The sequence below is a fragment of the Pristiophorus japonicus genome, chromosome 16, assembly GCF_044704955.1.
Source record: "Pristiophorus japonicus isolate sPriJap1 chromosome 16, sPriJap1.hap1, whole genome shotgun sequence".
NCBI classification, from domain to species: Eukaryota; Metazoa; Chordata; class Chondrichthyes; family Pristiophoridae; genus Pristiophorus; species Pristiophorus japonicus.
Window position 1 is genome coordinate 1,426,026 of NC_091992.1, and position 71,370 is coordinate 1,497,395.

General features: G+C 51.6%; 2 protein-coding genes and 1 pseudogene across 3 annotated transcripts in view; all 3 read left to right on the forward strand.

Moving 5' to 3' along the window:
- The first annotated feature begins 6,811 nt into the window (after positions 1–6,811).
- Positions 6,812–15,679, forward strand: timm22 (translocase of inner mitochondrial membrane 22 homolog (yeast)). 2 transcript variants are annotated; one of them, XM_070858031.1, is made up of 4 exons: positions 6,813–7,113; positions 12,657–12,853; positions 15,171–15,243; positions 15,323–15,488. In XM_070858031.1, the coding sequence occupies exons 1-4, from the start codon at positions 6,873–6,875 to the stop codon at positions 15,397–15,399; spliced, it is 588 nt and encodes a 195-aa protein (XP_070714132.1). In that variant the 5' UTR covers positions 6,813–6,872; the 3' UTR covers positions 15,400–15,488. The 2 variants fall into 2 exon arrangements, with proteins under 2 accessions (XP_070714131.1, XP_070714132.1); XM_070858030.1 differs by lacking the exon at positions 15,171–15,243 and having other exon boundaries at positions 6,812–7,113; positions 15,323–15,679.
- Positions 15,680–20,051: 4,372 nt separating this feature from the next.
- LOC139227337 (U2 spliceosomal RNA) lies at positions 20,052–20,281 on the forward strand (annotated as a pseudogene).
- Positions 20,282–46,533: 26,252 nt separating this feature from the next.
- The window catches only part of LOC139226893 (breakpoint cluster region protein-like), a 93,319-nt gene continuing 68,482 nt past the window's right edge, over positions 46,534–71,370 (forward strand). The window contains exon 1 of the mRNA XM_070857987.1: positions 46,534–47,663. Within this exon, the coding sequence (XP_070714088.1) occupies positions 46,706–47,663 (958 nt within the window). The 5' untranslated portion in view covers positions 46,534–46,705. The remainder of the gene's footprint in view (positions 47,664–71,370) is intronic.

Sequence of the window (71,370 nt, forward strand, 5' to 3'; positions counted from 1 at the left end):
GTGCCATGAACTTGGCTGCTGCTGCCCTCCCCTGATGAGTCATCCCCCTCAACAGTACCCAAAGCAGTGTATCTGTTTTGCAGGGCGCTGACTGCAGGGGACCCCTGCACTACCTTCCTTGCGCTGCTCTTCCTGTTGGTCACCCATTTACTATCTGGCTGTGTACCCTTTACCTGCGGTAAGACCAACTCGCTAAACGTGCTATTCACGTCATTCTCAGCATCGTGGATAGAAACATAGAAAATAGGTGCAGGAGCAGGCCATTCGGCCCTTCTAGCCTGCATTGCCATTCAATGAGTTAATGGCTGAATATGCAAATTCAGTACCCCCTTCCTGCTTTCTCGCCATACCCCTTGATCCCCCCAGTCGTAAGGACTACATCTAACTCCCTTTTGAATATATTTAGTGAATTGGCCTCAACAACTTTCTGTGGTAGAGAATTCCACAGGTTCACCACTCTCTGGGTGAAGAAGTTTCTCCTCATCTCGGTCCTAAATGGCTTACCCCTTATCCTTAGACTGTGACCCCTGGTTCTGGACTTCCCCAACATTGGGAACATTCTTCCTGCATCCAACCTGTCTAAATCTGTCAGAATTTTAAACGTTTCTATGAGGTCCCCTCTCATTCTTCTGAACTCCAGTGAATACAAGCCCAGTTGATCCAGTCTTTCTTGATAGGTCAGTCCCACCATCCCGGGAATCAGTCTGGTGAACCTTCGCTGCACTCCCTCAATAGCAAGAATGTCCTTCCTCAAGTTAGGAGACCAAAACTGTACACAATACTCCAGGTGTGGCCTCACCAAGGCCCTGTACAACTGTAGCAACACCTCCCTGCCCCTGTACTCAAATCCCCTCGCTATGAAGGCCAACATGCCATTTGCTTTCTTAACCGCCTGCTGTACCTGCATGCCAACCTTCCCTTTTCCTAATATGTCACCATTCAGATAATAGTCTGTCTCTCTGTTTTTGCCACCAAAGTGGATAACCTCACATTTATCCACATTATACTTCATCTGCCATGCATTTGCCCACTCACCTAACCTATCCAAGTCACCCTGCAGCCTCATAGCATCCTCCTCGCAGCTCACACTGCCACCCAACTTAGTGTCATCTGCAAATTTGGAGATACTACATTTAATCCCCTCGTCTAAATCATTAATGTACAATGTAAACAGCTGGGGCCCCAGCACAGAACCTTGCGGCACCCCACTAGTCACTGCCTGCCACTCCAGAGTGAATCCACCCGCAGCTCCAGTGCCGCAATGTGGTCTGTCAGGATCTGCAGGCGGATACACTTCCCGCACATGTAGTCGTCAGGGACACCGGAAGCGTCCCTGACTTCCCACATAGTACAGGAGGAACATAACACGTGTCCGAGCTCTCCTGCCATGTCTTAACCCTTAGATAAACTTAATTTGGCAACAACAGTCGTAAATGTTACTTACTGATAAAGAAAAGAGAAAGAAAAACTACTCACCAATCACCAGCCAATCACTGACCTCCTTGGCTGTGACGTCACCTTTCCATTTCTTTCTACTTTTTTGCCTCCCTGCTGCAGCTGCACAACCCTCGCCTTTATAGGCCTCCCGACTACCCGAGCTCCTGGTCTCACTGGCCTTTATAGGCCTCCCGACTACCCGAGCTCCTGGTCTCACTGGCCTTTATAGGCCTCCCGACTACCCGAGCTCCTGGTCTCACTGGCCTTTATAGGCCTCCCGACTACCCGAGCTCCTGGTCTCACTGGCCTTTATAGGCCTCCCGACTACCCGAGCTCCTGGTCTCACTGGCCTTTATAGGCCTCCCGACTACCCGAGCTCCTGGTCTCACTGGCCTTTATAGGCCTCCCGACTACCCGAGCTCCTGGTCTCACTGGCCTTTATAGGCCTCCCGACTACCCGAGCTCCTGGTCTCACTGGCCTTTATAGGCCTCCCGACTACCCGAGCTCCTGGTCTCACTGGCCTTTATAGGCCTCCCGACTACCCGAGCTCCTGGTCTCACTGGCCTTTATAGGCCTCCCGACTACCCGAGCTCCTGGTCTCACTGGCCTTTATAGGCCTCCCGACTACCCGAGCTCCTGGTCTCACTGGCCTTTATAGGCCTCCCGACTACCCGAGCTCCTGGTCTCACTGGCCTTTATAGGCCTCCCGACTACCCGAGCTCCTGGTCTCACTGGCCTTCATAGGCCTCCCGACTACCCGAGCTCCTGGTCTCACTGGCCTTCATAGGCCTCCCGACTACCCGAGCTCCTGGTCTCACTGGCCTTCATAGGCCTCCCGACTACCCGAGCTCTGGTCTCACTGGCCTTCATAGGCTTCCCGACTACCCGAGCTCCTGGTCTCACTGGCCTTTATAGGCCTCCCGACTACCCGAGCTCCTGGTCTCACTGGCCTTCATAGGCCTCCCGACTACCCGAGCTCCTGGTCTCACTGGCCTTCATAGGCCTCCCGACTACCCGAGCTCCTGGTCTCACTGGCCTTTATAGGCCTCCCGACTACCCGAGCTCCTGGTCTCACTGGCCTTTATAGGCCTCCCGACTACCCGAGCTCCTGGTCTCACTGGCCTTTATAGGCCTCCCGACTCTGCCTCCGGAACTACTATCAACACTGCCTTTGCAAAATCCTGCAAATCCATTGGCAGGACAGGCGTATCAATGTCAGTGTTCTCGCTCAGGCCAACATCCTGAGCATCGAGGCACTGACCGTGTTCGATCAGCTCTGATGGACAGGCCACATTGTCCGCATGCCCGATCATCATCATCATAGGCAGTCCCTCGGAATCGAGGAAGACTTGCTTCCACTCCTGAAGTGAGTTCTTTGGTGGCTGAACAGTCCAATATGAGCCACAGTCCCTGTCACAGGTGGGACAGACAGTGGTTGAGGGAAGGGGAGGGTGGGACTGGTTTGCCGCACGCTCCTTCCGCTGCCTGCGCTTGATTTCTGCATGCTCTCGACGTTGAGACTCGAGGTGCTCAGCGCCCTCCCGGATGCATTTTCTCCACTTAGGGCGGTCTTTGGCCAGGAACTCCCAGGTGTCAGTGAGAATGTCGCACTTTTTCGGGGAGACTTTGAGGGTGTCTTTGTAACGTTTCCGCTGCCCACCTTTGGCTTGTTTGCCGTGAAGGAGCTCCGCGTAGAGCCTAGACTCCCAAAGGCCTCTGTAAGGTCGAAGAAGGCCATGTATAAGGGCTGGTGCTGCTCCCTGCATTTTTCCTGCAGCTGTCGCGTTGCAAAAATCATGTCCGTTATGCCCCATGGGGGATGAAATCCGCACTGCGACTCCGGGAGGAGCTCCTTGGCCACAGGGAGAAGACGGTTGAGGAGGACTCTAGCGACGACCTTCCCAGTGGCTGATAGCAGGGAGATTCCTCTGTAGTTCGACACTGTCAACCGCGAGGGTCTATGGAGCGTCCTCCTCCGCTTCAGCTGCCCCCAAAAGTACATCACCATCCCTGATGTCATGCTCCATGACGACATGCAACGGCTCCATTATAGACCCAATCCACGTCCGGACTGGGGTCAAACAGGGCTGTGTCATCGCCCCAACCCTCTTCTCAATCTTCCTCATTGCCATGCTCCATCTCACAGTCGACAAGCTCCCCGCTGGAGTGGAACTAAACTACAGAACCAGTGGGAACCTGTTCAACTTTCATCATCTCCAGGCCAGGTCCAAGACCACCCCAACCTCTGTCGTCGAGCTACAGTACACGGACGACGCCTGCGTCTGCGTACACACAGAGGTTGCACTCCAGGACATAGTCAACGTATTTATTGAGATGTACGAAAGCATGGGTCTTACACTAAACATCCGTAAGACAAAGGTCCTCCACCAGCCTGTCCTCGCCGCACAGCACTGCCCCCCAGTCATCAAGATCCACGGCGCGGCCCTGGACAACGTGGACCACTTCCCTTATCTCGGGAGTCTCCTATCAACAAGAGCAGACACTGACGACGAGATCCAAGCACCGCCTCCCGTGCGCCAGTGCAGCCTTCGGCCGCCTGAGGAAAAGAGTGTTTGAAGACCAGACCCTCAAAACTGTCACCAAGCTCATGGTCTACAGGGCTGTAGTAATACCCGCCCTCCTGTATGGCTCAGAGACATGGACTGTAGACACCTCAAGTCGCTGGAGAAATATCACCAATGATGTCTCCGCAAGATCCTACAAATCCCCTGGAAGGACAGACGCACCAACATTAGCATCCTCGACCACGTCAACATCCCCAGCATTGAAGCACTGACCACACTCGATCAGCTCCGCTGGGCAGGCCATGTAGTTCACATGCCAGACACGAGACTCCCAAAGCAGGCGCTCTACTCGGAACTTCTTCATGGCAAATGAGCCAAAGGTGGGCATGTTATCAAGGACACCCTCAAAGCCTCCTTGATAAAGTGTAGCATCCCCACTGACGCCTGGGGGTTCCTGCCCAACATGGCCCTAAGTGGAGGAAGCGGATCTGGGTGGGCGCTGAGCACCTCGAGTCTCGTCGTCGAGAGCATGCAGAAATCAAGCGCAGGCAGCGGAAGGAGCGTGCGGCAAACCAGTCCCACCCTCCCCTTCCCTCAACCACTGTCTGTCCCACCTGTGACAGAGACTGTGGTTCTCGGATTGGACTGTTCAGCCACCTAAGGACTCATTGTAAGAGTGGAAGCAAGTCTTCCTCGATTCCGAGGGACTGCCTATGATCATGATGATGATGACTAGACTCCCAAAACAAGCACTGTACTCCGAGTTATGTCATGGCAGGTGAGCCCCAGAAGGGCAGAGAAAATGCTTCAAGGACACCCTCAAAGCCTCCTTGAAAAAATGTAACATCCCCAATGACTCTTGGGAATCCCTGGTCCAAGACCGCTGAAAATGGAGGAGAAGCATTCGTGGTGAACACTTCGAGTCTCTTCGCCGGGAGCACGCGGAAGCCAAGTACAAACAGCGCAAGAAGCGTACAACAAATCAAGCACCTCACCCACCCGTCCCTCCAACCACCATCTGTCCCACCTGTGACAGAGACTGTAGATCCCACATTTGTCTCATCAGTCACCGTACAACTCATTTTAGTGTGGAAGCCCCTCCAACAGTGCGGCGCTCCCTCGGTACTGCCCTTCCGACAGTGCGGCGCTCCCTCGGTACTGCCCCTCCGACAGTGCGGCGCTCCCTCAGTACCACCCCTCCGACAGTGCGGCACTCCCTCAGTACTGCCCCTCCGACAGTGCGGCGCTCCCTCAGTACTGCCCCTCCGACAGTGCAGCACTCCCTCGGTACTGCCCTTCCGACAGTGCGGCGCTCCCTCAGTACCACCCCTCCGACAGTGCAGCACTCCCTCAGTACTGCCCCTCCGACAGTGTGGCGCTCCCTCAGTACTGCCCCTCCGACAGTGCGGCACTCCCTCAGTACTGCACCTCCGACAGTGCGGCGCTCCCTCAGTACCACCCCTCCGACAGTGCAGCACTCCCTCAGTACTGCCCCTCCGACAGTGCGGCACTCCCTCAGTACTGCCCCTCTGACAGTGCAGCACTCCCTCAGTACTGCACCTCCGACAGTGCGGCGCTCCCTCAGTACTGCCCCTCCGACAGTGCAGCACTCCCTCAGTCCTGCACCTCTGACAGTGCGGCGCTCCCTCAGTACTGCCTCTGCGACAGTGCGGCGCTCCCTCAGTACTGCCTCTCCGACAGTGCAGCACTCCCTCAGTCCTGCACCTCTGACAGTGCGGCGCTCCCTCAGTACTGCCTCTCCGACAGTGCGGCACTCCCTCAGTACTGCCTCTCCGACAGTGCGGCGCTCCCTCAGTACTGCCCCTCCGACAGTGCAGCACTCCCTCAGTACTGCCCCTCTGACAGGGCGGCGCTCCCTCAGTACTGCCCCTCCGTCAGTGCGGCGCTCCCTCAGTACTGCCTCTCTGACAGTGCGGCGCTCCCTCAGTACTGCCTCTCTGACAGTGCGGCGCTCCCTCAGTACTGCCCCTCCGACAGTGCGGCGCTCCCTCAATATTGCCCCTCCAACAGTGCGGCACTCCCTCAGTACTGCCCCTCCGACAGTGCGGCGCTCCCTCAGTACTGCCCCTCAGACCCAATAAGCCACGGCTGCACACGTAAAATATGTTTTAAATGATATATGAATAATATGGCGATGGGGTGAGATGGTTGGGAGCTGGTGTGGAGCTTAAACATTGGCACAGACCAATTGAGCAGAGTGGTCTGTTCTGAGTAAAACCTGTGCAAATCCAACTAACAGCCAGGGGGCGGGGCCAGCTGATAGCCGGGGGGCGGGACCAATAAGAAATTAAAAACATAAGAAATAGGAGCAGGAGTCGGCCATTCGGCCCCTCGAGCCTGCTCCGCCATTTAATACCATCATGGCTGATCCGATCATGGACTCAGCTCCACTTCCCTGCCCGCTCCCCATAACCCCTTATTGTTTAAGAATCTGTCTATCTCCACCTTAAATATATTCAATGACCCAGCCTCCACAGCTCTCTGGGGCAGAGAATTCCACAGATTTACAACCCTCTGAGAGAAGAAATTCCTCCATCTCAGTTTTAAATGGGCGGCCCCTTATTCTAAGACATTGCCCCCTAGTTCTAGTCTCCCCCATCAGTGGGAACATCCTCTCTGCATCCACCTTGTCGAGCCCCCCCCTCATAATCTCATACGTGTCGATAAGATCACCTCTTACCAGCTGGGCCAGGGGGCGGGGCCAGCTGATCGCCAGGGGGCGGGACCAGTTGTTAGCCAGGGGGCGGGGTCAGCTGATCGCCAGGGGGAGGGGCCAGTTGTTAGCCAGGGGGCGGGGTCAGCTGATCGCCAGGGGGAGGGGCCAGGCGGGCGGCGCTGTGCACCACGTGCTTCTCCCGGAGGGGACGCGCTGACGCAGGGACGCAGCTATGGCGGCTTCCCGGGCTGGTGGTGCGGGGCCGGCTGTCGGTGTCCCGCAGGCCGAGCCGGGGCCGGGGCTGATGTACTCGCAGGTCCTGCAGCACCTGGTGGGGGAGAAGCGGCAGCCGCGGGCCCTGAGCACGGCCGTGCTCGGCGGACTACAGCCGCCCCACAAATCGCAGGAGCAGAAAATGGTGGAGCGGGCGATGGAGAGCTGCGGCTTCAAGGCCACGCTGGCCTGTGTGGGAGGTGAGGGGTCAGGGGGCGTGAGGGGTCAGGGTGATAGTGTCGGGGGCGCGAGGGGTCAGGGGGTATGGGGTCAGGGGGCGTGAGGGGTCAGGGTGATAGTGTCGGGGGCGTGAGGGGTCAGGGGGTATGGGGTCAGGGGGCGTGAGGGGTCAGGGTGATAGGGTCGGGGGTGTGAGGGGTCAGGGAGTATGGGGTCAGGGGGCGTTAGGGTGATAGGGTCAGGCGTGTGAGGGGTCGGGGGCAGATGGGCTGAGGGGTCAGGGAGTGATAGGGGCAGGGGAGCGTGAGGTCAAGGGGTGATGGGCGAAGGGGTCAGGGGGTGATGGGCTGAGGGGTCGGGGTGTGATGGGGTCAGGGGGTGAAGGGTCGGTGCGCCTGTATCATAGAATCATAGAAATTTACAGCAGGGATGGAGGCCATTCGGCCCATTGTGTCCCGGCCGGCCGCTATCCTGCCTGATCCCACTTTCCAGCTCTTGGTCCGTGGCCCTGTAGGTTTCTGCCTCTACCACCCTTTCATGCAGTGAGTTCCAGACCCCCACCATCCTCTGGGTGAAGGAATTTCTCCTCCAATCCCCTCTAAACCTCCCCCCAATTACTTTAAATCTACGTCCCCTGGTTGTTGACCTCTCTACTAAGAAAGAAAGACTTGCATTTATATAGTGCCTTGCACGGTCACCCACTTAAACCCACTGAGATTTCCAGCATGCTCTGTTTTTAATTTCAGATTCCAGCATCTGCAGTATTTTACTTTTGTGTTCAAGCGCTTTACAGCCAATGAAGTACCTTTGAAGTGTAGTCACTGTTGTAATGTGGGAAACGCAGCAGCCAATTTGCGCACAGCAAGCTCCCACAAACAGCAATGTGATAATGACCAGATAATGTTTTTGTTATGTTGATTGAAATAGGTCCTTCCTATCCACTCTATCCAGGCCCCTCATCATTTTATACACCTCAATTCGGTCTCCCCTCAGCCTCTTCTGTTCCAAAGAAAACAACCCCAGCCGAACCAATCTTTCCTCATAGTAAAATTCTCCATTCCCGGCAACATCCTCGTATATCTCCTCTGTACCCTCTCGAATACAATCACATCTTCCCTGTAATGTGATGACCAGAACTGCACGCAGTACTCCAGATGTGGCCTAACTATTGTTTTATACAGTTCAAGCATAACCTCTCTGTTCTTGTATTCCATGCCTCGGCTAATAAAGGAAAGTATTCCATATGCCTTCTTAACCACCTTATCTACCTGGCCTGCTACCTTCAGGGATCTGTGGACCTGCACTCCCAGGTCCCTTTGTTCCTCTACACTTCTCAGTGTCCTACCATTTAATGTGTATTCCCTTGCCTTGTTAACTCTCCCCAAATACATTACCTCACGCTTCTCCGGATTGAATTCTGTTTGCCACTGCTCTGCCCACCTGACCAGTAGATTGATATCCTCCTGCAGTCTACTGCTTTCTTCATCATTATCAACCACAGCCAATTTTTGTATCATCTGTAAATGTCTTAATCATAGCTTAAGAATATGCAGGCAAAGAGGAAGTGGGTGACCACCAGACAGAGAAGGAGCACTAGGCAGGGAGTGCAGGAGTCTCCCGAGTCCATCTTGCTCTCCAACCAGTATTCTGTTCTGAGTGCTGGTGAGGGCAATGGTGCCTCTGGGGAATGCAGCCAGAGCCAAGTCCATGGCTGCATTGGAGGGGAAGAAGAAATTGAACACAATATTCCAGGTGAGGCCTCACCAAGGCCCTGTACAACTGCAGTAAGACCTCCCTGCTCCTATACTTAAATCCCCTAGCTATGAAGGCCAACATACCATTTGCCGCCTTTACCGCCTGCTGTACCTGCATGCCAACTTTCAATGACTGATGAACCATGACACCCAGGTCTCGTTGCACCTCCCCTTTTCCTAATCTGCCACCATTCAGATAATATTCTGTCTTGCCGTTTTTGCCACCAAAGTGGATAACCTCACATTTATCCACATTATACTCATCTGCCATGCATTTGCCCACTCACCTAACCTGTCCAAGTCACCCTGCAGCCTCTTAGCGTCCTCCTCACAGCTCACACCACCACCCAGCTTAGTGTCATCTGCAAACTTGGAGATATTACACTCAATTCCTTCATCCAAATTATTAATGTATATTATAAAGAGCTGGGGTCCCAGCACTGAGTCCTGCGGCACTCCACTAGTCACTGCCTGCCATTCTGAAAAGGACACGTTTATCCCGACTCTCTGCTTCCTGTCTGCCAACCAGTTCTCTATCCACGTCAGGACATTACCCCCAATACCATGTGCGTTAATTTTGCACACTAATCTTGTGTGGGATCTTGTCAAAAGCCTTTTGAAAATCTAAATACACCACATCCACTGGTTCTCCCTTGTCCACTCTACTAGTTACATCCTCAAAAAATTCTAGAAGATTTGTCAAGCATGATTTCCCTTTCATAAATTCATGCTGACTTGGACCGATCCCGTCACTGCTTTCCAAATGCGCTGCTATTAAAGGAAATAGGTACTTCCTATCCACTCTATCTAGGCCCCTCATAATTTTCTACACCTCAATGAGATCCTCCCTCTCCTCTGTTCCGAAGAAAACAACTCCAGCCTATCCAGTCTTTCCTCATCGCTAAAATTCTCCAGTCCTGGCAACATCCTCGTATATCTCCTCTGCACCCTCTCCAGTGCAATCACATCTTCCTGTAATTTGGTGACCAGAACTGCACGCAGTACTCTAACTGTGTTTTATACAGTTCAAGCATAACCTCCCTGCTCTTTTATTAAATGCCTCGGCTAATGACAGATGACACAAAACTTGGAAGTATAGTGAACAGAGATTTATCTTACCCTGTATGTCCCTTGATATCTAGGGGATTTTACATTTGTTGGCCATACCCTTTTTTTTAAGGGATCATACTTGCTCTGTACCCTCAGGATCTCCTCCTTGAATGCCTCCCACTGCTCTGACACTGACTTACCATCAAGTAGCCGTTTCCAGTCCACTTTGTCCAAATCCCATCTCAGCAATAACTGGCTTTACCCCAATTGAGCACTTTTATTCCTGGTTCCCCTTTGTCCTTTTCCATAACTACCCTAAATCTTACTGAATTATGATCACTAGCACCAAAATGCCCTTCCACCTGCCCCTCTTCATTCTGCAAAACCAAGTCCAGAACCACCCCCTCCCTTGTTGGGCTTGTTACATACTGGCGAAAGAAGTTCTCCTGAATGCATTTTAGGAATTCCGCACCCTCTGTACCATTCACACTACCTTTTTAGGGTAGTTGAAATCCCCCACTATTGCAGCTCTATAGTTTTTGCACTTCTCAGCAATTTGCCCACATATTTCTTCTTCTATCTCCCTCTGACTGCTGGGGATCTATAGTACACTCCCTGCAGTGTGATCGCCCCTTTTCTGTTCTTCAATTCAACCCATACGGCCTTGTTTGATGATCCCTCCAACATATCATCCCTTCTCACAGCTGTAATTGTTTCTTTAATCAATAATGCGACCCCCTCCTCCTTTTTTACCCCCTCTCTATCCCGTCTGAAAACCCTGTAACCAGGAATGTTCAGCTGCCATTCCTGCTCTCCTTTCAGCCATGTCACAGTAATGGCTGTAATATCATACTCCCAAGTGTCAATCTGTGCCCTCAGCTCATCTGCCTTATTCCCTGAATGTTGCTGGTTTGGGATTATTTTAACAGTTTCTTTTTTCAGATTTTTACAAATAAATGAGTGCAAAAGCAGAGCGAGAGGGCCCGGCCCGCGCCTGAGTACTCCGGGGCATCGGGCGGGTCGGAGGGCAGGGGAGCGGGACCCGGGGAACGTTGGGGGTCGGGCCAGGGAGGGGGAGCGGGGAATGGGCCCGGGGAGCGTTGGGGGATGGGCCCGGGAGGACGGGGAGGGGCCCGTGGAGCGTTGGAGGATGGGCCCGGGGAGGGCGGGGGATGGGCCCGGGGAGCGTTGGGGGATGGGCCCGGGGAGCGTTGGGGGATGGGCCCGGGGAGCGTTGGGGGATGGGCCCGGGGAGCGTTGGGGGATGGGCCTGGGGAGCGTTGGGGGATGGGCCCGGGGAGGACGGGGATGGGCCCGGGGAGTGTTGGAGGATGGGCCCGGGGAGGGCGGGGGATGGGCCCGGGGAGGACGGGGATGGGCCCGGGGAGCGTTGGAGGATGGGCCCGGGGAGGGCGGGGGATGGGCCCGGGGAGGGCGGGGGATGGGCCCGGGGAGCGTTGGGGGATGGGCCCGGGGAGCGTTGGGGGATGGGCCCGGGGAGGGCGGGGGATGGGCGGGGGATGGGCCCGGGGAGGGCGGGGGATGGGCCCGGGGAGGGCGGGGGATGGGCCCGGGGAGGGCGGGGGATGGGCCCGGGGAGGGCGGGGGATGGGCCCGGGGAGCGTTGGGGGAGGGGCCCGGGGAGGGCGGGGGATGGGCCCGGGGAGCGTTGGGGGATGGGCCCGGGGAGGGCGGGGGATGGGCCCGGGGAGGGCGGGGGATGGGCCCGGGGAGGGCGGGGGATGGGCCCGGGGAGGGCGGGGGATGGGCCCGGGGAGGGCGGGGGATGGGCCCGGGGAGGGCGGGGGATGGGCCCGGGGAGGGCGGGGGATGGGCCCGGGGAGGGCGGGGGATGGGCCCGGGGAGGGCGGGGGATGGGCCCGGGGAGGGCGGGGGATGGGACCGGGGAGGATGGGGGATGGGCCCGGGGAGGGCGGGGATGGGCCCGGGGAGCGTTGGGGGAGGGGCCCGGGGAGGGCGGGGGAGGGGCCTGGGGAGCGTTGGGGGAGGGGCCCGGGGAGGGCGGGGGATGGGCCCGGTGAGGGCGGGGGATGGGCCCGGGGAGGACGGGGGATGGGCCCGGGGAGCGTTGGGGGATGGGCCCGGGGAGGGCGGGGGATGGGCCCGGGGAGGGCGGGGGATGGGACCGGGGAGGACGGGGGATGGGCCCGGGGAGGACGGGGGATGGGCCCGGGAGGGCGGGGATGGGCCCGGGGAGCGTTGGGGGAGGGGCCCGGGGAGCGTTGGGGGAGGGGCCCGGGGAGGGGCCCGGGGAGCGTTGGGGGAGGGGCCCGGGGAGCGTTGGGGGATGGGCCCGGGGAGGACGCAGAGGGGCCCGGGGAGCGTTGGGGGATGGGCCCGGGGAGCGCGGGGGATGGGCCCGGGGAGCGCGGGGGATGGGCCCGGGGAGCGCGGGGGATGGGCCCGGGGAGCGCGGGGGATGGGCCCGGGGAGCGTTGGGGGAGGGGCCCGGGGAGCGTTGGGGGATGGGCCCGGGGAGGGCGGGGGAGGGGCCCGGGGAGCGTTGGGGGAGGGGCCCGGGGAGGGCGGAGGATGGGCCCGGGGAGGGCGGGGGATGGGCCCGGGGAGGGCGGGGGAGGGGCCCGGTTGTCAGATCCACCCCGGCAGCGTTCAGTGGGACAGGCACAGAGCTGCGTCCCGGGTGTGCTGTGTGCGGCTCGCGGGAGTCCTGGGCCCCCCCCGGTCTTGGGCTGTTGCTGCGATTGTCTCGCTGACGCTGTGCGGTTTCTGTCCTTCAGGCTTTGTGCTGGGAGGAGCTTTCGGGATCTTCACCGCTGGGATTGACACCAATGTCGGCTTCGATGCGAAGGACCCTCTGCGAACACCGACAGCCCGGGAGGTTCTCCGAGACATGGGGCAGCGCGGGATGTCGTACGCCAAGAACTTCGCCATCGTCGGGGCCATGTTCTCCTGCACCGAGTGCATCGTGGAGTCGGTGAGCCCCCCCCACTATCACCCCCCCCCCCTCGGTCCGTGAGCACCTGCCTCAACCCCAGGTCCGTGTCCCCCCCTCCCCCGGGTCGGTGAGTGTCCCCCCTCCCCCCCGGGTCGGTGAGTGTCCCCCCTCCCCCCCGGGTCGCTGAGTGTCCCCCCTCCCCCCCGGGTCACTGAGTGTCCCCCCCTTCCCCCCCGGGTCGGTGAGTGTGTCCCCCCCCCCCCCCCGGGTCGCTGAGTGTCCCCCCTCCCCCCCGGGTCACTGAGTGTCCCCCCCTCCCCCCCGGGTCGGTGAGTGTCCCCCTCCCCCCCCCCGGGTCGCTGAGTGTCCCCCCTCCCCCCCGGGTCGGTGAGTGTCCCCCCTCCCCCCCGGGTCGGTGAGTGTCCCCCCTCCCCCCCGGGTCGGTGAGTGTCCCCCCTCCCCCCCGGGTCGGTGAGTGTCCCCCCTCCCCCCCGGGTCGCTGAGTGTCACCCCTCCCCCCCGGGTCGCTGAGTGTCCCCCCCTCCCCCCCGGGTCGCTGAGTGTCCCCCCCTCCCCCCCGGGTCGCTGAGTGTCCCCCCCTCCCCCCCGGGTCGGTGAGTGTCCCCCCTCCCCCCGGGTCGGTGAGTGCCCCCCCCTCCCCCCGGGTCGGTGAGTGTCCCCCCTCCCCCCGGGTCGGTGAGTGTCCCCCCTCCCCCCGGGTCGCTGAGTGTCCCCCCTCCCCCCGGGTCGCTGAGTGTCCCCCCTCCCCCCGGGTCGCTGAGTGTCCCCCCTCCCCCCGGGTCGCTGAGTGCCCCCCCTCCCCCCGGGTCGGTGAGTGTCCCCCCTCCCCCCCGGGTCGCTGAGTGTCCCCCCTCCCCCCCGGGTCGCTGAGTGTCCCCCCTCCCCCCCGGGTCGCTGAGTGTCCCCCCCTCCCCCCGGGTCGGTGAGTGTCCCCCCCTCCCCCCGGGTCGGTGAGTGTCCCCCCCTCCCCCCCGGGTCGGTGAGTGTCCCCCCCTCCCCCCCGGGTCGGTGAGTGTCCCCCCTCCCCCCGGGTCGGTGAGTGTCCCCCCCTCCCCCCCGGGTCGGTGAGTGTCCCCCCCTCCCCCCCGGGTCGGTGAGTGTCCCCCCCTCCCCCCCGGGTCGGTGAGTGTCCCCCCCTCCCCCCCGGGTCGGTGAGTGTCCCCCCCTCCCCCCCGGGTCGGTGAGTGTCCCCCCCTCCCCCCCGGGTCGGTGAGTGTCCCCCCCTCCCCCCGGGTCGGTGAGTGTCCCCCCCTCCCCCCGGGTCGGTGAGTGTCCCCCCCTCCCCCCGGGTCGGTGAGTGTCCCCCCCTCCCCCCGGGTCGGTGAGTGTCCCCCCCTCCCCCCCGGGTCGGTGAGTGCCCCCCTCCCCCCCGGGTCGGTGAGTGTCCCCCCTCCCCCCCGGGTCGGTGAGTGTCCCCCCTCCCCCCCGGGTCGGTGAGTGTCCCCCCCTCCCCCCCCGGGTCGGTGAGTGTCCCCCCCTCCCCCCCCGGGTCGGTGAGTGTCCCCCCCTCCCCCCCCGGGTCGGTGAGTGTCCCCCCTCCCCCCCGGGTCGCTGAGTGTCCCCCCTCCCCCCCGGGTCGCTGAGTGTCCCCCCTCCCCCCCGGGTCGCTGAGTGTCCCCCCTCCCCCCCGGGTCGCTGAGTGTCCCCCCTCCCCCCCGGGTCGCTGAGTGTCCCCCCTCCCCCCCGGGTCGGTGAGTGTCCCCCCCCTCCCCCCGGGTCGGTGAGTGTCCCCCCCCTCCCCCCGGGTCGGTGAGTGCCCCCCCCTCCCCCCGGGTCGGTGAGTGTCCCCCCTCCCCCCGGGTCGCTGAGTGTCCCCCCCGCCCCCCGGGTCGCTGAGTGCCCCCCCTCGCAGCAAAACAGCCCGAGGCGGGGGGGGCTTCAGAGGCTGATATTGGATGTGGATGGTTTGAAAAGCTGGGGGAATGATCCGTGTTTAAATGATCCAGGGGTGGGACAGGGGAGGTAGAAGCAGACTGTTTCCAGTAGTTGAGGGTCGAGATGGCGGGGGCCAAAGATAGAAGATAGAAGATTAAATGTAAGCGATTTAGGACAGAGGTCAGGATTGTGAGGCTGTGGAATTCACTCTCAGGGTTAGTGGCTGAAGGAGAAAGCGTCAACATTGGAGCTTAGATTGGAGAGGTGGATGGGAAAGGGAACAGGATGGTAACGGTGATTGGGACTATTTGCTCACGCGGAGGGTAAAGGCCTGCACCGACTGGTTGGGCCGAGTGACCTGATTCCGTGTTGTAACTTTGTGTTTCTGCAGGTGGGGGGGGGAAGAGAGTCGAGGCTGGGTTTAAATCCATGTAACCTTTTTTATTTGATTTGTTGAAAGTACCGCGGGAAGTCGGACTGGAAGAACAGTGTGCTGGGCGGCTGTGTGACTGGGGGCGTGATCGGATTTCGAGGTGAGTGAAAGGATGTTCCTCAGGTGGGGGCCCGAGTTTGAAGGTGCGGATGTTTCTAACGCACTCCTTTCTCCCCCAGCTGGTCTCAAGGCAGGCGCGATTGGATGTGGTGGCTTTGCTGCCTTTTCTGCAGTCATCGATTACTACCTGCGATGATGTGACCTCAGAACGGCCTGGCCAGGCGCGAGGCGGGGTGATGGGCTGGGGCCGTGGACACCACAGACAGCCCTGTCGACTGCAACCACATCTCCCAACAGCAATCCAGCCACCACATTGGTGCAAACCTGGGACTGTTCATAAAAACAAGGTGACTGGTCTGAGCAAGGACTGCGCTCACGGGAAAATGTGTTTGCTTTGATCTGCTGTTGGTATGTCCTACAACTGTACAGAATGTATCCACTGAATGTTGTCCAATAAAAAATACTGCAATGTGTAACATAGAAACATAGAAAATAGGTGCAGGAGCAGGCCATTCGGCCCTTCGAGCCTGCACCACCATTCGATATGATTAGTACCTCACTCCTGCCTTCTCTCCATACCCCCTTGATTCCTTTAGCCATATCTAACTCCCTTTTGAATATATCTAACCAACTGGCCTCAACAACTCTCCGCGGAAGAGAATTCCACAGGTTCACAATTCCCTGGGTGAAAAAGTTCCTCCTCATCTCGGTCCTAAATGGCTTACCCCTTATCCTTAGACTGTGACCCCTGGTTCTGGACTTCCCCAACATCAGGAACATTCTTCCTGCATCTAACCTGTCCAATCCTGTCAGAATTTTACATGTTTCTATGAGATCCCCTCTCATTCTTCTGAATTCCAATGAATATAAGCCTAGTTGATCCAGTCTTTCTTCATATGTCAGTCCTGCCATCCCGGGAATCAGTCTGGTGAACCTTCGCTGCACTCCCTCAATAGCAAGAATGTCCTTCCTCAGATTAGGAGACCAAAACTGAACACAATATTCAAGGTGTGGCCTCACCAAGGCCCTGTACAACTGCAGTAAGACCTCCCTGCTCCTATATTCAAATCCTCTCACTATGAAGGCCAACATACCATTTACCTTCATCACCTGCTGTATCTGCATGCCAACTTTCAATGAATGATGTACCATGACACCCAGGTCTCGTTGCACCTCCCCTTTTCCTAATCTGTCACCATTCAGATAATCTGCCTTCCTGTTTTTGCCACCAAAGTGGATAACCTCACATTTATCCACATAATACTGCATCTGCCATGCATTTGCCCACTCACCTAACCTGCCCAAGTCACTCTGCAGCCTCATAGCAGCCTCCTCGTAGCTCACACTGCCACCCAACTTAGTGTCATCTGCAAACTTGGAGATATTACATTCAATTCCTTCGTCTAAATCATTAATATATATTGTAAATAGCTGGGGTCCCAGCACTGAACCCTGCGGTACCCCACTAGTCACTGCCTGCCATTCTGAAAAGGACTCGTTTATTCTCACTCTTTGCTTCCTGTCTGCCAACCAGTTCTCTATCCATGTCAATATATTACCCCCCAATACCATGTGATTTGATTTTACACACTAGTCTCTTGTGTGGGACCTTGTCAAAAGCCTTTTGAAAGTTCAAAAACACCACATCCACTGGTTCTCCCTTGTCCACTCTACTGGTTGCATCCTCAAAAAAGTCAAAAGATTTGTCAAGCATGATTTCCCTTTCATAAATCCATGCTGACTTGGACCGATCCTGTCACTGCTTTCCAAATGCGCTGCTATTTCATCTTTAATAATTGATCTTTAATAATAACTGTACAGAGTCACTGTTTAATCATCAGAGGCAGTCCCTCGGAGTCGAGGAAGACTTGCTTCCACTCTAAAAGTGAGTTCTTAAGTGACTGTATAGTCCAATATGGGAATTACAGTCTCTGTCACAGGTGGGACAGACAGTGGTTGGAGGAAAGGGTGGGTGGGTGGGGAGTCTGGTTTGCCGCACGCTCCTTCCGCTGCCTGCGCTTGGTTTCTGCATGCTCTCAGTGACGAGACTCGAGGTGCTCAGCGCCCTCCCGGATGCTCTTCCTCCACTTAGGGCGGTCTTTGGCCAGGGACTCCCAGGTGTCAGTGGGGATGTTGCATTTTTTTTTTATCAAGGTGGCTTTGAGGGTGTTCTTGAAATGTTTCCTCTGCCTAACTGGGGCTCGCTTGCCGTGTAGGAGTAGAGCGCTTGCTTTGGGAGTCGTGTATCAGGTATGCGGACAATGTGGCCCACCCAACTGAACAGGTCGAGTGTGGTCAGTGCTCGGATGTTGGCCTGATCGAGGACACTAACGTTGGTGCATCTGTCCTCCCAGGGGATTTGCAGGATCTTGCGGAGACATCGTTGGTGGTATTTCTCCAGCAATTTGAGGTGTCTTCTGTACATGGTCCATGTCTCTGAGCCATACAGGAGGGCGAGTATCACTACAGCCCTGTAGACCATGAGCTTGGTGCCAGATTTGAGGGCTGGTCTTCGAACACACTCCCTCAGGCAGCCGAAGGCTGCACTGGCGCACTGGAGGCGGTGTTGAACCTGATCGTCGATGACTGCCCTTGCTGATGATAGGCTCCCGAGGTATGGAAAGTGTTGTCTAAGGCTGTGGCAGGGGTCTTGATGACTGGGGGGCTGTATGTTTTATAAGTTTCTTTTCGGACAAGATAATGCACAACACAAGGGAGAGGAATAAGACCAGTGGAGAAACAGCCAACATGAACCTCTTCGAGCTGGAGAAGAGCACAGCGCCCTGAAGATTAGTGGCCCCGGCAGAGGCGTGAGCATCGGGAAAGGAGCCCTCCCCCCGGCAACGTCCGGGCCTGCCTCCCCCCGGCAACGTCCGGGCCTGCCTCCCGCCGGCAACGTCCGGGCCTGCCTCCCCCCGGCAACGTCCGGGCCTGCCTCCCACCGGCAACGTCCGGGCCTGCCTCCCACCGGCAACGTCCGGGCCTGCCTCCCACCGGCAACGTCCGGGCCTGCCTCCCCCCGGCAACGTCCTGCCTGCCTCCCCCCGGCAACGTCCGGGCAGCCTCTTCCTCTAATGACGCTCTGGCCCCCCACCCCGCTGGTTGCTGGCTCCACTCAACGGCAGAGTCTCTGTCGAGCACATGGTGTGCACAATGACTGTGGTCTCTCTGACCTCTCCTCCTTCCACAAAATGGACCTCTGACTATCCCAATGCCTGCTCTTAGCCAGGCCTCGGATCTCTCACCATCTCACCGAAGGGCGCTGCTCAGCACCAAGCTTACAGCCCGCATCCCATCGTAGGCAACTTGGCCCATAGAGCAGTGCCTGGTCTCCAGTAGTCTTGGACCCCCTGGCCACTGGACCAAGAGCTTGCTCAGCTAAGCCCATGTAGTAGCCAATGTGCAATGGCCACCCCACATTAAAAGAACTCACGCACAGGCATCTTCCACCCCTCAAAATGAAGTTCGGGACCTGGAACCTCATGGCCAACTCCAACAGCGACAGGCCGGAACGCCGCACCGCCATCGTTGCCCGGGAACTCAGACGCTTCGATGTCGACATCGCCGCCCAAGTAAGACCCGGCGGGCAGAGCAAGGCCAGTTCAAGGAACAAGGTGACATTACACCACCTTCTGGAAAGGGAAACCAGAGGAAGAACACCGGCTCCACGGAGTCAGTTTCGCTATCAGAAATGAGCTGGTCGACCACCTCGGAGACTCCCCCTGCGGGATTAGCAAACGTCTCACGACTCTCCAACTCACCCTATCCCAGAACCAGTGCGCCACATTTATCAGCGCCTACACCCCAACACTCGACGCAACAGATGAGGCCAAAGAGGGATAGAGGCAGAGAGGTTGTTTCCACTGGTCGGGGAGACTAGAACTAGGGGGCACAGCCTCAAAATACGGGGGAGCCAATTTAAAACCGAGTTGAGAAGGAATTTCTTCTCCCAGAGGGTTGTGAATCTGTGGAATTCTCTGCCCAAGGAAGCAGTTGAGGCTAGCTCATTGAATGTATTCCAGTCACAGATAGATAGATTTTTAACCAATAAGGGAATTAAGGGTTACGGGGAGCGGGCGGGTAAGTGGAGCTGAGTCCGCGGCCAGATCAGCCATGATCTTGTTGAATGGCGGAGCAGGCTCGAGGGGCTAGATGGCCTACTCCTGTTCCTAATTCTTATGTTTATGTTCTTGTGTAATTCCTGTCCTGCGTCCCTACGGACGACGAACTGATCCTCCTCGGCGACTTCAATGCCAGGGTCAGCAAGGACACAGCCCTCTGGGAAGCGTTATCGGCAGAATGCGGGTAGGGAAAGCCAACTCAAGTGGTATCCTGCTCCTGACAAAATGCCTAGAACACCACCAACACCCTCGCTCTGCAAGAGGGACAAGTACAAGGCATCATGGCAACACCCTTGCTCCAAACACTGGCACCTGGTCGACTGTCATCGTTTGAGCCAGGGATCGCAAGGATGTGCGCATCACCCGCGCCATGACAGGAGCTGATGACTGCTGGACGGACCACCGCCTAATCTGTTCCATCATCGACATCAACATAGCCCCAAAGCGGCGAGGGCAGCAGAAGCAGTGCCGCAAAAAAGTCAGTGCCGGGGCACTCAGACCCAGCTAAGAGAGCCCTATACAGTCAGCGCCTCGCTGCAAACCTGGCGTGCCTTGATGTTTATTCAGGGTAAGGGTCACTCACTGTAACTGTACAGAGTCACTGTTTATTCAGGGTAAGGGTCACTCACTGTGTAACTGTACAGAGTCACTGTTTATTCAGGGTAAGGGTCACTCATTAACTGTACAGAGTCACTTTATTCAGGGTAAGGGTCACTCACTGTAACTGTACGCTTCTCGGCCTTTTGGCTAAGATCTGCATAACTAACCTGACCAGCCACCATGACGTCCGGGTGGTTTCTCCCTGGTCAGGAAGGTATATGCTTACATTTTTGTAAACAGGAGGTGAGTGGGATTGGTGACCCATCCACCTCCACGGAGGTGTGTGGGGGACCTGACCCATCCACCTCCATGGCACGAACCTGGTATTGCAGTACTTCCAGGAACGGTGCAGTGGCTCTAGGCCTTTTGGCTAAGAGCATTGGCGCAGAGTGATCCTTGACTGGTGCAGGGTGACCTCTGGCGTTTGACAAAGAATTGTAACGATTGGATAACGATTGGACATGAATTTAAAAAAAAAAAAAAAAAACTGTACAGAGTCACTGTTTATTCAGGGTAAGGGTCACTCATTAACTGTACAGAGTCACTTTATTCAGGGTAAGGGTCACTCACTGTAACTGTACAGAGTCACTGTTTATTCAGGGTAAGGGTCACTCACTGTAACTGTACAGAGTCACTGTTTAATCAGGGTAAGGGTCACTAACTGTACAGAGTCACTTTATTCAGGGTAAGGGTCACTCACTAACTGTACAGAGTCACTGTTTATTCAGGGTTAAGGGTCACTCACTGTAACTGTACAGAGTCACTGTTTATTCAGGGTAAGGGTCACTCACTAACTGTACAGAGTCACTGTTTATTCAGGGTAAGGGTCACTCACTGTAAATGTACAGACTCACTGTTTATTCAGGGTAAGGGTCACTCACTGTAACTGTACAGAGTCACTGTTTATTCAGGGTAAGGGTCACTCACTGTAACTGTACAGAGTCACTGTTTATTCAGGGTAAGGGTCACTCACTGTAACTGTACAGAGTCACTGTTTATTCAGGGTAAGGGTCACTCACTGTAACTGTACAGAGTCACTGTTTATTCAGGGTAAGGGTCACTCACTAACTGTGCAGAGTCACTGTTTATTCAGGGTAAGGGTCACTCACTAACTGTACAGAGTCACGGTTTATTCAGGGTGAGAAACTGGTGCCAGTGGAAGAGTTTGGCGAGCGGGCTGAATGAGCTGTTAGAGTCCACGGTTATTGGGAGTTAAATACCTCTAATCGATAAGGTAGATACAGAAATTATTTACTCTGGTGGGGCAGAATCTTAAAATTTGACTCAGGCCATTTAGGCTCGAGGGGTTGAATGGCATCCTGCTCTCCATAAGAACATAAGAAATAGGAGCAGGAGTCGGCCATTTGGCTTCTCGAGCCTGCTCCGCCATTTAATAAGATCATGGCTGATCTGATCATGGACTTGGCTCCACTTCCCTGCCTGCTCCCCGTAACCCTTCACTCCCTTCTCGTTCAAAAATTTGTCTATCTCCGCCTTAAATATATTCAATGACCAAGCCTTCACAACTCTCTGGGGCAGAGAATTCCACAGATTTACAACCCGCAGAGAAGAAATTCCTTCTCATCTCAGTTCTAAATGGGCGACCCCTTATTCTGAGTATGCCCCTAGTTCTAGATTACCCCACGAGTGGAAACATCCTCTCTACATCTACCTTGTCGAGCCCCCTCGGTATCTTTTATGTTTCAATAAGATCGCCTCTCATTCTTCTAAATTCCAATGAGTATAGGCCCAACCTGCATTCTTATTTTTCCTGCCAAAGTGGATAACCTCACACTTTCCCACATTATAAAAACATAAGAAATAGGAGCAGGAGTAGGCCACGTGGCCCCTCGAGCCTGCTCCGCCATTCAATAAGATCATGGCTGATCTGATCATGGACTCTGCTCCACTTCCCCGCCCGCTCCCCATAACCCCTTATCACCTAAACGCTTCAGAATCTATCTCTACCGTAAATATATCCAATGACCCAGCTCTCTGGGGCAGAGAATTCCACAGATTTACAACCCTCTGAGAGAAGAAATTTCTCCTCATCTCTGTTTTAAATGGACGGCCCTTTATTCTAAGATCGTGCCCTCTAGTTCTAGTCTTCCCTATCAGTGGATCTGCCATCTGCCAAATGTTTGCCCACTCACTCAGCCTGTCTGTTTCACTTTGCAGATTTTTTGTGTCCTCACAACTTGCTTTCCCACCCATTTTTGTATCATCAGCAAACTTGGCTACATTACACTCGGTCCCTTCATCCAAGTCATTAATATAGATTGTAAATAGTTGAGACCCCAGCATTGATCCCTGTAGCACCCCACTAGTTACCATTTGCCAACCGGAAAATGACCCATTCATCCCGACTCTCTGTTTTCTGTTAGTTAGCCAATCCATGCTAATATACTACCCCCAACCCCATCAGCTTTTGTGCAGTAACCTTTTATGTGGCACCTTATCAGATTCCTTCTGGAAATTCAAATACACCACATCCACTGGTTCCACCCTGCCCATTACGTCCTCAAAGAACTCCAGTAAATTTGTCAAACATGATTTCCCTTTCAGAAAACCAGCTGACTGCTTGACTGTATTATGATTTTCTAAATGTCCCGCTACTGCTTCCTTAATAATGGGCTCCAGCATTTTCCCAACAACAGATGTTAGGCTAACTGGTCTATAGTTTCCTGCTTTTTATCTCCCTCCTTTCTTAAATAGGGGTGTTACATTTGCGGTTTTCCAATCCGCTGGGACCTCTCCAGAATCCAGGGAATTTTTGGTAGATTACAACCAATGCATCCACTATCTCTGCAGCCACTTCTTTTAAGACCCTGGGATGCAGGCCATCGGGTCCAGGGGACTTGTCCACCTTTAATCCCATTAGTTTGCCCAGTACTTTTTCTTTGGTGATAGTGATTGTTTTAAGTTCCCCCCTTCCTATAGGCCCCTGATTATCCATTATTGGGATGTTTTTAGTGTATATTACCGTGAAAACCGATACAAAATACTTGTTCAAAATCTCTGCCATTTCCCGGTTTTTCCATTATTAATTCCCCAGTCTCATCCTCTAAGGGACCAATGTTTACTTTAGTTACTCTCTTCCTTTTTATATACCTGTAGAAGCTCTTGCCGTCTGTTTTTATATTTCTTGCTACTTTACTCTCATAATCCTTCTCTTTTTTTTTTAGTTGTCCTTTGGTTTTTAAAAATGTCCCAATCCTCTGGCCTCCCACTAGTCTTGGCCACATTGTATGCCTTTGTTTTCAACTTGATACCATCCTTTACTTCCTTAGTTAGCCATGGATGGTTCTCCCTTCTCTTAGTCTTTCCTTCTCATTGGGATATATTTTTGTTGAGAGTTATGACATATCTCCTTAAATGCTCATCAACCGTCCCACACTTTAATCTATTTTCCCAGTCCACTTTAGCCAACTCTGCCTTCATACCTTTGTAATCGCCTTTAATTACGATCAGGACACTGGTTTGAGATCCAACTTTCTCGCCCTCCAACTGAATTTGAAATTCAACCATGCTATGATCACTCATTCCTAGAGGATCCTTTACCAGGAGATCGTTTATTAATCCTGTCTCATTACACAGTACCAGATCTAAGATAGTCTGCTCCCTGGTTGGTTCCACAATGTACTGTTCAAGGAAACTATCCCAGATGCACTCTATGAACTCTTCCTCAAGGCTACACTGGCCAATTTAATTTGTCCAATCAATATGAAGATTAAAATCGCCCATAATTATTGCGGTACCTTTCTTACAAGCCTCCATTATTTCTTGATTTATACTCTGTCCAACAATGTAGCTACTGTTAGGGGGCCTATAGACTATGCCCACCAGCAACTTTTTCCCCTTATTAGTTCTTATCTCCACCCAAACAGATTCACCCAAATTGATCTTCTGAGCCAATATCATTTCTCACTACTGCCCTGATCTCATCCTTTATTAACAGAGCTACCCCACCTCCTTTTCCTTTCTGTCTATTCTTCCGAATTGTCAAATTACCCCTGAATATTTGGTTCCCAGCCTTGGTCACCTTGCAACCATGTCTCTAATGGCTATCCTATCATACACATTTATTTCTTTTTGTGCCGTCAACTCATCTATGTTGTTACAAATGCTGCGTGTATTCAGATAAAGAGCTTTTAATTTTATCTTTGTACCATGTTTCCCTGTTTTGACCCCACTTTCTGATGCACTCTTATTTTTAACAGGGTCGAGGTGCTGAATGGCCTCCTCCTGTTTCTGTGCAATAGACTCGAGGGGCTGAATGGACCTCTTACTGTTCCTGTGTAATAGGCTCGAGGGGCTGAATGGCCTCCTCCTGTTGCTGTGTAACAGGCTCGAGGGGCTGAATGGGCCTCCTCCTGTTCCTGTGTAACAGGCTCGAGAGGCTGAATGGGCCTCCTCCTGTTCCTGTGTAATAGGCTCGAGGGGCTGAATGGCCTCCTCCTGTTGCTGTGTAACAGGCTCGAGGGGCTGAATGGGCCTCCTGTTGCTGTGTAACAGGCTCGAGGGGCTGAATGGCCTCCTGTTCCTGTGTAACAGGCTCGAGGGGCTGAATGGCCTCCTCCTGTTGCTGTGTAACAGGCTCGAGGGGCTGAATGGCCTCCTCCTGTTGCTGTGTAACAGGCTCGAGGGGCTGAATGGCCTCCTCCTGTTCCTGTGTAATAGGCTCGAGGGGCTGAATGGCCTCCTCCTGTTCTTGTGTAACAGGCTCGAGGGGCTGAATGGCCTCCTCCTGTTGCTGTGTAACAGGCTCGAGGGGCTGAATGGCCTCCTGTTCTTGTGTAACAGGCTCGAGGGGCTGAATGGGCCTCCTCCTGTCCCTGTGTAACAGGCTCGAGGGGCTGAATGGCCTCCTCCTGTTCTTGTGTAACAGGCTCGAGGGGCTGAATGGCCTCCTCCTGTTCCTGTGTTCAGTAGGTTTGAGGATGAGCTTGACTCTGCTGTTGTGAACAGTCCCACTGATGTGGCTCACATCCTGACCCCTCAAAGCCTCTCCACCAGTGTGATGGAAATTTCACCTCTTGCCCGATGGTGCTGAATCCTTAAGAAGCTCGACACCATCCAGGATAGAGCAATTCTCCAGATCACGCCCCTGGACTCTATATCCACTCCCTCCACCACCTTGGCTGCAGTGTGTACAATCTACAGGAAGTACTGCAGCAAAACTACAGGGAATCGAATACGGCCAGTGTGATGATCTGGACTAGTTTCGAGCACCTGGATTGGGTCGGAGAGGAATTTTCCCAGATTTTTTCCCCCCAAATTGGTCTGGGTTTTTATCTGTTTTTTGTCTCTCCCAGGAGATCACATGGCTCCGGTTGGGGTGGAGTGTAGAATGTTTCAGTATAAGGGGTGTCGCAGTTGTGTGAGGCGGACTGGTTGGGATGGGTGCTCTTTGCCTTTCCGTCATTGTTCATAGGTTTATATGTAACCTTCAGGGCTGCTGACTGAGGGCCGTGTGACACTTTGTCGGCCGGTGCGGACACGATGGGCCGAGATGGCCTCCTTCTGCGCTGTAAATTTCTATGTTTCTCAATCGCCACTTCGACAGCCTGTCCCTCCTCTCCTCCCGCACCCTCCTTGCCACTTGGAGAAAGACAAAAGCATCAATGCCATGGGAGCACCACCACCTCCACGTCCCCCTCCCAGTCACACACCATCCTGACTGGGAAATATATCGGCTGTTCCTTCATCGTGGCTGGGTCACAATCCTGGAACTGTGGGAGCACCTTCACCACACAGACTGCAGCGGTAACAACATTCTTCCCGCGAGTCTTTTCTGGTGAATTCCCTCCATCCCGGGTGTGGAAATTTCGGTGTATCGTTTATAAATCAGCTGATACTGATGGTCGATCTGGTGTACTCCCGGTGTGGAGTGAGCTAAGTGTGATCTGGTGTACTCCTGGTGTGGAGTGAGCTGAGAGTGATCCGGTGTACTCTTGGTGTGGAGTGAACTGAGAGTGATCCGGTGTACTCCTGGTGTGGAGTGAGCCGAGAGTGATCAGGTGTACTTCTGGTGTGGAATGAGCTGAGAGTGATCCGGTGTACTCCTGGTGTGGAGTGAGCTGAGAGTGATCCGGTGTACTCCTGGTGTGGAGTGATTTGAGAGTGATCCGGTGTACTCCTGGTGTGGAGTGAGCTGAGAGTGATCCGGTGTACTCCTGGTGTGGAGTGAGCTGCGAGTGATCCGGTGTACTCCTGTTGTGGAGTGAGCTGAGAGTGATCCGGTGTACTCCTGGTGTGGAGTGAGCTGAGAGTGATCCGGTGTACTCCTGGTGTGGAGTGAGCTGAGAGTGATCCGGTGTACTTCTGGTGTGGAGTGAGCTGAGAGTGATCCGGTGTACTCCTGGTGTGGAGTGAGCTGAGAGTGATCCGGTGTACTCCTGGTGTGGAGTGAGCTGAGGGTGATCCGGTGTACTTCTGGTGTGGAGTGAGCTGAGAGTGATCCGGTGTACTCCTGGTGTGGAGTGAGCTGAGAGTGATCCGGTGTACTCCTGGTGTGGAGTGAGCTGAGAGTGATCCGGTGTACTCCTGGTGTGGAGTGAGCTGAGAGTGATCCGGTGTACTCCTGGTGTGGAGTGAGCTGAGAGTGATCCGGTGTACTCCTGGTGTGGAGTGAGCTGAGAGTGATCCGGTGTACTCCTGGTGTGGAGTGAGCTGAGAGTGATCCGGTGTACTCCTGGTGTGGAGTGAGCTGAGAGTGATCCGGTGTACTCCTGGTGTGGAGTGAGCTGAGAGTGATCCGGTGTACTCCTGGTGTGGAGTGAGCTGAGAGTGATCCGGTGTACTCCTGGTGTGGAGTGAGCTGAGAGTGATCCGGTGTACTCCTGGTGTGGAGTGAGCTGAGGGTGATCCGGTGTACTCCTGGTGTGGAGTGAGCTGAGAGTGATCCGGTGTACTCCTGGTGTGGAGTGAGCTGAGAGTGATCCGGTGTACTCCTGGTGTGGAGTGAGCTGAGAGTGATCCGGTGTACTCCTGGTGTGGAGTGAGCTGAGAGTGATCCGGTGTACTCCTGGTGTGGAGTGAGCTGAGAGTGATCCGGTGTACTCCTGGTGTGAATGGCTCGGGTGCAGACTGGTTGAGAGACCTGGTTGACCAATTTTTGAAGCCTGTCACGATCTTCCTGCGACTCGCCTCTCATCCACTGAGCCTGAGACTGGAAACGGCGGAGTGAAATATTTTGCTGCTTGTTCACCTCCTCCGGCAGGGCGTGTTGGGAATGCGGAGCGGATTGTTGTGAATGTGGAGCGGATTGTTGGGCATGTGGATCTGGTTGAGGAGGGTTGATGCATGTAGTTAGATGTCACCAGTTGTGTTGCCGCACTGCTGGATTCTCGCCGTGACTTGGTGCAGTTTGGATCAGTATCACCAGTGCACCGTCGAGGTGCTGACACTACTGAATGCAGCATTTTCTAATCGTCCAATGGGAACTCAAATCCCTGATATTGTCTCCAGAAAATCTGCTGGTTACTTTAATTTTTCTGGGTAATTGTGGCTGTTTTTAATCCTCAGAGGTTTGGTTTAAAATGACAACTGCTGTTTGTTCTTTATGGGGGTTAGAATATTGCTGCACAATGAATATTGCAGCAGGAGTTTCTGCCATTGGCTGTTCTCTCTCAGCAGAGAGCACTGTGGGCCAGTGAGTGTATCTGTTGCCCAGTAACTGAAGCCTTGAGAGGGGCCTGTACCGTTTGCACTCGGTCAGGATTTGGTAGCAGGTTAATCAGCCAACACCCCCATCCTCTCCCAGCGACTGCCTGCCTGTACATCGCTCCCCCTACAGGTCAGCGGCAGCAGTGACAGGAGCTCAACAATTAACACCGCTCCTTCCATTGAGACAAAGCTGTGATCGGGGGCTCCAGTGGAACTGCTCCCTCAAGATTCCCCCCTTCACTCAGCTACTGATCTTGATAGCTGAGGTAGGAACAGGGAGGAAGTACTGCTGAAAGAGTATCAGGAGTTAGGCTATAAATTAAAAAGCAAGATCTCAAGGGTAATAATCTGTGGATTATTGCCCGAGCCATGTGCAAATTGGCATAGAAGCAGACAGATCAGGGGAATTAGCACGTGGTTAAAGGGCTGGTGTGGGAAAGAGGGGGGATGCCTTTTCATGGGACACTGGCACCAGTACTGGGACAGGAAGGAGCTATACTGATGGGACGGGCTCCACCTGAACCGGGATGGGATCCGTGAACTCGCGGAAAGGGTAAATAGGGAGGTGGCAAAGGCTTTAAACTAGTAAGCGGGGAGGGAGGGGGAGTGGATCTACAAAAAATAAAACGTCTAAATATAAACAAAACAGGAAAAGAGAGCATAAGAAAGAGTGAAATATGGGAGGACATTGACAGCAATGAGAAAATAGAGTTATAGAACAGGAGTCTAAAAAGATGGTTAAACATAAAGTGAGAGGAAATCCTATTAAAAATGAGCTAAACTGTCTGTACAGCAGTGCACAGTGTCCGTAATAGAACAGGGGAGCTGGAGGCAATCATGCATTGCGAGAAATCAGACATAGTCGGGATTACTGAGACATGGCTACAGAAAAATCAGGACTGGCAATTAAACATTGCAGGGTATAACATATTTAGAAAAGATAGAGGGGGAAAGGGAGTAGCTGTAATTAGGGATAACATAATGGCAGTAGAAAAAAGTGACGCAACTATCAGCAAGACAAAAATTGAATCCATATGCATAGAGATAAAAGATAATAAAGGATCATAATAAAAACAGATAGTAAAAGCTTTTACCATATACAAAACGGAAGAGAGTAACTAAAGTAAATGTTGGTCCTTTAGAAGATGAGAAGGGGGATTTAATCATGGGAAATGTGGAAATGGCTGAGACCTTAAACAATTCTTTTGCTTCGGTCTTCACAGTGGAAGACACAAAAACCATGCAAAAAATTGTTGGTCACGGGAATGTTGGAAGGGAAGACAATCACTATCACTAGGGGGGTAGTGCTGGACAGGCTAATGGGACTCAAGGTAGACAAGTCCCCTGGTCCTGATGAAATGCATCCCAGGGTATTAAAAGAGATGGCGGAAGTTATAGCAGATGCATTCGTTATAATCTACTAAAATTCTCTGGACTCTGGGGAGGTACCAGCGGATTGGAAAGCAGCTAATGTAACGCCTCTGTTTAAAAAAAGGGGGCAGACAAAAGGCAGGTAACTATAGGCCGGTTAGTTTAACATCTGTCGTGGGGAAAATGCTTGAAGCTATCATTAAGGAAGAAATAGCGGGACATCTAGATAGGAATAGTGCAATCAAGCAGACGCAACATGGATTCATGAAGGGGAAATCATGTTTAACTAATTTACTGGAATTCTTTGAGGATATAACGAGCATGGTGGATAGAGGTGTACCGATGGATGTGGTGTATTTAGATTTCTAAAAGGCATTCGATAAGGTGCCACACAAAAGGTTATTGCAGAAGATAAAGGTGCGCGGAGTCAGAGGAAATGTATTAGCATGAATAGAGAATTGGCTGGCTAACAGAAAGCAGAGAGTCGGGATAAATGGGTCCTTTTTGGGTTGGAAATCGGAGGTTAGTGGTGTGCCACAGGGATCGGTGTTGGGACCACAACTGTTTACAATATACATAGATGACCTGGAAGAGGGGACGGAGTGTAGTGTAACAAAATTTGCAGATGACACAAAGATTAGTGGGAAAGCGGGTTGTGTAGAGCACACAGAGGCTGCAAAGAGATTTAGATAGGTTAAGTGAATGGGCTAAGGTTTGGCAGATGGAATACAATGTCGGAAAGTGTGAGGTCATCCACCTTGGAAACAAAAACAGTAAAAGGGAATATTATTTGAATGGGGAGAAATTACAACATGCTGAGGTACAGAGGGACCTGGGGGTCCTTCTACGTGAATCTCAAAAAGTTAGTTTGCAGGTGCAGCAGGTAATCAGGAAGGCGAATGGAATGTTGGCCTTCATTGCGAGAGGGATGGAGTACAAAAGCAGGGAGGTCCTGCTGCAACTGTATAGGGTATTGGTGAGGCCGCACCTGGAGTACTGCGTGCAGTTTTGGTCCCCTTACTTAAGGAAGGATATACTAGCTTTGGAGGGGATTCACTAGGCTGATTCCGGAGATGAGGGGGTTACCTTATGATGATAGATTGAGTAGACTGGGTCTTTATTCGTTGGAGTTCAGAAGGATGAGGGGTGATCTTATAGAAACATTTAAAATAATGAAAGGGATAGACAAGATAGAGGCAGAGAGGTTGTTTCCACTGGTCGGGGAGACTAGAACTAGGGGGCACAGCCTCAAAATACGGGAGAGCCAATTTAAAACCGAGTTGAGAAGGAATTTCTTCTCCCAGAGGGTTGTGAATCTGTGGAATTCTCTGCCCAAGGAAGCAGTTGAGGCTAGCTCATTGATGTATTCAAGTCACAGATAGATAGATTTTTAACCAATAAGGGAATTAAGGATTATGGGGAGCGGGCGGGTAAGCGGAGCTGAGTCCACGGCCAGATCAGCCATGATCTTGTTGAATGGTGGAGCAGGCTCGAGGGGCTAGATGGCCTACTCCTGTTCCTAATTCTTATGTAATTATCAATCACACCACTAGGTGTAGTCTACAGACCACCTAATAGTGGAAGGGAGGCGGAGGAAGAAATATGCAGACAAATTGGGGAAATGAGTAAAAAACAGAGGTAGGTAAAGGGATAAAGGAATGTGTATAGGACTCCTTTCTAACCCAATATGTGAAAAGCCCAACAAGGGAGGATTCGCTGTTGGATCTACGAATGGGGAATGAACCAAAGCAGATAAGAGAAGTAAAACATCTAGGCAATAGTGAGCATAATATACGCTTTAAGATGATAATAGAGAAGGACATAAGTATGATGAAAACCAGGTTAATAGATTGGAGAACAGCTGATTTTGAGGGGCTGAGAATAGAACTGGGGAAAATAAAATGGGCAACAATATTGGTGAAAAAACGATGCAGAACAGCAATGGGAAACTGCAAATTGCAAAAAGGAAAGAAGAAACTAAACACTAATGAGACTCCATGGATGAATAAAGCCATGACGGAACAATTGAGGGTAATGAAAGTGGCATACATTAAGTACATAGACAGCAGGGGAGAGCATGATGAGGGAGAATACGAAGGGATTAGGAGAGAAGTCAAAAAAATAATTAGGAAGGCAAAGAGGAACTATGAAATTAAATGATCAAGGAACATAAAACAAAATAGTAAAGTGTTTTACAGACACATCAATAAAAAGGTTGGGATGGGAATAGAGCCATTAAGGGATAGACAGGATAATATCACAGGTAACGATAGAGAGATGGGAGAAATATTAAATAATTATTTTGCTTCAGTATTTACCAGGGGGATAGAACAGGTCGACATGACATTGGATGATGAGATGAGTAATGAGGTAAGTGCATTTTAAGTAAAGAATGGGAATATATTAAATAAACTAATCAAACTCTGAGAATAAAATCCCTGGTCCGGATGGATTGCATCCACGCATTTTAAAAGAATCTAGGGAAGAGATAGCAGAGGCATTACTGCACATATTTAATAATTCGTTAGAAAAATGTGTAGTGCCAGAGGACTGGTGGATAGCTAACGTAATACCTAGATTTAAGAAGGGGGATAGAACACGTCCAGGGAATTATAGACCAGTCAGCTTAACATCGATGGTAGGAAAAATAATGCAATCCCTACTAAAGGAGAGTGTTGTGTATCTGTAAAGCATGCCCTTCCAGGTTCTGCCACCAGGGAGCGCATCCCCTGAAGTCCCAAGGGATCCCAGCATCCCTTGGGAGCACTGTATATAAGCCGGCCCTGAAGGCCTGTTCCTCACTCTGGAGTGTTCTTAATAAAGACTGAGGTCACAATTACTTTAACCTCCCTGTGTGCAGTCTCATCTGTGTTCGGAACACAACAACTGGCGACGAGTATATGAATCCAACGCAAAGATGCAGCAAACTGTGCGCCCCCTGGAGAAGTTCTCGGAGGGTGAGGACTGGGAAGCCTATGTCGAAGGGCTAGACCAGTACTTTGTAGCCAACGAGCTGGACGGAGAAGGAAGCGCTGCAAAAAGGAGAGCGGTCCTCCTCACGGTCTGCGGGGCACCGACCTACAGCCTCATGAAGAATGATCTGGCTCTGGTGAAACCCACAGATAAGTCATATGAGGAGCTGTGTACACTGGTTCGGGAGCATCTTAACCCGAGGGAGAGCGTGCTGATGGCGAGTTATCAGTTCTACATGTGCCAGCGATTTGAAGGTCAGGAAGTGATGAGCTACATCACTGCGCTAAGGCGACTTGCAGGACAATGTGAGTTTGATGGCTACCTGGAGCAGATGCTCAGACATTTTTGTACTGGGCATTGGCCAAGAGACCATCCTACGAAAACTTTTGACTGCAGAGACACCGACCCTCAGTAAGGCCATTACACCAAACAAATCTCTCAGCACACAAGTGCTAGCAATGTTCATAAATTAACTGGAACTGTGTTTGCGAGCAGAAATGTACAGAGCAGGAACCACGGGTCTGCAACTGCCAGCAGGCCTCAGGTGACCCAGATGACTGAGTCCGCAACAAAGGATGAATACAAGGCAATTCACACCTTGTTGGTGTTGTGGAGGCTCCCATTCAGCCTATTCATGCCGCTTCAAAGGGTATGTTTGCAAGAGCTGTGGAACAATGGGGCACCTCCAATGAGCTTGCAGACTGCTAACCACCACTTGGCAGAGGAAGATTGGTCCATGGTAATCAAAGCAATTTTGAGTCTCGGAGAGAGGAGGCAGATGCTGAAGTACATGGGGTGCACACATTTTCAACGAAATGTTCACCTATACTGCTCAATGTAAAATTGAATAGCTTACCTGTAGCCATGGAACTGGACACTGGCGCTAGCCAATCCATCATGAGTAAAAAGATGTTTGAGAGACTGGTGCAACAAGGCACTCAGACCAGCCCTGAGCCCCATCCACACGAAACTGAGAACGTACACCAAAGAGCTCATCACTGTCCTGGGCAGCACCATGGTCAAGGTCACCTACGAGGGCACGGTGCACAAACTGCCACTCTGGATTGTCCCGGGCAATGGCCCCACACTGCTTGGAAGGAGCTGGCTAGGCAAAATCCACTGGAACTGGGATGACATCCAAGCGCTATCACATGTCGATGAGGCCTCATGTACCCAGGTTCTTAACAAATTTCCTTCCCTTTTTGAGCCAGGCATTGGAAACTTTTCCGGGGTGAAGGTGCAGATCCACTTGGTTCCAGAGGCACGACCCATTCACCACAAGGCGTGAGTGGTACCTCACATGGTGAGGGAGAGAGTGGAAATCGAGCTGGACAGGCTGCAGCGCGAGGGCATCATCTCCGCAGTGGAATTCAGCGAGTGGGCCAGCCCGATTGTTCCAGTACTCAAAAGTGATGGCACGGTCAGGATTTGCGGCGATTATAAAGTAACTATTAATCGTTTCTCGCTACAGGACCAATACCCGCTACCTGAGGCAGACGACCTATTTGCGACGTTGGCAGGAGGCAAGACGTTCACCAAGCTCAACCTGACTTCGGCCTACATGACGCAGGAGCTGCAGGAGTCTTCGAAGGACCTCACCTGCATCAACACACACAAGGGACTGTTCATCTACAACAGATGTCTGTTTGGAATTCAGTCTGCTGCAGTGATATTTCAGAGAAACATGGAGAGCCTACTCAAGTCGGTACCACGCACGGTGGTTTTTCAGGACGACATATTGGTCACGGGTCGGGACACCGTCGAGCACCTACAAAACCTGGAGGAGGTCCTCCAGCGACTGGATCGCGTAGGGCTACGGCTGAAGAGGTCGAAATGCGTCTTCATGGCAACAGAAGTGAAGTTTTTGGGGAGAAAGATCGCGGCGGACGGTAATCGGCCCACAGACGCCAAGACAGAGGCTATCAGGAACGCACCCAGGCCACAGAACGTCACAGAGCTGCGGTCGTTCCTGGGACTCCTCAACTATTTTGGAAACTTCCTACCGGTGTTAAGCATCCTCTTAGAGCCCTTATATGTGTTATTGTGTAAAGGTGAGAACTGGGTATGAGGGAAAAACCAAGTAATTGCTTTTGAGAAAGCCAGAAACATTTTATGCTCCAACAAGCTGCTTGTATTGTATAACCCGTATAAAAGACTTGTGCTAGCATGTGATGCGTTGTCGTACGGAGTCAGGTGTGTATTACAACAGGCTAATGTTGCGGGGTAGTTGCAACCTGTCGCCTATGCTTCCAGGAGCTTGTCGAAAGCCGAGAGGGCCGACAGCATGATTGAGAAAGAGGCATTAGCGTGTGTGTTCGGAGTAAAGAAAATGCATCAGTACTTGTTTGGCCTCAAATTTGAGCTGGAAACCGATCACAAGCCCCTCACGTCCCTGTTCGCTGAAAACAAGGAGATAAATACTAATGCCTCAGCCCGCATACAAAGGTGGGCACTCGTGCTATCAGCATATAACTGTACCATCCGTCACAGGCCAGGCACCGAGAACTGTGCGGATGCTCTCAGTCGGCTACCATTGCCCACCACGGGGGTGGAAATGGCGCAGCCTGCAAACTTGTTGATGGTGGCGCAGTCCGCAGACTTGTTTATGGTCATGGAAGCATTTAAAAATGATAAATCACCTGTCATGGCTCGCCAGATTAGGACTTGGACCAGCCAAGATCCTCTGCTGTCCCAAGTAAAAAAAAAAACTGCGTACTGCATGGGAGCTGGGCCAGCATCCCCGTTGAAATGCAAGAGCTAATCAAGCCGTTCCAGCGGCAAAAGGATGAGCTGTCCATTCAGGCAGACTGCCTGTTGTGGGGTAACCGTGTAGTGCTACCCAAAAAGGGCAGGGAGACGTTCATCTCGGATCTCCACAGTACACACCTGGGTATAGTAATGATGAAAGTGATAGCCAAATCCCACATGTGGTGGCCCGGTATCGACTCTGACTTGGAGTCCTGTGTACGGTAATGCCGTGTGTGTGCTCAGTTGAGCAACGCTCCCAGAGTGGTCCTGGCCCTCCAGACCATGGTCGAGGATCCATGTCGACTATGCGGCCCGTTTCTCGGTAAAATGTTCCTGGTGGTGGTGGATGCTTTTTCAAAATGGATTGAGAGTGAAATAATGTTGGGAAGCACCACCACCGCCACCATTGAAAGCCTGAGGGCCATGTTTGCCACCTACGGCCTGCCTGACATACTGGTCAGTGACAACGGGCCATGTTTCACCAGTGCCGAATTTAAAGAATTCATGACCCGTAATGGGATCAAAGATGTCACCTCGGCCCCATTTAAACCAGCCTCCAATGGGTAGGCAAAGCGGGCAGTACAAACAATTAAACGAGTCACGGAAGGCTCACTCCAAACCTGCTTGTCCCGAGTACTGCTCAGCTACCGCACGAGACCCCACTCGCTCACAGGGGTGCCACCGGCTGAGCTAATCATGAAAAGGACACTTCAAACCAGACTCTCGCTGGTTCACCCCAACCTGCATGATCAGGTAGAGAGCAGGCGGTAGCAACAAAATGTAAACGATGGTCGTGCCACTGTGTCACGGGAAATTGATCTGAATGACTCCGTGTATGTGCTAAACTATGGACATGGTCCCAAGTGGATCGCGGGCACGATGATAGCTAAAGAAGGGAGTAGGGTGTTTGTAGTCAAACTAGACAATGGACAAATTTGCAGAAAGCACCTGGACCAAATGAGGCTGCGGTTCACAGACTGCCCTGAACAACACACAGCAGACACCACCTTTTTCGAGCTCACAACACACACACACAAAAGGATCAACGACACCACCCTGGACCAGGAAATCAAACCCAACAGCCCAGCAAGGCCAGGCTCACCCAGCAGTCCTGCAGGGCACAGCCAACACACCAGAACAGACATTTGTACTGAGGCGGTCCACCAGGGAAAGAAAGGCTCCCGACCGCCTCACCTTGTAAATAGTTTTCACTTTGACTTTGCGGGGGGAGTAGTGATGTGTATCTGTAAAGCATGCACTCCCATGTTCCGCCACCAGGGAGCGCATCCCCTGAAGTCCCAAGGGATCCCAGCATCCCTTGGGAGCACTGTATATAAGCCAGCCCCTAAGGCCTGTTCCTCACTCTGGAGTGTCTGATTAAAGACTGAGGTCACTGTTACTTTAACCTCCCTGTGTGCAGCCTCATCTGTGTTAGGAACACAATAATAAGAACATAAGAAATAGGAGCAGGAGTAGGCCATTTGGCCCCTCGAGCCTGCTGCACCATTCAATAAGATCATATCTGATCTTGGCCTCAACTCCACTTCCCTGCTTGCCCTTGACTCCCTTATCGCTCAAAAATCTGTCTTATTTCCACCTTAAATGTATTCAATGACCCAGCCTCCATAGCGCTCTTGGGTAGAGTATTCCAAAGACTCACGACCCTCAGAAGAAATTCCTCCTTATCTCAGTTCTAAATGGGCGACCCCTTATTCTGAGACTATGCCCCCTAGTTCTAGATTCCCCCACGAGGGGAAACATCCTCTCTGCATCTACCCTGTCCAGCCCCCTCAGAATCTTATACGTTTCAATAAGATCACCTCTCATTCTTCCAAACTCCAGTGAGTATAGGCCCAACCTGCTCACCCTTTCTTCATAAATCAACCCCTTTATCTCAGGAATCAACCTCGTGAACCTTCTCTGAACAGCCTCCAATGCAAGTATATCCTTCCTTAAATAAGGAGACCAAAACTGTATACAGTACTCCAGGTGTGGTCTCACCAATACCTTGTACAGTTGTAGCAGGACTTCTCTGCTTTTATATTCTATCCCCTTTGCAATAAAGGCCAACATTCCAGTTGCCTTCCTGATCACTTGCTGTACCTGCATACTAACTTTGTGTGTTTCATGCACAAGGACCCCCAGGTCCCTCTGTACTGCAGCATTTTGTAATCTCTCCCTGTTTAAATAATAATTTTGCTTTTTTATTTTTCCTAGCGAAGTGGATAACCTCACACTTTCCCACATTATACTCCATCTGCCAAATATTTGCCCACTCACTTAGCCTGTCTATAACTCTTTGCAGATTTTTTATGCCCCCCTCACAATTTGCTTTCCCACCCATCTTTGTATCATCAACAAATTTGGCTACATTACACTTGGTCCCTTCATCCAAGTCATTAATATAGATTGTAAATAGTTGAGGCTCCAGCACTGATCCCTGTGGCACCCCACTAGTTACAGTTTTCCTACCTGAAAATTACCCATCTAGAAACTGAAAGTTTCATAATGAATAGCGTGGATTTCAAAAGGGAAAGTCTTGTTTGACCAACCTTACTGAATGTTTGGAAGAGGCAACAGAGAGAATAGACAAGGGTAATGAAGTAGATGTAATTTATCTAGATTTTCAAAATGCCTTTGATAAAATACCCCACAATAGACGGATGGACCAGGTCAGAGAATGCAGAGTCAGGGGACGTAACAGAATGAATCGCTGGCTGGCTTCAAAATAGAAAGCAGAGAGTGGGAGTAAAGGGAGTTATTCACAGGGGCTGAAGGTGGGTGGTGGTGTTCCACAAGGATCAGTACTGGGACCACTGTTGGTCACAATTTATATTAACGATGTAGACTTTGCAATCAAAAACACAATTTCTAAATTTGCGGATGACACCAAATTGGGGGACAGTCAATACTGAGGAGGACTGCAACAAATTACAGGAGGACATTAATAAACTTACAGAATGGGCATATAATCGGCAAATGAAGTTCAACACAGGTAAATGTGAGGGATTACGTTTTGGTAGGAAGAATAGGGAGGTCACTTATTACTGGGAGGGTGAGAGTTTGGGTGGGGTAGAGGAACAAAGGGATCTCGGATACAAATACACAAATCACTAAATGCTGCGACACAGGTTAGTAAGGCTGTAATAAAAGCAAACCCAGCACTAGGGTTTATTTCTAGAGGTACAGGATTGAAAAGTAGGGAAGTTATGTTAACCCTAGACAAGCGTATGAGGGAGAGGGGAATAGAGGGTTATGCTGATAGATGAGGAAAGATGGGAGGAGGCTCGAGTGGAACATAAACGCCGGCATGGACTGGTTGGGCCGAATGGCCTGTTTCTGTGCCATATGTTTGATGTGATAGTTTGATGTAGGGAGTAGAGTTGGGGCCCACTCATCGCAGGGGGTCTCTTCCACACCCCCAGGGGCAGGTGGAAAGAAACTGGTCCTCAAGGCCACTGTTGGCCCATGGCTTTGTAATGGGGGGGGGGGGGAGAGGGAGTATATCGGAAATGGGGGAGATCAGGATGGGGAGTGGATGGTGGGGGGGGGGGGGTAGATAGGTAGGGGGTGCAGAACAGATAGTAAAATGTGTTAAGTCCTGACTCTAATGTACTGACTCACACAAGACACATGCTGAAGTCAGGGTCACTCAGGACCTGTACCTTTAATTCCAGCTCTCCAGTGCTGCACTTGCCTGAGGCCTCTCTTTATATACCTCAGTGGGACAGGTATGGAGTGTCTCCTGCAAGTGCATCCCTGGTGGTAAGGTATGCTTATTGTTACAGGTCATATCCAGTTACAGTCAAATATAGCATGGTAAGATACAGTTATATACAGTAATGAGATACATGACAAAATGAAGGATTTGAGTGTTGAGACACAGACTACCGATGGGGGATTAGAATGGATGGAGTTTGTGTCTCTCTGACGGGCTGTGTCCACTGTCACCGTCATGTCCGCACTCCGTCCCACCCCCTTTCTCCCTTTTTGTGAAAAGCCAAAATATAACTGCAACTTGTTGAGGTTTTGGACTATCTGCTGTGTGAGGGCTGTGTGCCATGCTGACGGCATGTTACGGGCTGTGTACACACCGTGTTTGGATGGTGAGGTGGGCACTGGCTGTGATATTTATATTGAAAGGTTTGTTTCGGATACAGTGCTGGCATTGGTTGGATGAAGGAACATTTTCATTGCTAACCCTTCAGAGCACTGAAAGGATTACTATCCATTTCCCAGCAGTCCTATTGTGTGTATTGCCAGCGATTTCTGGCTTGGCCCTGAAACCAACTCCAAACTGAATTAATAATAAAGTGTGAATTATGGAAATAGCCCTTGCTCAGCAGTGGGCACGAGTCCAGACACACACTTCTCCTTCCTCATTCTGAAAGATCTATTCCATTGCAGTCTGGTGAATTTATACCAGTTAAATAAACCTGCAGCTGTTCCCTGGGAGCTCACTTTCTGTGTAGCGTCTTAAGTTTAATTTGTTTTAATTGCCTGTGTTTTTAGTGTCCCCCTCCCCTTTTATAGGGGGCACTTGGAGGAAAAAAAATAAGTAGTGCCCCCCAAAAAAAACTTTAAAAAAAACCCCAAAAAAACACAAAAAAAGGGCCTTGGAAATGTTTGGTGCGCCCCCCAGATCGGGGGGACACGATTTAATGATTTAATGTTTTAATTTTCTCCCAAAAAGAGTTCTGTGTAGCGTCTTTCAGTCCTGGTCAGGCCCACCTCAAACCCTGTGACCAGTTCTGGTCAGACCCACCTTGAGCCCTGTGTCCAGCTCTGGTCAGACCCACCCTGAGCCCTGTGTCCATTCTGGTCAGACCCACCTTGAGCCCTGTGTCCAGTCCTGGTCAGACCCACCTTGAGCCCTGTGACCAGCTCTGGTCAGACCCACCTTGAGCCCTGTGACCAGTTCTGGTCAGACCCACCTCGAACCCTGTGTCCAGTCCTGGTCAGACCCACCTTGAGCTCTGCGTCCAGTTCTGGTCAGACCCACCTTGAGCCCTGTGTCCAGTCCTGGTCAGACCCACCTCGAACCCTGTGTCCAGCTCTGGTCAGGCCCACTGAGCCCTGTGTCCAGCTCTGGTCAGACCCACTGAGCCCTGTGTCCAGTTCTGGTCAGACCCACCTTGAGCCCTGTGTCCAGCTCTGGTCAGACCCACCTTGAGCCCTGTGTCCAGCTCTGGTCAGACCCACCTTGAGCCCTGTGTCCAGTCCTGGTCAGACCCACCTTGAGCCCTGTGTCCAGCTCTGCTCAGACCCACCTTGAGCCCTGTGACCAGTTCTGGTCAGACCCACCTCGAACCCTGTGTCCAGTCCTGGTCAGACCCACCTTGAGCTCTGCGTCCAGTCCTGGTCAGACCCACCTCGAACCCTGTGTCCAGCTCTGGTCAGACCCACTGAGCCCTGTGTCCAGCTCTGGTCAGACCCACCCTGAGCCCTGTGTCCAGTTCTGGTCAGACCCACCCTGAGCCCTGTGTCCAGTTCTGGTCAGACCCACCCTGAGCCCTGTGTCCAGTTCTGGTCAGACCCACCTTGAGCCCTGTGTCCAGTTCTGGTCAGACCCACCTTGAGCCCTGTGTCCAGTCCTGGTCAGACCCACCTTGAGCCCTGTGTCCAGCTCTGGTCAGACCCACCTTGAGCCCTGTGACCAGTTCTGGTCAGACCCACCTCGAACCCTGTGTCCAGTCCTGGTCAGACCCACCTCGAACCCTGTGTCCAGCTCTGGTCAGACCCACTGAGCCCTGTGTCCAGCTCTGGTCAGACCCACTGAGCCCTGTGTCCAGTTCTGGTCAGACCCACCCTGAGCCCTGTGTCCAGCTCTGGTCAGACCCACCTTGAGCCCTGTGTCCAGCTCTGGTCAGACCCACTGAGCCCTGTGTCCAGTTCTGGTCAGACCCACCCTGAGCCCTGTGTCCAGTTCTGGTCAGACCCACCTCGAACCCTGTGTCCAGCTCTGGTCAGACCCACTGAGCCCTGTGTCCAGCTCTGGTCAGACCCACTGAGCCCTGTGTCCAGTTCTGGTCAGACCCACCCTGAGCCCTGTGTCCAGCTCTGGTCAGACCCACCTTGAGCCCTGTGTCCAGCTCTGGTCAGACCCACTGAGCCCTGTGTCCAGTTCTGGTCAGACCCACCCTGAGCCCTGTGTCCAGTTCTGGTCAGACCCACCCTGAGCCCTGTGTCCAGCTCTGGTCAGACCCACCCTGAGCCCTGTGTCCAGTTCTGGTCAGACCCACCCTGAGCCCTGTGTCCAGCTCTGGTCAGACCCACCCTGAGCCCTGTGTCCAGTCCTGGTCAGACCCACCCTGAGCCCTGTGTCCAGCTCTGGTCAGACCCACCCTGAGCCCTGTGTCCAGTCCTGGTCAGACCCACCCTGAGCCCTGTGTCCAGCTCTGGTCAGACCCACCCTGAGCCCTGTGTCCAGCTCTGGTCAGACCCACTCTGAGCCCTGTGTCCAGTTCTGGTCAGACCCACCTTGAGCCCTGTGTCCAGTTCTGGTCAGACCCACCTCAAGCACTGTGTCCAGTTCTGGTCACTGCGACACAAGGAAGATATTCCACTACTGGAGGCAGCGCAGAACGGAGCCAGAAGACTGATCCCCACACCTGAGATATGGGGAAAGACTGGGGATCCTCAGTCTGGAGAGGAGGCGTGATCCTGTAGCGAGATAGAATAGAGTAAATGGAATATTATTTTGTTAAACAGTAGGACAAGGGGTCACAGGTTCTGTCCCACTCTTCAAATCTACCGTCATCACCCCTCTCCTCAAAAAAACAACCCTTGACCTCACTGTGCTTGCAAGCTACCAGCCCATCTCCAACCTCCCTTTCCTCTCCAAAGTCCTTGAACGTGTTGTCACCTCCCAAATCCGTGCCCATCTTACTCGGAATTCCATGTTTGAATCCCTTCAACCCGGTTTCTGCCCCGGCCACAGTACGAAACGGCTCTTTTCAAAGTCACAAATGACATCCTTTGTGACCGTGACAAAGGTACACTATCCCTCCTTGCCCTGTCTGCAGCCTTCGACACGGTTGGCCACTCCATCCTCCTCCAGCGCCTCTCCACCGTCGTCCAGCTGGGTGGGACTGCACTCGCCTGGTTCCATTCTTATCCATCTCATCGTAGCCAGAAAATCTCCTGCAATGGTTCTCTTCCCACCCCCGCATCGTTAACTCTGGTGTTCCCGAAGGATCTGTCCTTGGCCCCCTCCTACTGCTCATCTACATGTTGCCCCTTGGTGGCATCATCCGAAAACACGGAGTCAGTTTCCACATGTACTCTGACACACCCAGCTCTACCTCACCACCACTTCTCTCGACCCCTCCACGGTCTCTAAATTGTCAGACTGCTTGTCCGACATCCAGTTCTGGATGAGCAGAAATTTTCTCCATTTAAATATTGGGAAGACCGAAGCCATTGTTTTCGGTCCCCACCACAAACTGCGTTCCATAGCCACGGATTCCATCCCAGTCCCTAGAATCTGAGGCTGAACCAGACTGGTCGCAACCTAGGTGTTATATTTGACCCTGAAATGAGCTTCCGGCAAATATCCACAGCATAACTAAAACCGCCTACTTCCCCCTCCATAACATCGCCTGTCTCCATCCCTGCCTCAGCTCATCCGCTGCTGAAGCCCTCATCCATGGCCTCATCAAATTGCTGGTCACAGGAATGTAGGAAGGGAGGACCTTGAGACAATCACTATCACTAGGGGGGTAGTGCTGGACAGGCTAATGGGACTCAAGGTAGACAAGTCCCCTGGTCCTGATGAAATGCATCCCAGGGTATTAAAAGAGATGGCAGAAGTTATAGCAGATGTATTCGTTATAATCTACCAAAATTATCTGGACTCTGGGGAGGTACCAGCGGATTGGAAAGCAGCTAATGTAATGCCTCTGTTTAAAAAAGGGGGCAGACAAAAGGCAGGTAACTATAGGCCGGTTAGTTTAACATCTGTAGTGGGGAAAATGCTTGAAGCTATCATTAAGGAAGAAATAGTGGGACATCTAGATAGGAATAGTGCAATCAAGCAGACGCAGCATGGATTCATGAAGGGGAAATCATGTTTAACTAATTTACTGGAATTCTTTGAGGATATAACGAGCATGGTGGATAGAGGTGTACCGATGGATGTGGTGTATTTAGATTTCCAAAAGGCATTCGATAAGGTGCCACACAAAAGGTTACTGCAGAAGATAAAGGTACGCGGAGTCAGGAAATGTATTAGCATGGATAGAGAATTGGCTGGCTAACAGAAAACAGAGAGTCGGGATAAATGGGTCCTTTTCGGGTTGGAAATCGGTGGTTAGTGGTGTGCCACAGGGATCGGTGCTGGGACCACAACTGTTTACAGTATACACAGATGACCTGGAAGAGGGGACGGAGTGTAGTGTAACAACATTTGCAGATGACACAAAGATTAGTGGGAAAGCGGATTGCGTAGAGGACACAGAGAGGCTGCAAAGAGATTTAGATAGGTTAAGCGAATGGGCTAAGGTTTGGCAGATGGAATACAATGTCGGAAAATGTGAGGTCATCCACCTTAGTGAAAAAAACAGTAAAGGGGAATATTATTTGAATGGGGAGAAATTACAATATGCTGCGGTGCAGAGTGACCTGGGGGTCCTTGTGCATGAAACTCTTTTTGGAGTTTATCTGGAAAACATAAAACATTAATCGGTGCCACCCGACCTGGATGACACACCAGACATTTACAAGGCCCCTTTTTTTCTTTCTTTTTTGTGGTTTTTTTTTTGTTTTTCTTTTTTTTTTGGGGCACTAAAATCAAATTTTTTTCCTCCAATGCCCCCTAAAGAACACCAGCTCCTTCTTGTGCATGAAACTCTTTTAGAGTCTACCTGCAAAAACATAAAACATTAAATCGTGCCACCCGACCTGGGTGACACACCAGACATTTACAAGGCCCTTTTTTTTCATTTTTTTGTTTTTTATTTTGGGCACTAAAATCACAATTTTCCAGTGCCCCCTATAAAAGGGAAGGGGACACTAAAAGCACCGGCATTTAAAACAAATTAAACTTTAAAACGTAAAATCAAATTAAAATTTGGTTGCCGGGCGTGATGATGCACTCCAGTCCCTCCGGTTCTTGTGCATGAATCCCCAAAAAGTTAGTTTGCAGGTGCAGCAGGTAATCAGGAAGGCGAATGGAATGTTGGCCTTCATTGCGAGAGGGATGGAGTACAAAAGCAGGGAGGTCCTGCTGCAACTGTATAGGGTATTGGTGAGGCTGCACCTGGAGTACTGCGTGCAGTTTTGGTCACCTTACTTAAGGAAGGATATACTAGCTTTGGAGGGGATTCACTAGGCTGATTCCGGAGATGAAGGGGGTTACCTTATGATGATAGATTGAGTAGACTGGGTCTTTACTCGTTGGAGTTCAGAAGGATGAGGGGTAATCTTATAGAAACATTTAAAATAATGAAAGGGATAGACAAGATAGAGGCAGAGAGGTTGTTTCCACTGGTCGGGGAGACTAGAACTAGGGGGCACAGCCTCAAAATATGGGGGAGCCAATTTAAAACCGAGTTGAGAAGGTATTTCTTCTCCCAGAGGGTTGTGAATCTGGAATTCTCTGCCCAAGGAAGCAGTTGAGGCTAGCTCATTGAATGCATTCAAGTCACAGATAGATAGATTTTTAACCAACAAGGGAATTAAGGGTTATGGGGAGCGGGCGGGTAAGTGGAGATGAGTCCACGGCCAGATCAGGCATGATCTTGTTGAATGGCAGAGCAGGCTCGAGGGGCTAGATGGCCTACTCCTGTTCCTAATTCTTATGTTCTTTGTTACCTCTAGACTTGACTATTCCAATGCACTCCTGCTGGCCTATTACATCCTTTGTGACTGTGACAAAGGTAAACTATCCCTCCTCATCCTTCTATGTAAACAAGGCCATCCAAAACTCGGCTGCCCGTGTCCTAACTCGCACCAAGTCCCACTCACCCATCATCCCCTGTGCTCACTGCCCCGTGTCCTAACTCGCACCGAGTCCCGCTCACCCATCACCCGCTGGGCTCGTTGACCTACATTGGCTCCCGGTTAAGCAACGCCTCGATTTCAAAATTCTCATCCTTGTTTACAAATCCCTCCATGGCCCTCGCCCCTCCCTATCTCTGTAATCCCCTCAAGCCCCACAATGCCCCCCCCCCGAGATGTCTGCCCTCCTCAAATTCTGCTGTATTGAGCTTCCCTCATTATAACTACTCAGCCATCGGAGGCCGTGCCTTCAGCTGCCTGGGCCCCAAGCTCTGGAACTCCCTGCCTAAACCTCTCTACTTCTCTTTCCTCCTTTAAGACGCTCCTTAAAACTGCCACTTTGACCAAGCTTTTTAATCATCATCTATAATTTCTTCTTGTGGCTCGTGTCAAATTTTTGTCTTGTAATACACCTGTGAAGTGTATTGGGAGGTTTTACTACGTTAAAGGCGCTATATAAATACAAGTTGTTGTTGTTGAATGTGAGGGAGAGATGGAGAGTCTGAGAGAGAGTGAGCGAGTATGTGAGGGAAAGGTGGAGAGTATGTGAACATAATAAGAACATAAGCACTAGGAGCAGGAGTAGGCCATTTGGCCCCTCGAGCCTGCTCCGCCATTTAATATGATCATGGCTGATCCGATCATGGACTGAGCTCCGTTTTCCTGCCCGCTCCCCATAACCTCTTATTGTTTAAGAAACTGTCTATCTCTGTCTTAAATTTATTCAATGACCCAGCTTCCACAGCTCTCGAAGGCAGCGAATTCCACAGATTTACAACTCTCAGAGAGAAGAAATTCCTCCTCATATCAGTTTAAATGGGCGGCCTCTTATTCTAAGACCATGCCCCTTAGTTCTAGTCTCCCCCATCAGTGGAAACATCCTCTCTGCATCCACCTTGTCAAGCCCCCTCATAATCTTATACATTTCGATAAGATCGCCTCTCATTCTTCTAAATTGCAATGAGTAGAGGCCCAACCTTCGCAACCCTTCCTCATAAATCAACCCCCTCATTTCTGGAATCAACCGAGTGAACCTTCTCTGAACTGCCTCCAAAGCAAGTATATCCTTTCGTAAATATGGAAACCAAAACTACGCAGTATTCCAGATGTGGCCTCACCAATACCCTGTATAACTGTAGCAAGACTTCCCTGCTTTTATACTCCATCCCCTTTGCAATAAAGGCCAAGATTCCATTGGCCTTCCTGATCACTTGCTGTACCTGCATACTATCCTTTTGTGTTTCATGCACAAGTACCCCCAGGTCCCGCTGTACTGCGGCACTTTGCAATCTTTCTCCATTTAAATAATAACTTGCTCTTTGATTTTTTTTCTGCCAAAGTGCATGACCTCACACTTTCCAACATTATACTCCATCTGCCAAATTTTTGCCCACTCACTCAGCCTGTCTATGTTGTTTTGCAGGTTTTTTGTGTCCTCCTCACACATTACTTTTCCTCCCATCTTTGTATCATCAGCAAACTTGGCTACGTTACACTCGGTCCCTTCTTCCAAGTCATTAATATAGATTGTAAATAGTTGGGGTCCCAGCACTGATCCCTGCGGCACCCCACTGGTCACTGATTGCCAACCCGAGAATGAACCATTTATCCCGACTCTCTGTTTTCTGTTAGTTAGCCAATCCTCTATCCATGCTAATATATTACCTCCAACCCCGTGAACTTTTATCTTGTGCAGTAACCTTTTATGTGGCACCTTGTCAAATGCCTTCTGGAGGGAGAGGTTGAGAGTGAGTGAGGTGCAGTGAGTGTGACGGTGAGGGAGAGGGAGAGAGGCGGTGAGGGAGAGGTGGAGTGTGTGTGAGGTGAGGAGTGTAACTGTGTGAGGGACAGGTGGAGAGGGAAGCTGCAGGTGCCCGGGGCTGTGCAGGGACACAGACACAGACGGAGACAGAGCGAGCAGTGGCCGCAGCTCCCGGTTGCTGGCGGCGGGGAGCGGCCCCAGGGCCCGGAGGCGGAAGCGGGTCGGGAGCGGGACTGAGCGCCGAGCGGCCCCGAGCGGCGATGTGGGACCCGGCCGAGTTCGAGCGCCACTGGCGCCGGGAGTTCCCAGCCGGAGAGGTGCCGCGGATGGAGCTCTGCTCCGTGCCTGAGCTGGAGGCCGAGCTGGAGCGGAGTCGAGAGCGGCTGCGGGCCGTGCACCAGGTCCTGGCCCAGGAGAAGTTCAAAGTTATTTTCCTGCAGACCGCGCTGGAGCGGCACAGCAAGATCCCAGCCCCGGGATCCGGCCCGCGGGAGGAGGGAGAGCCAGGGGGACAGGCGCCCCCGGCCGGCCCGCACTCCCAGCCCCAGGGATACAAATGTAGCCGCGACTCGCGGCCCGGGCAACAAAGTAACTGCGGACAGACACAAAGTATCGGCCCGGGCCAGGAGCCCCTCCACCCGGACAAAGGGCAGCTCAACCCGGGCCAGGAGCTCCACAACCCGGGCAACGATCCCCTCAACCCGGACCAGGAACTCCACAACCCGGGCCAGGAACTCCACAACCCGGGCCAGGAGCTCCACAACCCGGGCCACGATCCCCTCAACCCGGACCAGGAACTCCACAACCCGGGCCAGGAGCTCCACAACCCGGGCAACGATCCCCTCAACCCGGACCAGGAACTCCACAACCCGGGCCAGGAACTCCACAACCCGGGTCAAGCGTCTCTCAACCTGGACCAGCAGCACCCAAACACGGACCAAGAGCAGCTGCGCCCGGGCCCGGAACGAGAGCAGGACGAGGACAGTGAGTGTGGCTATGAAGCGGTGCAGGTGGACAGGGAGCCCGCCGCCCTGGCTCCCAGCGGCCTGCGGAGGGGACTGAGGGTGAACCGGGGGGACGGTGGCTCCCCGGGCCCGAGCCCCAGGATCAGGAGGCGGCAGCCCCCTCCAGTGCCGCCCCGTTTACACAGACATTCTCCGCCCGCAGGGGGCAGCGACGGGAACAACAGTTCAGAGCCTGACGACTGGAGCCCGGCAGGTGAGAGGGCAGGGGTACATAACACTGGGGTACAGTACTGGGGGGTACAGGTCTGTCACTGTATAACACTATGGTACAGTACTGGTGGGTACAGGTCTGTCACTCTATAACACTGGGGTACAGTACTGGTGGGTACAGGTCTGTCACTGTATAACACTGGGGTACAGTACTGGTGGGTACAGGTCTGTCACTGTATAACACTGGGGTACAGTACTGGTGGGTACAGGTCTGTCACTGTATAACACTGGGGTACAGTACTGGTGGGTACAGGTCTGTCACTGTATAACACTGGGGTACAGTACTGGTGGGTACAGGTCTGTCACTGTATAACACTGGGGTACAGTACTGGTGTGTACACGTCTGTCACTGTATAACACTGGGGTACAGTACTGGTGGGTACAGGTCTGTCACTGTATAACACTGGGGTACAGTACTGGGGGGTACAGGTCTGTCACTGTATAACACTGGGGTACAGTACTGGTGGGTACAGGTCTGTCAGTGTATAACACTGGGGTACAGTACTGGTGTGTACACGTCTGTCACTGTATAACACTGGGGTAGAGTACTGGTGGGTACAGGTCTGTCACTGTATAACACTGGGGTACAGTACTGGTGGGTACAGGTCTGTCACTGTATAACACTGGGGTACAGTACTGGTGGGTACAGGTCTGTCACTGTATAACACTGGGGTACAGTACTGGTGTGTACACGTCTGTCACTGTATAACACTGGGGTACAGTACTGGTGGGTACAGGTCTGTCACTGTATAACACTGGGGTACAGTACTGGGGGGTACAGGTCTGTCACTGTATAACACTGGGGTACAGTACTGGTGGGTACAGGTCTGTCAGTGTATAACACTGGGGTACAGTACTGGTGTGTACACGTCTGTCACTGTATAACACTGGGGTAGAGTACTGGTGGGTACAGGTCTGTCACTGTATAACACTGGGGTACAGTACTGGTGGGTACAGGTCTGTCACTGTATAACACTGGGGTACAGTACTGGTGGGTACAGGTCTGTCACTGTATAACACTGGGGTACAGTACTGGTGGGTGCAGGTCTGTCACTGTATAACACTGGGGTACAGTACTGGTGGGTACAGGTCTGTCACTGTATAACACTGGGGTACAGTACTGGTGGGTACAGGTCTGTCACTGTATAACACTGGGGTACAGTACTGGTGGGTACAGGTCTGTCACTGTATAACACTGGGGTACAGTACTGGTGGGTGCAGGTCTGTCACTGTATAACCTGGGTACAGTACTGGTGGGTGCAGGTCTGTCACTGTATAACACGGGTACAGTACTGGTGGGTACAGGTCTGTCACTGTATAACACGGGGGTACAGTACTGGTGGGTGCAGGTCTGTCACTGTATAACACGGGGGTACAGTACTGGTGGGTACAGGTCTGTCACTGTATAACACTGGGGTACAGTACTGGTGGGTACAGGTCTGTCACTGTATAACACTGAGGTACAGTACTGGTGGGTACAGGTCTGTCACTGTATAACACTGAGAGACAGTACTGGTGGGTACAGGTCTGTCACTGTATAACACTGCGGTACAGTACTGGTGGGTACAGGTCTGTCACTGTATAACACGGGTACAGTAATGGGGGGGGTACAGGTCTGTCACTGTATAACACTGGGGTACAGTACTGGTGGGTACAGGTCTGTCACTGTATAACACGGGGGTACAGTACTGGTGGGTGCAGGTCTGTCACTGTATAACACTGGGGTGCAGTACTGGTGGGTACAGGTCTGTCACTGTATAACACGGGTACAGTACTGGTGGCTACAGGTCTGTCACTGTATAACACGGGGGTACAGTACTGGTGGGTACAGGTCTGTCACTGTATAACACGGGGGTACAGTACTGGTGGGTACAGGTCTGTCACTGTATAACACGGGGGTACAGTACTGGTGGGTACAGGTCTGTCACTGTATAACACGGGGGTACAGTACTGGTGGGTACAGGTCTGTCACTGTATAACATGGGGGTACAGTACTGGTGGGTGCAGGTCTGTCACTGTATAACACTGGGGTACAGTACTGGTGGGTGCAGGTCTGTCACTGTATAACACTGGGGTACAGTACTGGTGGGTACAGGTCTGTCACTGTGTAACACTGGGGTATAGTACTGGTGGGTACAGGTCTGTCACTGTATAACACTGGTACAGTACTGGGGGGGTACAGGCCTGTCACTGTATAACACGGGGGTACAGTACTGGTGGGTGCAGGTCTGTCACTGTATAACACTGGGGTACAGTACTGGTGGGTGCAGGTCTGTCACTGTATAACACTGGGGTACAGTACTGGTGGCTGCAGGTCTGTCACTGTATAACACTGGGGTACAGTACTGGTGGGTACAGGTCTGTCACTGTGTAACACTGGGGTATAGTACTGGTGGGTACAGGTCTGTCACTGTATAACACTGGGGTACAGTACGGGTGGGTACAGGTCTGTCACTGTGTAACACTGGGGTATAGTACTGGTGGGTACAGGTCTGTCACTGTATAACACGGATACAGTACTGGTGGGTACAGGTCTGTCACTGTATAACACTGGGGTACAGTACTGGTGGGTGCAGGTCTGTCACTGTATAACACGGGGGTACAGTACTGGTGGGTACAGGTCTGTCACTGTATAACACTGGGGTACAGTACTGGTGGGTACAGGTCTGTCACTGTATAACACTGGGGTACAGTACTGGTGGGTGCAGGTCTGTCACTGTATAACACTGGGGTACTGTACTGGTGGGTACAGGTCTGTCACTATAACACTGGGGTACAGTACTGGTGGGTACAGGTCTGTCACTGTATAACACTGGTGTACAGTACTGGTGGGTACAGGTCTGTCACTGCATAACACTGGGGTACAGTACTGGTGGGTACAGGTCTGTCACTGTATAACACGGGGGTACAGTACTGGTGGGTGCAGGTCTGTCACTGTATAACACGGGGGTACAGTACTGGTGGGTACAGGTCTGTCACTGTATAACACTGGGGTACAGTACTGGTGGGTGCAGGTCTGTCAGTGTATAACACGGGGGTACAGTACTGGTGGGTACAGGTCTGTCACTATAACACTTGGGTACAGGTCTGTCACTGTATAACACTGTGGTACAGTACTGGTGGGTACAGGTCTGTCACTGTATAACACTGGGGTACAGTACTGGTGGGTACAGGTCTGTCACTGTATAACACTGGGGTACAGTACTGGTGGGTACAGGTCTGTCACTGTATAACACTGGGGTACAGTACTGGTGGGTACAGGTCTGTCACTGTATAACACTGGGGTACAGTACTGGTGGGTACAGGTCTGTCACTATAACACTGGGGTACAGTACTGGTGGGTACAGGTCTGTAACTGTATAACACTGGGGTACAGTACTGGTGGGTGCAGGTCTGTCACTGTATAACACTGGGGTACAGTACTGGTGGGTACAGGTCTGTCACTGTATAACACTGGGGTACAGTAATGGGGGGTACAGGTATGTCACTGTATAACACGGGGGTACAGTAATGGTGGGTACAGGTCTGTCACTATAACACTGGGGTACAGTACTGGTGGGTACAGGTCTGTAACTGTATAACACTGTGGTACAGTACTGGTGGGTACAGGACTGTCACTGTATAACACTGGGGTACAGTACTGGTGGGTACAGGTCTGTCACTGTATAACACTGGGGTACAGTCCTGGTGGGTACAGGTCTGTCACTGTATAACACTGGGGTACAGTACTGGTGGGTACAGGTCTGTCACTGTATAACACTGGGGTACAGTACTGGTGGGTACAGGTCTGTCACTGTATAACACGGGTACAGTACTGGTGGGTGCAGGTCTGTCACTGTATAACACTGGAGTACAGTACTGGTGGGTACAGGTCTGTCACTGTATAACACTGGGGTACAGTACTGGTGGCTATAGGTCTGTCACTATATAACACTGGGGTACAGTACTGGTGGGTACAGGTCTGTCACTGTATAACACGGGTACAGTACTGGTGGGTACAGGTCTGTCACTGTATAACGCTAGGGTACCGTTCTGGTGGGTGCAGGTCTGTCACTGTATAACACGGGGGTACAGTACTGGTGGGTACAGGTTGGTCACTGTATAACACTGGGGTACAGTACTGGTGGGTGCAGGTCTGTCACTGTATAACACTAGGGTACAGTATTGGTGGGTGCAGGTCTATCACTGTATAACACTGGGGTACAGTACTGGTGGGTACAGATCTGTAGCTGTATAACACTGGGGTACAGTAATGGTGGGTACCGGTCTGTCACTGTATAACACTGGGGTACAATACTGGTGGCTATAGGTCTGTCACTATATAACACTGGGGTACAGTACTGGTGGGTACAGGTCTGTCACTGTATAACACGGGTACAGTACTGGTGGGTACAGGTCTGTCACTGTATAACGCTAGGGTACCGTTCTGGTGGGTGCAGGTCTGTCACTGTATAACACGGGGGTACAGTACTGGTGGGTACAGGTTGGTCACTGTATAACACTGGGGTACAGTACTGGTGGGTGCAGGTCTGTCACTGTATAACACTAGGGTACAGTATTGGTGGGTGCAGGTCTATCACTGTATAACACTGGGGTACAGTACTGGTGGGTACAGATCTGTAGCTGTATAACACTGGGGTACAGTACTGGTGGGTACAGGTCTGTCACTGTATAACACTGGGGTACAGTACTGGTGGGTGCAGGTCGGTTACTGTATAACACTGGGGTACAGTAATGGTGGGTACCGGTCTGTCACTGTATAACACTGGGGTACAGTACTGGTGGGTACAGGTCTGTCACTATAAAACTGGGGTACAGTACTGGGGGGTAGAGGTCTGTCACTGTAAAACACTGGGGTACAGTACTGGTGGGTACAGGTCTGTCACTGTATATAACGGGTACAGTACTGGTGGGTACAGGTCTGTCACTGTGTAACACTGGGGTACAGTACAGATGGGTACAGGTCTGTCACTGCATAACACGGGTACAGTACTGGTGGGTACAGGTCTGTCACTGCGTAACACGGGTACAGTACTGGTGGGTACAGGTCTGTCACTGTATAACACTGGGGTACAGTACTGGTGGGTACAGGTCTGTCACTGTATAACACGGGGGTACAGTACTGGTGGGTACAGGTCTGTCACTGTATAACACGGGTACTGTACTGGTGGGTACAGGTCTGTCAGTGTATAACACGGGGGTACAGTACTGGTGGGTACAGGTCTGTCACTGTATAACACTGGGGTACAATACTGGTGGGTACAGGTCTGTCACTGTATAACACTGGGGTACAGTACTGGTGCGTACAGGTCTGTCACTGTATAACACTGGGGTACAGTACTGGGGGGTACAGGTCTGTCACTGTATAACACGGGGGTACAGTACTGGTGGGTACACGTCTGTCACTGTATAACACTGGGGTACAGTACTGGTGGGTACAGATCTGTCACTGTATAACACTGGGGTACAGTACTGGTGGGTACAGGTCTGTCACTGTATAACACTGGGGTACAGTACTGGTGGGTACAGGTCTGTCACTGTATAACACTGGGGTATAGTACTGGTGGGTACAGGTCTGTCACTGTATAACACTGGGGTACAGTAATGGGGGGTACAGGTCTGTCACTGTATAACACTGGGGTACAGTACTGGGGGGTACAGGTCTGTCACTGTATAACACTGGGCTACAGTACTGGTGGGTACAGGTCTGTCACTGTATAACACTGGGGTACAGTACTGGTGGGTACACGTCTGTCACTGTATAACACCTCGACTACTGTGTACAGTTTTGGTGTCCTTATTTAAGGAGGGATATACTTGCATTGGAGGCAGTTAAGATACGTTCAGTAGGTTGAATCCTGAGATGAAGTGATTGTCTTGTGAATAAAGGTTAAGCAGGTTGGGCTTTCGAAGAATGAGAGGGGATCTTATTGAAACATTTCATTTACGGAGGAACTATTTGTACTAATTTTCCTGATGCATGCGCAGAAGCGAGTGTTAGGACAAATATCCCCAGCGGCCCACACGTTGCCTCCACTCTCAGATCCATTAGCAGCCCCAGGCCTCCGATCAGGCAGCGGGCGGCCAGCACCCGCTCGAGCGGCAGTTTGAGTGAAGAGGGAGAGAGGCGGGGAGGGGGTGGGTGGGGAGCGAGGGGAGAGCAGGAGCGGGGGGAGGGGAGAGCAGGAGCGGGGGGAGGGGAGAGCAGGAGCGGGGTGCGGGGGGGGAGAGAGAGTGGGGGCGGGGAGGGGGAGAGAGTGGGGGCGGGGAGGGGGAGAGAGTGGGGGCGGGGAGGGGGAGAGAGTGGGGGCGGGGAGGGGGAGAGAGTGGGGACGGGGAGGGGGAAGAGGGAGTGGGGGAGGGGGAGGGGGGGAGCAGGGCCGGTCGGCCAGGACCAGTTAGTTTTTCATTCAGCGCCAGTTTGATTGAAGAGTCAAGCGGCACCGTAATGTGCTCCTTGAGGAGAGAGACACTGGGGGGTCGTGGGGATGCGGGGGAGGGGGCGTGGGGTGTGAGAGTTTGGGTGCGTGGGGAAAGAGAGTTTGAAGGTGGGGGGGGCGGAGAGAGTGTTTGGGTGGGGGTGGGGAAGAGAGAGCTTGGGGGTGGGTGGGAGTGAGAAACATAAGTGCGGGGGGGGATCAGTGGGGAGAGAGGGAACTCCGAGAAGAGGGATCATGTTCTTCCAAACCCCGGGTGCGTGCGAGCTCGGTGTGTGTGTTGCAAGGGACATCGTTGGGAGTGGATGGAATCCAGAAGTCACGACACTGTCACTATTCACTTCATACCCAATAAACCTGTTAACAATCTGCACACAGTGTCCCATCTATGGGGGGGAGGGGGAGGGGGAGGGGGAGGGGGGTAAGGTCTTACATTGGGGTAAGGGACTTCGGCTGGAACTTGGTGGCATTTGGGGAGATCCATCCTCTCTGGCTTTTGAAGTCAAAATGGATCGAATTCAAATTGGAAAGTCAGTCAGAACTTGGGCTGGGCGGTTCCAGTTATACATTCCAGAGGACCAATCAGCAATAGGTCATGTGATAATGGAGAGCCAATCAGAGAAATGGCTGCCTTTCAGTTAGTACAAATAGATGCAATCTATAATTTATGAGGGGTCTTGACAGGATAGATGCAGAGAGTAGTTTCAAAATAGAGGGTCGCGTATTTAAAAAGGAGATGAGGAGGAATTTCTTCTCCTCGGGTTGTAAATCTGTGGAATTCTCTGCCCCAGAGAGCTGTGGAGGCTGGGTCATTGAATATATTTACGGTGGAGATAGACAGAGTTTTGAGCGGTAAGTGAATAAAGGGTGATGGGGAGCGGGCGGGGAAGTGGAGCTGAGTCCATGATCAGATCAGCCATGATCTTATTGAATGGCGGAGCAGGCTCGAGGGGCCATATGGCCGACTCCTGCTCCTATTTCTTATGTTGTTGTTTATGATGAATTTGAACTGAGGCATTTAGGGCAAGATCTCTGTTTGCAGGTACACTAAAACAAGGCGAAGAACAGCTCATCAGGAGAAATAATGGGAGTTATTCAGAAGGAGCTGCATCTTTAAGTATACTGGACCAGTAGTTTACTGTGGACAGATGTAAAATAACTAGTATCAGAAGAAGGATAGACGCAGAGAGCTCGTGCTAATGGAAGTGAGCTGTAGGATATTGATTGGGGGATTAGTGCAGACTGAGCACTGGGTGCGGTGGGTAGATAGGGTGTTACTGTCGGAGGATATTGATCACTGAACTCCATACTATAAAAAGGACACCGAAGCACTGGAGGGAGTGCAAACATTTCACAAGGATGGTGGCAGAACTGAGAGATTATAGATATCGGGGCTTTTTTCTTTAGAAAAGAGAAGACTTTGAGGTGACCTGATGGAGATCTTTAAAATTATGAATGGGTTGGACAGGGTAGATGTGAAGAGAATGTTTCCACTTGTGCAAGATTCCAAAACTAGGGGCCATAAATACAAGATAGTGACTAATAAATCCAACAGGGAAATAAGGAGTGGTCTCTTCACTCAGGGAGTGGTCAGAATGTGGAACTCGCTACCACAGGAAGTGGTTGAGGTAAATAGTTTAGATACTTTCAAAAGGAAACTAGACGAGTATATAAGAGAAAAGGGAATATGAAGATATGCTGAAAGGTTATGATGAGGTATGATGAATGGGAGGAGACGTGTGTGGAATATAAACACCGGCACAGACTGGTTGGGCCGAATGGGCTGTTTCTGTGCTGTATATTCTGTGTAAAACTGAACATTACTGTCCTCGATGGTTGAAGTGTCGGACAATGAAAGTGATCCCAACTCCCTGGAATTAAAGTAATGAAGGAAGTTGGGTCAGTTCTGATTGGAATCGAGCCTTGGGGAGATCTCAGTAAAGAAAGGAATTGCTGAACTAGATCGAGACAAATTCTTCACGTGACAGGATTCAAAACCTCGCCTGTAGGAGGAGGGAGACCCTGGGGTTACTGCTGCTTTCCAATCTACCATAGAAACATAGAAACATAGAAAATAGGTGCAGGAGTAGGCCATTCGGCCCTTCTAGCCTGCACCGCCATTCAATGAGTTCATGGCTGAACATTCAACTTCAGTACCCCATTCCTGCTTTCTCGCCATACCCCTTGATCCCCCTAGTAGTAAGGACTACATCTAACTCCTTTTTGAATCTATTTAGTGAATTGGCCTCAACAACTTTCTGTGGTAGAGAATTCCACAGGTTCACCACTCTCTGGGTGAAGAAGTTCCTCCGCATCTCGGTCCTAAATGGCTTACCCCTTATCCTTAGACTGTGACCTCTGGTTCTGGACTTCCCCAACATTGGGAACATTCTTCCTGCATCTAACCTGTCTAACCCCGTCAGAATTTTAAATGTTTCTATGAGGTCCCCTCTCATTCTTCTGAACTCCAGTGAATACAAGCCCAGTTGATCCAGTCTTTCTTGATAGGTCAGTCCTGCCATCCCGGGAATCAGTCTGGTGAACCTTCGCTGCACTCCCTCAATAGCAAGAATGTCCTTCCTCAGGTTAGGAGACCAAAACTGTACACAATACTCCAGGTGTGGCCTCACCAATGCCCTGTACAACTGTAGCAACACCTCCCTGCCCCTGTACTCAAATCCCCTTGCTATGAAGGCCAACATGCCATTTGCTTTCTTAACCGCCTGCTGCACCTGCATGCTAACCTTCAATGACTGATGTACCATGACACCCAGGTCTCTTTGCACCTCCCCTTTTCCTAATCTGTCACCATTCAGATAATAGTCTGTCTCTCTGTTTTTACCACCAAAGTGGATAACCTCACATTTATCCACATTATACTTCATCTGCCATGCATTTGCCCACTCACCTAACCTATCCAAGTCACTCTGCAGCCTCACAGCATCCTCCTCGCAGCTCACACTGCCACCCAACTTAGTGTCATCCGCAAATTTGGAGATACTACATTTAATCCCCTCATCTAAATCATTAATGTACAGTGTAAACAGCTGGGGCCCCAGCACAGAACCTTGCGGTACCCCACTAGTCACTGCCTGCCATTCTGAAAAGTACCCATTTACTCCTACTCTTTGCTTCCTGTCTGACAACCAGTTCTCAATCCATGTCAGTACACTACCCCCAATCCCATGTGCTCTAACTTTGCACATCAATCTCTTGTGTGGGACCTTGTCGAACGCCTTCTGAAAGTCCAAATATACCACATCAACTGGTTCTCCCTTATCCACTCTACTGGAAACATCCTCAAAAAATTCCAGAAGATTTGTCAAGCATGATTTCCCTTTCACAAATCCATGCTGACTTGGACCTATCATGTCACCTCTTTCCAAATGCACTGCTATGACATCCTTAATAATTGATTCCATCATTTTACCCACTACCGATGTCAGGCTGACCGGTCTATAATTCCCTGTTTTCTCTCTCCCTCCTTTTTTAAAAAGTGGGGTTACATTGGCTACCCTCCACTCCATAGGAACTGATCCAGAGTCAATGGAATGTTGGAAAATGACTGTCAACGCATCCACTATTTCCAAGGCCATCTCCTTAAGTACTCTGGGATGCAGTCCATCAGGCCCTGGGGATTTATCGGCCTTCAATCCCATCAATTTCCCCAACACAATTTCCCGGCTAATAAGGATTTCCCTCAGTTCCTCCTCCTTACTAGACCCCCCGACCCCTTTTATAACCGGAAGGTTGTTCGTGTCCTCCTTCGTGAATACCGAACCAAAGTACTTGTTCAATTGGTCCGCCATTTCTTTGTTCCCCGTTATGACTTCCCCTGATTCTGACTGCAGGGGACCTACGTTTGTCTTTACTAACCTTTTTCTCTTTACATATCTATAGAAACTTTTGCAATCCGTCTTAATGTTCCCTGCAAGCTTCTTCTCATACTCCATTTTCCCTGCCCTAATCAAACCCTTTGTCCTCCTCTGCTGAGTTCTAAATTTCTCCCAGTCCCCAGGTTCGCTGCTATTTCTGGCCAATTTGTATGCCACTTCCTTGGCTTTAATACTATCCTTGATAGCCACGGTTGAGCCACCTTCCCTTTTTTATTTCTATGCCAGACAGGAATGTACAATTGTTGTAGTTCATCCATGCGGTCTCTAAATGTCTGCCATTGCCCATCCACAGTCAACCCCTTAAGTATCATTCGCCAATCCATCCCAGCCAATTCACGCCTCATACCTTCAAAGTTAGCCTTCTTTAAGTTCTGGACCATGGTCTCTGAATTAACTGTTTCATTCTCCATCCCAATGCAGAATTCCACCATATTATAGTCACTCTTCCCCAAGGGGCCTCACACAACGAGATTGCTAATTAATCCTCTCTCATTACGTAACACCCAGTCTAAGATGGCCTCCTCCCTAGTTGGTTCCTCGACATATTGGTCTAAAAAACCATCCCTTATGCACTCCAGAAAATCCTCCTCACCGTATTGCTTCCAGTTTGGTTAGCCCAATCTATGTGCATATTAAAGTCACCCATTATAACTGCTGCACCTTTATTGCACGCACCCCTAATTTCCTGTTTGATGCCCTCCCCAACATCACTACTACTGTTTGGAGGTCTGTACACAACTCCCACTAATGTTTTTTGCCCTTTGGTGTTCTGCAGCTCTACCCATATAGATTCCACATCATCCAAGCTAATGTCCTTCCTAACTATTGCCTTAATCTCCTCCTTAACCAGCAATGCTACCCCACCTCCTTTTCCTTTTATTCTATCCTTCCTGAATGTTGAATACCCCTGGATGTTGAGTTCCCAGCCCTGCTCATCCTGGAGCCAAGTCTCCGTAATCCCAATCACATCATATTTGTTAACATCTATTTGCACAGTTAATTCATCCACCTTATTGCGGATACTCCTTGCATTAAGACACAAAGCCTTTAGGCTTGTTTTCTTAACACCCTCTGTCCTTTTAGAATTTTGCTGTACAATGGCCCTTTTTGTTCTTTGCCTTGGGTTTCTCTGCCCTCCACTTTTCCTCATCTCCTTTCTGTCTTTTGTTTTTGCCTCCTTTTTGTTTCCCTCTATCTCCCTGCATTGGTTCCCATCCCCCTGCCATATTAATTTAACTCCTCCCCAACAGCACTAGCAAACACTCCCCCGAGGACATTGGTTCCGGTCCTGCCCAGGTGCAGACCGTCCGGATTGTACTGGTCCCACCTCCCCCAGAACCGGTTCCAATGCCCCAGTAATTTGAATCCCTCCCTGCTGCACCACTGCTCAAGCCACGTATTCATCTGAGCTATCCTGCGATTCCTACTCTGACTAGCACGTGGCACTGGTAGCAATCCCGAGATTACTACTTTTGAGGTCCTACTTTTTAATTTCGCTCCTAGCTCCTTAAATTCATTTCGTAGGAACTCATCCCTTTTTATACCTATGTCATTGGTACCAACGTGCACCACGACAACTGGCTGTTCTCCCTCCCTTTTTAGAATGTCCTGCACCCGCTCCGAGACATCCTTGACCCTTGCACCAGGGAGGCAACATACCATCCTGGAGTCTCGGTTGCGGCCGCAGAAACGCCTATCTATTCCCCTTACAATTGAATCCCCTATCACTATCGCTCTCCCACTCTTTTTCCTGCCCTCCTGTGCAACAGAGCCAGCCACGGTGCCATGAACTTGGCTGCTGCTGCCCACTCCTGATGAGTCATCCCCCTCAACAGTACTCAAAGCGGTGTATCTGTTTTGCAGGGGGATGACCACAGGGTCCCCTGCACTACCTTCCTTGCACTACTCTTCCTGCTGGTCTTCCATTCCCTCGCTGGCTGTGGACCCTTCTCCTGCGGTAAGACCAACTCGCTACACGTGATACTCACGTCATTCTCAGCATCGTGGATGCTCCAGAGTGAATCCACCTTCAGCTCCAACTCCGCAACGCGGACCGTCAGTAGCCGGAGGTGGACACACTTCCCGCACATGTCGTCGTCAGGGACACTGGTGTTGTCCCTGTGTTCCCACATGGTACAGGAGGAGCATATCACGTGACCGAGCTGTCCTGCCATGACTTAACCCTTAGATACACTTAAATTGCCGACAACAATGTTAAAAGTTACTGACTAATAAAGAAAAAGAAAAACTACTCACCAATCAGCAGCCAATCACTTACCACGTTGGCTGTGACGTCACCTTTTGATTTCTTTCTACTTCTTTTTTGACTTCTCTCAGCTGGAGCTGCACCGGTACGTCTCTCTCGACTCCCGCCTCTCTCGACTCCCGCCTCTCTCGACGCTCCCCGGACTGCTGAGCCTTTTATAGGCCGCTGCCTCTCTCGACTCCCGCCTCTCTCGACGCTCCCCGGACTGCTGAGCCTTTTATAGGCCGCTGCCTCTCTCGACTCCCGCCTCTCTCGACGCTCCCCGGACTGCTGAGCCTTTTATAGGCCGCTGCCTCTCTCGACTCCCGCCTCTCTCGACGCTCCCCGGACGGCTGAGCCTTTTATAGGCTGCTGCCTCTCTCGACTCCTGCCTCTCTCCCTCGCGCCTCGCCCGACCCCTCAGCCCTACCACCATCCTCAGCCCCCCAGCCTCTGCCCTCACCCCCAGCACTCGCCCCCGCCCTCACCTCCAGCTCCCACCCTCACCCAACCTCCACCCCCATCTCTGCCCCTCACCCCTGCCCCCACCCCACCCTCACTCCCAGTACACTGCCCCGAGCAAAGATCCTCCATTCACTGCCCTCTTGCTGTGTGCGCCCTGAGGTGCTGCTTTGCTGTGGGACATGGTTTGCACTGGGGCCTATGGGCCATTCTTGTAGTGTGAGCTCACAGCATCATATCCTGTGTGTGGGATTGTAAGCGGATTGTTAGCAGGCCTGAATCGCTCACATTAAATGCTTCAGATTCAGCGCTGATCCACTGAGAGACAACAGGAAGCACGGCTTCTGACGGTGTGGTGTCTGCGAGTGAAACTTTATCTGATGGTGTGAACAGCTTTGTTTTCAAATCTCACAAGCTCCTGTGTGTGTGAGGTTTAGCCAGTTCCCCATCGCATGCTAAGGCCTTCCCCACACTGGGTGACGGGCGATTCTCACAGCCCGGGTACTGTGGGCTGAGCCATCACAGCACACTAGAACTTCACATCTGCTCCTTCCTGTATCCGGTCCCAGCTTTGCCCAACTTCCAGTAACCCCCCGAGATCTCTGCGCTCCTCCAATTTCCTCTTGCACACTCCGATTTCCTTTGCCCCACCATCGGCGGCCGTGCCTTCAGCTGCTGAGGCCCCAAGCTCTGGAATTCTCTCCCTAAACCCCTAAGCCTCTTGACTTCTCCCTTCTCCTTTAAGACGCTCCTAAAACCGACCTCTTTGACTAAGCTCTTGTCTCAATATCTCCTTATGTGGTCAGTGTCAACTTGTGTTTGGTAATGTTCGTGTGAAAGGCTTTGGGACGTTTCACTATGACATTTATCACAGAATGATACAGCACAGAAGGAGGCCATTCGGCCCATTGAGCCTGTACCGGCTCTTTGGGAGAGTGGCTCAATCACTCACACCCCCCCGGCTCTTTCCCCACAGCCCTGTAATTTATTTTCCTTCAAGTATTTATCCAATTCCCTTTTGAAAGCTATTATTGAATCTCCCATGACATTAAAGGTGCAGTAACTGCACGTTGATTATTTCTGTAAATTGCTGCAGTGGATCAGAAACATGTGCCTACACTGAGCAGCGAGATGATGCCTGTGGAGAACAAGTCAGACAGTGGGCCAATCAGGCTCTCCCGAGAACAACATTTCCTCCCGAAATATCGACTGACATCCTCCCCCTGGTGCTGCTTCCAGATTATTCACATTTTCATCTTCTGCGGTGTTTTGTTTTAATTTTATTTACGTCGATCAGATTGAAACACAAAACCAGTCTGACTGGATTTAAATCGCATCTGTCACAATCCACACCCCCACATGGTTGTTGTAGGCACTGGTTGTGCGATCCCATCATCATTAAATCAACATAGTGAGAGCTTCCTCCTCACCCGGTGTTCACCTGACTCTCCGTCTCCTTCCCACTTCATCTCTCAATATTCTTCTTCAACAACAACTTGTATTTATATAGCACCGTTAACGCAGTGAAATGTCTCAAGGCGCATCACAGGTGTATTATGAGATAAAAATTTGATACCGAGCTCCATAAGGAGAAATTAGGACAGGTGCTTGGTCAAAGAGGTAGGTTTTAAGGAGTGTCTTGAAGGAGGAAAAAGAGGCAGAGAGGTTTAGGGAGGGAGTTCCAGAGTTTGGGGCCCAGGCAACAGAAGGCACGGCCACCGATGGTTGAGTGATTATAATCAGGGATGCTCAAGGGGACAGAATTAGAGGAGTGCAGACATTTCGGGGGAGGTTGTGGGGCTGGAAGAGTTTACAGAGATAGGGAGGGGCAAGGCCATGGAGGGATTTGTAAACAAGGATGAGAACTTTGAAATCGTGGTGTTGCTTAACTGGAAGCCAATGTAGGTCAGCGAGCACAGGGGGTGATGGGTGAGCAGGACTCGGTGCGAGTTAGGACACTGGGCAGTGAGCACAGGGGGTAATGGGTGAGCGGGACTCGGTGCGAGTTAGGACACGGGACAGTGAGCACAGGGGGTGATGGGTGAGCAGGACTCGGTGCGAGTTAGGACACTGGGCAGTGAGCGGGACTCGGTGCAAGTTAGGACACGGGGCAGCGAGCAAAGGGGGTGATGGGTAAGCAGGACTTGGTGCGGGTTAGGACACGGCAGCGAGCACAGGGGGTGATGGGTGAGCGGGACTTGGTGCGAGTTAGGACATGGTCAGTGAGCACAGGGGGTGATGGGTGAGCGGGACTTGGTGCGAGTTAGGCCATGGGGCAGACGAGTTTTGAATCATCTCTAGTTTATCCAGGGTAGAATGTGGGAGGCCAGCCAGGAGTGTGTTGGAATAATTAAGTCTAAATGTAACAAAGGCATGGATGAGGGCTTCAGCAGTGGATGAGCTGAGGCAGGGGCAGAGACGGACGATGTTACTGAGGTGGAAATAACCGGTTTTAGTTATGCTGTGGATATGTGGTCAAAAGCTCATTTCAGGGTCAAATATGTCACCAAGGTTGTGAACAGTCTGGTTCAGCCTCAGACAGGAGTTGGGGAGGGGGATGGAGTCAGTGGCTAGGGAACGGAGTTTGTGGCGGGGACTGAAAACAATGGCTTCGGTCTTCCCAATATTCAATTGGAGAAAATTTCTGCTCATCCAGAACTGGATGTCGGACAAGCAGTGTGACAATTTAGAGACCGTGGAGGGGTCGAGAGAAGTGGTGGTGAGGTAGCGCTGGGTGCGTCAGTGTACATGTGGAAACTGACTCTGTGTTTTCAGAGGAGGTCACCAAGGGGCAACATGTAGATGAGCAGTAGGAGGGGCCAAGGACAGATCCTTCGGGAACACCAGAGTTAACAATGCGGGGGTGGGAAGAGAACCATTGCAGGAGATTTTCTGGCTACGATGAGATGGATAAGAATGGAACCAGGCGAGTGCAGTCCCACCCAGCTGGACGACGGTGGAGAGGCGCTGGAGGAGGATGGAGTGGCCAACCGTGTCGAAGGCTGCAGACAGGTCAAGGAGGGATAGTGTACCTTTGTCACGGTCACAAAGGATGTCATTTGTGACTTTTGATGAGAGCCATTTCAGTGCTGGTTCGATCAGGGTTGCAGCACCCAGAGCTGCTTCTGATAATTCAGCACCCTCGGGGTTAATACATCGAGTCGAGAGATGTCACTTCCTCCCCAATCCTCACCTTCACTGTCATGCTAACCCGGAAACTGCAGCTGGGAATTCCCATTGAACACCGCAACAATGAAACTAGTCTGACTGATTGCTTCCCTCACACAAGGTCCGTGATCTCCAAACCCACGCACATCACATGTCACAGACCCCTGAGGCTGGAGTCAACCCTCACAGGGTGGGGGGCACGGGGCTCTGCGGGGGAGCTCGGGGGTTCAGGGTGATGGGGGGGGGGGGGTTCGGGAATAGGAGGTGTGTGGGGTGCTGACCCATCCACCTCCATGGCACGAACCTGGTATTGCAGTACTTCCAGGAACGGTGCTTGGGCTCTAGGCCTTTTGGCTAAGAGCATTAGCGCAGGGTGATCCTTGATGTGTGCAAGGTGACCTCTGGCGTTTGTGATCTGACAAAGAATTGGAAAGATTGGCTACGAAAAATTAAACCTGTACAGAGTCACTGTTTATTCAGGGTAAGGGTCACTCACTAACTGTACAGAGTCACTGTTTATTCAGGGTAAGGGTCACTCACTAAGTGTACAGAGTCACTGTTTATTCAGGGTAAGGGTCACTCACTAACTGTACAGAGTCACTGTTTATTCAGGGTAAGGGTCACTCACTAACTGTACAGAGTCACTGTTTATTCAGGGTAGGGGTCACTCACTAACTGTACAGAGTCACTGTTTATTCAGGGTAAGGGTCACTCACTAACTGTACAGAGTCACTGTTTATTCAGGGTTAAGGGTCACTCACTAACTGTACAGAGTCACTGTTTATTCAGGGTTAAGGGTCACTCACTAACTGTACAGAGTCACTGTTTATTCAGGGTAAGGGTCACTCACTAACTGTACAGAGTCACTGTTTATTCAGGGTAAGGGTCACTCACTAACTGTACAGAGTCACTGTTTATTCAGGGTAAGGGTCACTCACTAACTGTACAGAGTCACTGTTTATTCAGGGTAAGGGTCACTCACTAACTGTACAGAGTCACTATTTATTCAGGGTTAAGGGTCACTCACTAACTGTACAGAGTCACTGTTTATTCAGGGTAAGGGTCACTCACTAACTGTACAGAGTCACTGTTTATTCAGGGTTAAGGGTCACTCACTAACTGTACAGAGTCACTGTTTATTCAGGGTAGGGGTCACTCACTAACTGTACAGAGTCACTGTTTATTCAGGGTAAGGGTCACTCACTAACTGTACAGAGTCACTGTTTATTCAGGGTAAGGGTCACTCACTAACTGTACAGAGTCACTGTTTATTCAGGGTAGGGGTCACTCACTAACTGTACAGAGTCACTGTTTATTCAGGGTAAGGGTCACTCACTGTAACTGTACAGAGTCACTGTTTATTCAGGGTAAGGGTCACTCACTAACTGTACAGAGTCACTGTTTATTCAGGGTAAGGGTCACTCACTAACTGTACAGAGTCACTGTTTATTCAGGGTAAGGGTCACTCACTAACTGTACAGAGTCACTGTTTATTCAGGGTAAGGGTCACTCACTAAGTGTACAGAGTCACTGTTTATTCAGGGTAAGGGTCACTCACTAACTGTACAGAGTCACTGTTTATTCAGGGTAAGGGTCACTCACTAACTGTACAGAGTCACTGTTTATTCAGGGTAGGGGTCACTCACTAACTGTACAGAGTCACTGTTTATTCAGGGTAAGGGTCACTCACTAACTGTACAGAGTCACTGTTTATTCAGGGTTAAGGGTCACTCACTAACTGTACAGAGTCACTGTTTATTCAGGGTTAAGGGTCACTCACTAACTGTACAGAGTCACTGTTTATTCAGGGTAAGGGTCACTCACTAACTGTACAGAGTCACTGTTTATTCAGGGTAAGGGTCACTCACTAACTGTACAGAGTCACTGTTTATTCAGGGTAAGGGTCACTCACTAACTGTACAGAGTCACTGTTTATTCAGGGTAAGGGTCACTCACTAACTGTACAGAGTCACTATTTATTCAGGGTTAAGGGTCACTCACTAACTGTACAGAGTCACTGTTTATTCAGGGTAAGGGTCACTCACTAACTGTACAGAGTCACTGTTTATTCAGGGTTAAGGGTCACTCACTAACTGTACAGAGTCACTGTTTATTCAGGGTAGGGGTCACTCACTAACTGTACAGAGTCACTGTTTATTCAGGGTAAGGGTCACTCACTAACTGTACAGAGTCACTGTTTATTCAGGGTAAGGGTCACTCACTAACTGTACAGAGTCACTGTTTATTCAGGGTAGGGGTCACTCACTAACTGTACAGAGTCACTGTTTATTCAGGGTAAGGGTCACTCACTGTAACTGTACAGAGTCACTGTTTATTCAGGGTAAGGGTCACTCACTAACTGTACAGAGTCACTGTTTATTCAGGGTAAGGGTCACTCACTAACTGTACAGAGTCACTGTTTATTCAGGGTAAGGGTCACTCACTAACTGTACAGAGTCACTGTTTATTCAGGGTAAGGGTCACTCACTGTGTAACTGTACAGAGTCACTGTTTATTCAGGGTAAGGGTCACTCACTAACTGTACAGAGTCACTGTTTATTCAGGGTAAGGGTCACTCACTGTGTAACTGTACAGAGTCACTGTTTATTCAGGGTAAGGGTCACTCACTAACTGTACAGAGTCACTGTTTATTCAGGGTAAGGGTCACTCACTAACTGTACAGAGTCACTGTTTATTCAGGGTAAGGGTCACTCACTAACTGTACAGAGTCACTGTTTATTCAGGGTAGGGGTCACTCACTAACTGTACAGAGTCACTGTTTATTCAGGGTAAGGGTCACTCACTAACTGTACAGAGTCACTGTTTATTCAGGGTAAGGGTCACTCACTAACTGTACAGAGTCACTGTTTATTCAGGGTTAAGGGTCACTCACTAACTGTACAAAGTCACTGTTTATTCAGGGTAAGGGTCACTCACTAACTGTACAGAGTCACTGTTTATTCAGGGTAAGGGTCACTCACTGTAACTGTACAGAGTCACTGTTTATTCAGGGTAAGGGTCACTCACTAACTGTACAGAGTCACTGTTTATTCAGGGTAAGGGTCACTCACTAACTGTACAGAGTCACTGTTTATTCAGGGTAAGGGTCACTCACTAACTGTACAGAGTCACTGTTTATTCAGGGTAGGGGTCACTCACTAACTGTACAGAGTCACTGTTTATTCAGGGTAAGGGTCACTCACTAACTGTACAGAGTCACTGTTTATTCAGGGTAAGGGTCACTCACTGTGTAACTGTACAGAGTCACTGTTTATTCAGGGTATGGGTCACTCACTAACTGTACAGAGTCACTGTTTATTCAGGGTAAGGGTCACTCACTAACTGTACAGAGTCACTGTTTATTCAGGGTGGGGGTCACTCACTAACTGTACAGAGTCACTGTTTATTCAGGGTAAGGGTCACTCACTAACTGTACAGAGTCACTGTTTATTCAGGGTAAGGGTCACTCACTGTGTAACTGTACAGAGTCACTGTTTATTCAGGGTAAGGGTCACTCACTAACTGTACAGTCACTGTTTATTCAGGGTAAGGGTCACTCACTGTAACTGTACAGAGTCGCTGTTTATTCAGGGTAAGGGTCACTCACTGTAACTGTACAGAGTCACTGTTTATTCAGGGTAAGGGTCACTCACTAACTGTACAGTCACTGTTTATTCAGGGTAAGGGTCACTCACTAACTGTACAGTCACTGTTTATTCAGGGTAAGGGTCACTCACTAACTGTACAGAGTCACTGTTTATTCAGGGTAAGGGTCACTCACTAACTGTACAGAGTCACTGTTTATTCAGGGTAAGGGTCACTCACTGTAACTGTACAGAGTCACTGTTTATTCAGGGTAAGGGTCACTCACTAACTGTACAGAGTCACTGTTTATTCAGGGTAAGGGTCACTCACTAACTGTACAGAGTCACTGTTTATTCAGGGTAAGGGTCACTCACTAACTGTACAGAGACACTGTTTATTCAGGGTAAGGGTCACTCACTAACTGTACAGAGTCACTGTTTATTCAGGGTAAGGGTCACTCACTGTAACTGTACAGAGTCACTGTTTATTCAGGGTAAGGGTCACTCACTGTAACTGTGCAGAGTCACTGTTTATTCAGGGTAAGGGTCACTCACTAACTGTACAGAGACACTGTTTATTCAGGGTAAGGGTCACTCACTAACTGTACAGAGTCACTGTTTATTCAGGGTAAGGGTCACTCACTAACTGTACAGAGTCACTGTTTATTCAGGGTAAGGGTCACTCACTAACTGTACAGTCACTGTTTATTCAGGGTAAGGGTCACTCACTGTGTAACTGTACAGAGTCACTGTTTATTCAGGGTAAGGGTCACTCACTAACTGTACAGAGTCACTGTTTATTCAGGGTAAGGGTCACTCACTAACTGTACAGTCACTGTTTATTAAGGGTAAGGGTCACTCACTGTAACTGTACAGAGTCACTGTTTATTCAGGGTAAGGGTCACTCACTAACTGTACAGAGTCACTGTTTATTCAGGGAATTTATTGCGACTTGTCACCTATCTTTTTCTATTCTTTACTTGCGACGTAAAAGGATATTGTTTGATGCTCGTGAAAGCCCTTTGCCTGTGGGCGGTTGCCATGGGGAGTAGCCTATGTGAACCTGCACAGTGGGACTTGCCCAGATTTGGTTTGTCGCTGGGTGTGTTGAGTATGGTGATGTTGGTCACTGGAGCGCAGAGACGTCTCATTGATGCGTGACGCACAGATTGTAATCGGCAGTTAATGCGACACTTGTGGGCTGATCGGCAGTGACCTTTATCACTTTTTCACAACCCAGTCAAATCATTGTTAAACAATAATAACCACAGAATTTGCAGATGCAACTGTGATGTGTTGTCCAGCTGCAGTGCAGTGAGAGAGGTGCTGCTGTCCTTGTGTGTCCTGCAGCTTCAGAGTTTCCTCGCCCCCCACCCCCTCCCCCTCCCCCTCCCCCAGATCGTACATGCCGCTCCTGTTCAAAGAAAAGGTACTTCAAATTTGTAATGGGGAAAAATCAGGCTCCACTCCCTGAAGGGTAACGGCCTGGATCTGCTACTGAGCTGAGATACACAGCCCTGTCAAACCACAGTCTTTGCTGCAATAACGTATCCCTGGGGTGGGGCGATACACTTTGCTTCAGTTCCCTGTGGTTAGTGAGGAAACCAACAGGAATGGGACCTGCACCTGATCACACTGGGAATTCCATTTCAGGATGTTAGGAAAAAATAGAATCAGGTTTGACCATGATAACTCCTACATAACAAAAGCAGCTTGTATTTATAGAACCCCTTTAATGCAGTGACATGTCCCAAGGCGCTTTATAGGAGTGTTATGAGATAAAACAATTTGGCACTGAGCCGCATAAGTAGAATTTAGCGCAGGTGAACTTGGTCAAAGAGCTCGGTTTTAAGGAGCATCTTGAAGGAGGAAAGAGGAACGAGAAAAGCGGAGAGGTTTAGGGAGGGAGTTCCAGAGCTTGGGGCCCAGCAACAGAAGGCACGGCCATCGATGGTGGAGCGATTATAATCAGGGATGTTCTGGAGGGCAGAATTAGAGGAGTGCAGCTCTCTCGGGGGTGTGGGGGGGGGGGGGAGTGTGGGTGTGGCGGGGGGGGGGGCGAGTGTGGGCCGGGAGGGGGGGGGGGAGTGTGGGTGTGGGGGGGGGGGGGGCGAGTGTGGGCCGGGAGCGAGTGTGGGCCGGGAGGGGGGGGGGGGAGTGTGGGTGTGGGGGGGGGGGCGAGTGTGGGACGAGGGGGGAGGGGTGTGGGTGGGGGGTGGGTGCGTTGGAGGGGGGGGTGCGTTGGAGTGGTGGTGTGGGGGGGTGGGGGGGTGCTGGAGGAGATTACAGAGATCGGGAGGGGCGAGGGCCATGGAGGGATTTGAAAACAAAAATGAGAATTTTGAAATCGAGACGTTGCTTAACTGGGAGCCAATGTAGGTCAGTGAACACGGGGGGTGATGGGTGAGCGGGACTCGGTGTGAGTTAGGACACGGGGCACGGGGGGTGATGGGTGAGCGGGACTCGGTGTGAGTTAGGACACGGGGCACAGGGGGTGATAGGTGTGTGGGACTCGGTGCGAGTTAGGACACAGGTCAGTGAGCTCAGGGGTGAAGGGTGTGTGGGACTCGGTGCGAGTTAGGACACGGGTCAGTGAGCTCAGGGGTGAAGGGTGTGTGGGACTCGGTGCGAGTTAGGACACGGATCAGTGAGCACAGAGGGTGATGGGTGAGTGGGTCTCGGTGCGAGTTAGGACACGGGGCAGTGAGCACAGGGGGTGATGGGTGTGTGGGTCTCGGTGCGAGTTAGGACACGGGGCAGCGAGCACAGGGGGTGATGGGTGAGCGGGTCTCGGTGCGAGTTAGGACACGGATCAGTGAGCACAGGGCGTGATGGGTGAGTGGGTCTCGGTGCGAGTTAGGACACGGATCAGTGAGCACAGGGGGTGATGGGTGAGCGGGTCTTGGTGCGAGTTAGGACACGGGGGCAGCCGAGTTTTGGATCACCTCTAGTTTACATAGGGTAGAATGTGGGAGGCCAGCCAGGAGTGTGTTAGAATAGTCAAGTCTCGCAGTAACAAACGCGTGGATGAGGGTTTCAGCAGCAGATGAGCTGAGGCAAAGGCGGAGACGGACGATGTTACAGAGGTGGAAATAGGCAGTCTTAGTTATGCTGTGGATTTATGGTCAAAAGCTCATTTCAGGGTCAAATATAACACCGAGGTTGTGAACAGTCTGGTTCAGCCTCAGACAGGAGTTGGGGAGAGGGATGGAGTCAGTGTCTGGGGAACGGAGTTTATGGCGGGGACCGAAGACAATGGCTTCAGTCTTTCCAAATTTCAATTGGAGAAAATTTCTGCTAATCCAGAACTGGATGTCGGACAAGCAGTCTGACAATTTAGAGACCATGTAGGGGTCGAGAGAAGTGGTGGTGAGGTAGGGCTGGGTGTCACCAGCGTACATGTGGAAACTGACGCCGTGTTTCCGGATGATGTCACCAAGGGGCAACATGTAGATGAGGAATAGGAGGGGCCAAGGGTAGAACCTTGGGGGACACCAGAGGTAGCGATGAGGGGGCGGGAAGAGAAGCCGTTGCAGGAGATTGATTGGCTACGATTAGATGGAGAAGAATGGAACCAGGCAGTGTTGGGGGGTGTGGAGTGATAGAGGAAGTGGTCAGAGATGGCCTTATCTGTGATTGACACGATGGGATTAGCGAGGCCACGAGAGATGGCAAGGTCAAGGTGTGTCCGTGAAAATGGGTTGGGGAGTTTACATGGAAGGAGAGATTAAGGGAGGATTGGAGGGAGGAGAGAGAGAGAATGATGAATTGAGACGGAGGTTGAAATCCCCGAGGATGAGAAGTCGCTCGGTGCAGAGGCAGTGGGAGGAAAGCAGTGAAGAAATATCGGTAATAAATTCTTGTACTTGGGTGGTAGAGAACGAGGATTTTAAATGAG

Excerpts from the sequence above, each read along its gene's own strand:
- timm22 (XM_070858030.1), top strand. The coding sequence starts at position 6,873 with ATGGCGGCTTCCCGGGCTGGTGGTGCGGGGCCGGCTGTCGGTGTCCCG. Across the intron at positions 7,114-12,656 it reads CACGCTGGCCTGTGTGGGAG|GCTTTGTGCTGGGAGGAGCT; the intron begins GTGAGGGGTCAG and ends TCTGTCCTTCAG. Across the intron at positions 12,854-15,322 it reads CCGAGTGCATCGTGGAGTCG|CTGGTCTCAAGGCAGGCGCG; the intron begins GTGAGCCCCCCC and ends TTTCTCCCCCAG.